This window comes from Colius striatus, chromosome 4 (assembly GCF_028858725.1).
Source record: "Colius striatus isolate bColStr4 chromosome 4, bColStr4.1.hap1, whole genome shotgun sequence".
NCBI lineage: Eukaryota > Metazoa > Chordata > Aves > Coliiformes > Coliidae > Colius > Colius striatus.
In genome coordinates, this window is record NC_084762.1 from 93,786,211 (window position 1) to 93,857,783 (window position 71,573).

General features: G+C 47.4%; 1 protein-coding gene across 1 annotated transcript; it reads right to left on the reverse strand.

Annotated features, from left to right (window-relative positions):
* Positions 1 to 28,244: 28,244 nt before the first annotated feature.
* GPR20 (G protein-coupled receptor 20) lies at positions 28,245 to 40,326 on the reverse strand. The gene is made up of 2 exons (XM_010196644.2): positions 40,249 to 40,326; positions 28,245 to 29,438 (listed from the first exon to the last, which is right to left on the reverse strand). The coding sequence occupies exon 2, from the start codon at positions 29,436 to 29,438 to the stop codon at positions 28,356 to 28,358; it is 1,083 nt and encodes a 360-aa protein (XP_010194946.1). The 5' UTR covers positions 40,249 to 40,326; the 3' UTR covers positions 28,245 to 28,355.
* Positions 40,327 to 71,573: the final 31,247 nt, after the last annotated feature.

A 71,573-nucleotide genomic window follows, 5' to 3' on the forward strand; every position in this document is an offset into this window, starting at 1 on the left:
CTGCAAATTGATCCTGAGATTAAGCCCTGCTGCTGGTTCTTGCTTCTGAACAAAATACTGATGGGTTACTGTTGTATCAGCTCTCATCAGCTGTGTGAAGTGGTAATCCTTTGTTATATCAGGTATTGTCCCTCCTCCTGCAAAACTCTCCTTAGAGCACAAGGCCAGGGGCTCACCCACCAAAACCATGAATACCCCCATGTATGGCACTGGGGATGGGGAGTGCAGAGCTGCTCCTGACCCCAGGGAAGGGGCCAGGATGCCCACTAGCATCTTTCAGGCCTTGGAGAGAGTGTTAGCATTGTGGAACAGAGGTTGTGTTTGTTATCAGATCACCAGGTAACGGCCAGGGCTCCCTGGGTGTGCCAGGTAGTCTTGCCATGAGTGGGAAGGAGTTAATTTCTCATGTGAGGAGAAGAAGGGAACTGGGTGTGAGTGAAGTAGGCATGTAATGTGAAGCAAAGAATGGTATTACCTATGAGATCCGTGGCTGGATGTGGAGTTAACAGCATTCTGAATCCCCCTCCCAATAAGCCATGCTTGGGGAGGGCTCTGGTGCAGCAGGATCAGCCTGGTGTGAGGCTGCAGGAGCAGGATGAGCAGGCTGGGAGTCCTGGCAGTGTGACACCAAGGCCTTGGGAGTATGGTGGCTGTCCCACCTTGACTTTGCCCTGGTGTAATTGATTAAGCAGAGTGCTGAAATACAAAGAGTCCTTCCTGTGGCCCTGTGCCAAGAGGAGAAAATCAGGAACTCCATCTAACAATCATCACCAGTGTTTATAGGGAAGAACTTTGGTTTTTATCCCTCTCACCTACCACTCACGGTCCTGTGGAAAGATGTATCTGTTCAAGAGGTGGGGAGACCAGCTGGGAAGAGGAAGGTTATCAAGAGATACAGTGAATAGATAACCTAGATGCAGACAAACTAAAGCATCCTGGGAGGGGGAGCCAGACTGATTGTGTAGTCATTGTCCAGGGCTCAAATTGTCATCCTTGTGAAGCATGGGAGGAAAGGTGACTGTAATAGCAGTGAGGTAACTGCTGTTATCTACATGGCTAACAAATACAGATCACATATTTTGTTGGCAAAAACCCTCTTCTGAAGAAGGAAAGTCAGAACCTAAAAACACTTCAGTGGTTCCATGAATCTACATGGAGAGCTGCCAGGTAACAGGGTAACAGGCTGCCCAGAGGGGTTGTGGAGGCTCCTTCCTTGGAGGTCTTCAAGGCCTGCTTGGACGTGTTCCTATGTGACCTGATCTAGGTGAACCTGCTTCTGCAGGGGAGTTGGACTGGATGATCTCTAAAGGTCCCTTCCAACCCCTAGCACTCTATGATTCTATGAACAGGGACAACCTTACCCACAGTGGAAGACAAGGGCTATCTAGGTCTCCATTAGCAGGGGGGCCCTGCAGGTGCAGGGGACTCACTACTGTGGCCATATACCATCCTTCTTGATGTTCTGTTGCCAGTCATTAATCCTGGGTGCTTTGGAAACTGAGCTCTCAAGATCCATTTTTAATTGCTTTGGGGTTGTGCCAGCTCTGGGATTGTATCAGAAGCTGAGCAACATTGCAGCTTTCAAGCTCCTCTACTGACATCTGCCGCTTGCTGCTTCTTTATCTCCTGAACAGGCTTTGGATAACACTGCAGGGAGACTAGAGGTGAAGTGGAACAGTCTCAGTTCTGATCACCCTGATGGAGCTTGAGCACAACCAGGCTGGGTTGCTCACTATGGCTAATTCATCATTACAGCCTAAGGACGCTCTTACCACGCTCCTGCTGCCCCTGCTGACCTTGGCAGGTTGCCCCACTGGTGCTGTGGACCCACTTCTCTGAGGTGGCACACAGGGAAGCCAACATCTGTCTCTGCTGTTGAAACACAGAAACTTATTTCCAAAGTGAACACAGGTTTAGCTGAGCTTTTGAGGAATGGAAGAGATCATATCATGGCAGGGCTGCATGTGGCCCCAGGGCTGATGGGAGGAGACAGCGTGTTACAGACCTCCCCAGGATGGGGAAGAGAGAGCTTGTGTTCTGCTGAATGGTGCTGGAGGGGAGGAAGGGAGAGTTACTGCTGTCTGAGGCCTCCCTGAGATAAATTCACACCAATGCACTACCAGCAAAGAGAAATGACTCCCTAGGTACAGCTCGGTGTGAATATACAACCCTGGCTCAGAGTGTTTCTTGGATGATTACACCACAATGGCTAAAACTTTACATCTGTTTCTAGCAAAGGGATTTGAAGAGTAGTAGCCTGAATTTGCTGATCCTGCAATATTTCCTAGAGGAGAAATGTCCAAGAAATATCTGGGATGCACTCTGCTGCTGAGCACAGATGGACATGCCTTTCTAGATGACCACCAAGCAGTCAGCACATCTTCACCTGTCCTGCTCCCAGGCAATGCCATCCTCAGGTGTTTTCCTGTGGTTGAGTTCACTAGTGGGCTGCACAAAAGTGTGTGTTGGTGCCAGACTTGCTCTTTGTGGGCCTGAAAGTACACAGGACAAGGTTTAGACGAGGTTGGCTCAGCCTGTGTGGCAGGATCTTTCCCCACTGTGAAGGTGATGTTATGCTGTCAGCAGGAGAAGGAATTTTGTTTGTGCTGGGGAGTTAAAATGGAAATGTTGAGACCTGAAAGAATGGAGATTGAAGATTTGTATAGAAGTAGCAGAAGGGCTGCAGAAATGGCAGGTGTAAATGGCCTGTAATGAGCAAATCAGCAAGATCTCAGCATATCCGTGTGCACTGTCTCAGGGCACCAAGGCTGGGAGACAAAAGCCAGGGAGTAAATCCTGGTGACTCACAAGGGTAGGACAAGATGGAGAGACTCATCACTGGCAGCTCCTCCAGGGTGAAAAGGGTACATCCAAACCTAGCACACTGTCATCAGCCTGGGAGAAACCAAGAAATATGCTGCTCCTTCTTTGGAGGTCTTCAAGACCTGCCTGGACATGTTTCTATGCAACCTGATCTAGGTGACCCTGCTTCTGCAGGGGGGTTGGACTAGATGATGTCTAAAGGTCCCTTTCAACCCCTACCATTCTATGATTCTATGAGTCTATGACTTGATAGTAACTGTCCCATGTGCCTGGAGCAGAGAAAAGCTGAAGGGCAACAGCCTGCCCATGGCTTAAGAGGTGACATTCAATAAGATCCCAAGAGGGTGCTGTGGTCGGAATAAGCCTAATTTGTACATATTTCTGCAACCAGTAAAAAGCTGTCCTTGGATATAAAATTGGATGTGAAATTGCCTTTGCCTCTGAGTCATTCCTGAAATCTCTCCCTTTGCTATTTGTCAGATGCAATCACTCCCCAAATAGCAAGTAGTGGCAGAAGCAGCAGCTGTGGCCCAGCAAATACACTGTAGACTTCAGGAAAATGGTGTCAGTAATGTGCCCAGCTGATGCAGAATTAATCAGGTCTGAAAAAAGAACACGTCTCTTGCACCCTGGGGGACTGTAGCTAAAAATTCCTGCCTATGTGGATCTTCCTGTTGTGCTCCTTGACATAACTTCTAAGGGAAATAAATGAGTTTATCTCCCACATTGCCCACAGACCTTTCACATGGAAATAGTGGGATTAAGGAGATTAAGATTTAGCTTCAACTTGGATAAAGAACAACAAAGAAGAATGATTAACATTTGAAATGGTTCCCAGTCATCAGATCTGAAGTCCAGTCTCTGTATATTGCCTCTAGTGAGAACATTTCTGTTGTGCTCATTGCTGTGGCTGTTTTAGCAAGTTCAATACTGGACCTTTAGCATTGGGCACGGTTTGATGTCTCTAGAGCTTTTCCCCATGCACAGGGGGATGGCAGCACTCCTTGGTCCTGGAGGTGCTACAGACCCTGACCCAGTGCATGTGTTAAACAGAGTAAAGCCACCCACAGCGTCTTTACCTGGCCTGATGGGGGGAAGGAGTTGGGGGTTTGGTCAGTGGAAACCCCAGGTCAGCTCTTTACCTGGATGGACAGCACAGGGCAAGATTGTGGGTTCTCCATCCTTTGAGGTTTTCAAGAAGAGGTTGAATAAAGCCCCGAAGAACCTTCTCTGAGTCCCATAGCAGACCTTGCCTTGAGTAGGAGGTTGGGCTACACATGACTTCAGAGTTATCATGCTGGGGACAATGCAGTAGAATACTTCTGGGCTCAGTTTTCCCAACAGATGCCAGATGACCCTGGTGATGGTGATGACCTGAAGCCAGCTGGCCTCCCTACCTGCTGCAAATCCAGGGTCCTCACCAAAGGTACCCAAAGGCTAAATAACCATGTTTAGCATGATATTCAGATTCCCAGGCTCTAGAGTGGTTCAGCATGGCATTTTGCAGTTAGATGGGCCATAACTGAGTTCATTTTCCAGGCTCAGCCCCAAAGCTAGTGTGACTGGAGCCATGTTGGAGGCTAGGGTCTCATGGCCAGCACAGGACAGAGGACTTGTATACAGGATCCTTCTGAATTGGGCCCTATGTTGTAGTTGTTCAAACCATGTTCCAGGGTGGATTGAATACCCACTACCACCAGTGTTTTTTTGAGGACAGCCCTTCCCAGTGTGACCCACAGCATCACTTAGCTCTAAGGACACAGAACAGGATCTCAGTAGACTACAGTAACTCTGCCTGCTCATCCTGCTTTCTCCATTTGAGAGAGCAAACACACTGCTCTGCACACCTGTGCCACTGCTGTTTCTATTGGTAGGTTAAAAGACCATTTCCCTGGCAGAATTAGGTGTGCAGAGCTTCCTGGTCTCCTTGCAGGCTTTGTGCAGTGATTGTTGGGAGTTTTACCTTTCAGAGGAGATCCTATTCCTGCCCTGCAGGATTCCATCCTTCCTACTCAATCCACTCTTGCTTCCCAAGCAGCTGGCTGCTCACAAGTTGTGGTGCTCAGTATCTCTAACTGGATGCAGCATGTGAGGACAGATCCCTGTTCCAGGTCTTGCATATCCTTGTACATTTTAATAGTACTCTAGAGACCGCAGAGCAGTGCCAACCAGCTTGAAGCCCTCCTCTCCTTGGCCTGATCAGCAGGTCATTGTTGGTTTCCTTACAGAATAACTTTGTTCTTTTTTTTTGGTGATGCACCATATGTGAGATGAGACACAGATGTTTGCTCTGACAATGAGTCATTACCACAGTTGTAGCTGTCAAGAAAGATGGTGTTTTTTGCAGCTGGATCAGGGAAAGTCAAAGTCTTTAGCAGAGTTAAAACCACAGAAGTTCGTGTGCTTTTCTAGGAGTCTGGGGTCAGCCAGACAGATCAGTCCCAGCAAAAGAATCCCTCTCTGTGGCCAGTGCAATAATAAATGTGTAGTGAAGGAGCTTTGAATCACTTCTTCCCCATTCTAAGTTCACCCCTTGTGTGTGTGAGCTGTGTTTTCAAATACATGGGGGGAAAGGGACTGGGAATCTCACTAGAAAAACAGTTTGTGCTACTGTCTTTTATGGTACAGTGGCTTATCTGCAGGACTTGACCTTCACAAAGGTCCCTGGATACACTTATTGCTCACTCTCGACCCAGCTGGGTTCTCATGTCTCTTTTCTGTCTCCTCTGACACTCACTGGAATTCTGGAGTTTACAATGGCATGTCAAAACTAAACAGCATTTGCAGAACATTAAAGATAATTCAGGAGCTTTTAAGCAGAGAAATGTGTCAGTGCAGAGAGACAGCCTCTGCATTCGCCACTCAGACCCAGAGCCATGCAAAGGCAGTGACTGACAGCATGGGAAGACATGGGAAAAGTGGTAGGAAAAAAGCCAAAAAATCTACATCTACTTGAGCAGAAGTAATTTTCCTGGTCTGTTGTTGTTATGCTGACTGGCAGTTGCAAATGTGATTGCTCTTAGGGAAGAAATGGAGCTCCTGGAGCACTTTCTCCTCTCACCCTAAAAACGTGTGGGAAAGAGCCTCTGGGCCTTTCAGGGATTGTGTGTTTTAGGGGAAAAACGGAGGACACAAGTAATGTCACTGCTCAACTGTGGGCCTGCACTGAGAGCTCACACTCCTACAAGTATTAGGTAAGAAGATAAGGCTGAGGATGTTGGAAACAAGAAAGAAACACCGAGTTAAAACTGTGTGTGCATAAGTAGGAGTCAAAGAAGTGAGGGAGAGCGATTTTCTGACCTTGTAAGGAGGACGTGGAGATCTTCCCAGGGTGAGAGCACTTCTGCAGAGCACAGAGGAATAAAGCACGTGCCCCCAAGGGGTATTTGTGTTCAACTCTCCTGGAGAATTATCCACCACAAACCTAAAGAAGGGAAGTTATCCATAACCTAGAAAATACAGGGAAATATTTTCCATGCCGCTCTGGGAGATCAGGAAGTTATTTTTGGTTTCTGTAGCACAGTCAGTGTCATTGGGAGCATGTGCAACAACAGAGTTTTCAGCAGCTCCCATTGTATTTGCTCCCATTGACCTTATCACTAATAAATGCAGGATGTGAATTATAACAGCAAAGATGTAATCGGAGAGGCCTGGAGACAGCTCGTCTGCTGGGGACGAGCAGTTGCCATGGCACAGGCTCCTTCTCAAGTGGAAGATCAGGTAAAACAAGGACTCTGCTGCTTCTGTTGACTTCAGTATAATCTAGGGGTTAAGTGACTTCACTCTTTCCCTGGATGAGGGAGGTGAGGACACTTTTATGGTTCTGGAAGGCAGAGAAAGCCATGTGATTGCAGTCCTGGTGAAATGCTTTGATATTCTGCACAGCACTCAGACTGGGAGACTAAATGTTATTAGCTATTGCTTGTGAAGTCACAACACATGCAGGGATGCACCAGAGGCAAAAGGTCCAGATCCTTCCTGATCTACAGCAGCTTAAACAACTTTGGTGGTACTAAACCCATTTATATCAGCTCAAAGTTTCCATGAGGTGTAGCACAAGGGGTTTAAACCCTACAGGTGTTATTCAAGCTGATACATTCATGGTGGTTTTGCAGGGAAAAAAGAAGTAGCCAAATGACTAATGGCACAAACCAGGTGTCTTCCCTGTGCCTAGCCAAGACAGCCTGACACTAACATTCTTACTCATAAACAGTTCCAGGGACAAAGGTCTGGCATTTGGCACCATGTGCTTCATGTCTGTTAGAGAAGCAGTATATCAATGCAGACCCTCACAGCCCAAAGTGTGAGGGGAGAGCTTGGCCAGGCAGGGATGTTGCAGAGGGCTTCTGAAGGGCTTGGAGACACAGATGTTTTCCAGATGCCTTTGCTTGGCTGTTATGTTGGTTGTAAGGGCTGTGGTCTGGGAAGGTGTTAGAGAAGGGAGTCTCTGGAAGTGTCTATGTCCTTTTCTTCCATCCTCCTGTTTTGTCTCACTGTGAAATCATCTTTGAAGCAACAGGGATTGCCACTGGTGGTGGGGCTGTAGAGCAAGTGAAGGGTATGGGCCAAGGCTGGGGTCAGATTCTGGTGTCCAGAGACAGCTGAGGAAGATGGCCTGAAATTTAGCAACAGTGGTGGGTGTAGAAATTGTTTCAGGTCATAACCATTTGAAAAGGTAAAAAGGAAGCAGAAAACATACCTTGCAGTGATCTATGTGGGTAACAAGCTGTCTGCATGAGAATGTATCTCAGAATCATTTCAATTGGAAAAGACCTTTAAGGTCATCAAGTCCAACCCCTCACCTCACACTGCCAAGCCAAAGCTCCATGGCTTTGCAATATCTCCAGGCATGGGGACTCCCCCACCTCCCTGGGCAGCCTGGGACAGTGGTTCACAACCCTCTCAGGGAAGAAAGTTCTTCGTAATCTCCAATCTAAACCTGCTGTGGTGCAACTTGAGGCCATTTCCTCTCCTCCTATCACTCATTACTTTTGAGAAGAGACCAATCCCCACCTGGCTAGAACCTCCTTGCAGGGCACTGTAGAGAGCAAGAAGATCTCCATCAGCCTCCTCTACTCCAGATTGAACAACCCCAGCTCCCCTAGCTTCTCCTCATCAGACTTGTTCTCTAAACCAGGAAATGGGCAAACAGCATTATAGCCTGCAAGAGTCTGTCTCCAGAAGGACAGTTGGGAAAGGGAACAGATTGAAGGGGGATGTGACCAGCATGCAGTTACATTGTTATTGTCAAATGTATCAGTGTCAATGAGCTTTGTTTTAAAAGCAAGGGATCCATTGTCATTTTCACAGGACAGATTGTTATTCCTTACCAGTATCTGACTCACATTGCAGCACCTGGATCCTGGAGTGAAGATTTTTAGATGGAAATGGAATCAGCACAGAAGAGAATTTGTTCAAAGTGCTAAAAGCCCAGAAATGCTGAAGGAGACAGGGAATTTCAGGCCTTTGTGCAACTGGAAAAAAATCCTACCTTAGCCTCTCCTTTTGACCTGAGAAACCAGCCCCCAGATGCATGGACCAGGTAAGCAAGTCCCAGGCATCTCACTGTGTCCTCTTCCAAGACCCCACAATATTTCACAAACATCACAAGATCTTGAGATGTATCTGACTGATTTTTTTGTAAGGGGAGAGACAAAAGAGGGTTTTGTGTGGCTGGTGTCTAAGCAGACATCTGCTACAGCTCAACCTGTGCTCTCCTCTGAGCCAAGTTTCTGCCACCTCCTCCAGCCATCGTTTGGTTTGTTTTACTTTTATGGACTACTCAAATTTGCACAGTGGGTATTATCCCAAAAAGAGAAGAATGAGGGCTAGTAACTCTCAGCAGAACTTATTCTTCCACTTTTGGCCTATGTCTGAGTTCCTCTAGCCAGATCCCAAGGGGCTTTGTCACTTCTTTTGGTGACACATTGCTCGGAATAGCAAGGCTGTCCTGCAGAACTTCATGGGATGAAATGCAGTGGGTTGTGTAGAACAAAGGCTTGGTGATATGGGAAGGCAAAGTGCCTGGCTGCATCAAGGCTCTGTGACTGTCTGCCTGTGTTTTCTTACGTGTGTATCAGCATGTCAACAAAGTATTGCTGCTAGGTTTAGGGCACTGTGGAAGAGATGTGGCCATGATGCACCCCTAGCTATATTTTGCAAGAGTAAAGAGTTGTTGCCATGGCTATTTACACAAAAAAACCACCCCTGATTGTTAACCATTAATTCATTTCTTTGCATCACCTGCTTTGCCCAATGTCACAAACACCATCAGGCCAGTGTTTGTGTTGCTGGATCAAGCTGCTTTATAGCTCATGATGCCAGGATGGTTCATGGCCTGTGGAATATGAAAAGCCTCATCATAGCCAAGTAATGAGTACAAGAATGGCTGACCTGCTGGATGAGTTCTCATTCCATTCCCCATTCCCCCTGTCACTGTCATAGCAACAACAGTGGCAAAAGTTTAATTCATGGTCTTCAGCACTTAGAGGAGACCTGTTTTTCCCTTACTGAGGGCAAAGTCTACAGGGCAAACTAATGATCTACTGATCTTCATGACACCTCCATTCTTTGCAGTATGGAGCAAGAATTGTTCTGTGCTTTGGCTAGTTGTAGCTGTCCCTATGGACCTGCTGCTGGATCAAGTTGTGCAACTTAGAGTGGCGTTTGCACCTGCTAATATGATGTCTGTGCTCATACCTTGTGTTAGTCTACATAAACCTGAAGATCTGTGAAAATTGCACTGTTTGAGATCTGATATAGCAGTCCACATGGGTCATCAGACTCTCCTCAACATCAGGGTGCAACATGGGACAATTCCTGAAGCAAAGCTTGTACAAAGTGCATCACCATCTCCTGCTCTGCACCTGGTTGCAATGAGCCAAACTCCCAGCTTCTCCAGACCATCACTGACTCTTCCTCTGCTTGTTTCTCCCAGTGGGGAAGATGATAGCACTCAGTGGTTGAAGCTAGATCGAGGAACACGGCCTCAGTGACCTCTGTGCCTCAAAATGCTGGAAATGGTGAGGATGAAGGGGACAATTTGCAAATATTGTTAACTCTTTAACTATAGTGACCTGTGAACACAATCTCCATGCACAGACAAGGTCTTGTGCTGTGTGAAGGGCCTTGCAAACAGCATGATTTAACATAGACTGAAGCTGAGCTTTGCAGACAAACTTGCAAAGATTTTACTCCTACAGGCTTAGTAGCCTACAATACTGTCTATGTATTTGGACCATTTGTGCTTTAAAAGGCTGAACCACTCCTCAGTGATTTGCTGTGGAAATGGGAAGAAGAAAGGGAAGCTGACTGTAAATGCTTATGTATGAGCATTTCATGTATGCCTCTTGACTGGATAAACTTTATGTGCAGTAGCAGCTAAAACTCCAAGGCAAATTCGTGGTGCTTGATCCAGTGCCAAGCTCAAGTTCCAGTTGCTTCAAGGTGCATCTGTGTAGATGTAGGCAACTTGAGGTTAACTGAGATGAAGCCACTGCTAATTTCACTTATTGGTTATAACCTTGGCCAGACTTGAGCTTTGTCCCAGAACCACAATGTCAGCTGAAACACAGTGTGTGCCTGCACTGCAGCAGAAGAATGAACTCTCCAAAGTGCCTCAGCTGGTGAGGGAATTTGGAGAAGTCAGTGGCTTGACTGCCCTTGATGAAGCACATGTATGGTTTAATGAAGCCTTAGGCTTTGCTGGAGACACAGATCAGCTTGGATGTTCTTGAGATTGCATGGTTTCCAATCCATGGCAAATCTGATCTATATGTGAAAGCAAAGGCATCATTTATGCTTTAGAGAAATACAGTAGCTTCTTTCACCTTACTGTGAGCTTCCCTTCGTGTGCTTGCCAGTCCTCCAGAAGACATCCATTATGTTCTCTCTTTTGGTAGTGATCTACATGCAACACAGCCAAAATTTGCTGGCTCCTGTATTGTCAGCAAGCAAGATTATTTGGGATGCAGCTGGGCCTCTTCACAAAAGCCACCAGTGCTTCTTCCTCTTCCTTGGCTGGGGCCATCCTCTGCTGATGAGGTTAACTTGAGTGTTGCCTCCTCTGGGAGTGAAAAAGGACCCTTTCTCACCCCGTTTCTGTGTGTATAAAGGATGAGCTAAGTGTTTTGAATGAAGTCTGAGCTAGGTTGTCCTACTCCATGGCTGTCTGAGCTGTTAGCATTCTCCTCTTTTCAATTGCTGTGGCCTGAGACTTGCCAACAAACTTCAGGGAGAAACCCTGTCTACCCAGCACCCCTGCCTCATTCCTTCTGCTCCTGGCTGCTTGTGCCAGCTCCTCTCCCTGGATGAGTGTAGCTTTATTTGCCTTGCTTTGTGTGTCTCTCTACCCTCGCATTCTATGACTTTGGTATTAAATCTAAAGGATTGGGTTCAGCTCACCAGATGGGCATCACTGGGAAGAGGATTAGGTAGGTCTTATGTTAGCAAATGCAGGTGAGAGTAGGTAGAGTCAATACTTATATTGAAAACATCTCTAGCTGGGATGTAGGTAGCACTCTACAAATACTAGCCAGGTTAATCTTTCCTCCTGGCTTTTTCAAAGCTTCCACTTCCAAAACCAGATGAAACTGAAGTTCAGAGAATCCTGTGATGCTTAACAAAGAAGCACAGGGCAGTTATAAGAGGAGCTCATCTCTGCAGAGAAATCTTTGCCAGTTAAAACTGGACTAGCCAAAGGAGTGTATTTAAAATGTGCTCATTAAACCAGGTCAAAGTGAATGAAACTACCTAGAAATATTTTAATTCTTGCAGTACCCACATAGAGGGTTAACGTGGTCTAAGCAAGAATGTGTCAGTAGATTGTAAGATCTGTGAGGGTAGATTAATGTTTGGAGGTAAAGACCCTCAAAGACCTGATGGTCATCAGTTCCAAGGCAGCATCAGTGCTCCATTTGGATATTCAGACAGATGTAACCACTCCCTGCACTTCCTCCACAGTGTCTATTTTTCTACTGCAAGGCTGGGAACTCCCCTGCCTCTGAAGCAGCAGCAGCCCCAGGGATACAGCAATGCTGGAAAAGAGGTTTTTGAGTTGTCTGGCTGCTGTGATCAGCTGTTTCTGTCTGTGAGGCATCACCATGTTTTTCTGCATTGACCTGTCTCTCAGAAACAGACCAAATCACCATCCAGGTGAGCTCCATGCCTCTAGGTTGGGTTGTAAAAGAGGCTGCTTATGTTAGAGCCTTGCTCTGTTTTGGACTTGTGCGAATCGCCGCGTCACTGTTTCACCGTGGCTCTGTGTTTTGAAACAGGCTCTGCAGCTGCTGCTCCTTCTGTTTGATTTGGAGTGAAGCAGTGGAAGAGTCATCCTGGGCCATTTTGAATGTCCTTCCTTTGTGGCAGTTTGCCGGAGAATGAGATGATTCACAGGCAGGTGCCCTGTGTGCCTGAGTGTGAATGAGAGGGAAGGCTCTGGGATTACTGGCGATTGTCTCCCTGAGCAGCCCATCACATTGTGCAGTTCACAGGGCTGCAGGCTGTGGTGGCCTCCTGGTCTTTTGGGTCCTACTTAAAGGGGGATGAGCTACTCTGTTCTGCTTCACCAGCTGGTAGCAAAACCTGTTAGGTCTGCCTGACCTGTCAAATTGTTAGGGTTCAAATGGATTAGGAAAGGAACGTCAAAAAACGTTCCCAGCATATGGGTGTCTCATGGCCTTGCAGAAAGCTGTGTGTCACGGAGAGAGGTATGTGTAATCAGGGCTAGAAGGGAGAGAATAGAAATCTTGGCTCCCTTGCTGCATTTTCAACTATGAAAGCTTCTGTGCTTCAGTAGAACCAAAGAGGAACTAAGCCTTGGGGGTTATAAGCCAGTCCCCAGAGCGCTGCACACAGTCTCAGGAAGTTCAGACTATCCTTTGGATGACCAGGGATGTGTTTTGTGAGAGAAGCATATGGATCAGTCAATCGAGGCTGAAAGATGCTCTTTGTAAGCAAAGCAAAAGAAGTATTGATGTTTGATATGTTGGGGTAAAAGAGGTATTTATGTTAAAGGATAGTACTAATGGTGGATCAAATGGGAATAAATTGGACACGGGCATCTTTGGCTTGGAAAGGAGAATACTATTTGCAAGACTCAGTGACATTTTAGGAAACCTTTCCAAAGGAAGGCATTGAACCTGCTTCAGTATGCAAAGCTGAGGAAGGGGCTGCACAGAGGAGGTGTCATCCTGTAGGGAGAGGTGAAAAGTGCCTGGATAAGGGTGTGAGATTTGTTGACATTGGAAGGAGATCATTTCTGTTCTCAGTTTGTTACATGCCGTTTTGACCATGTTGAATTATCTCCGTGTTTCAGGGTTTCTGCCAGGAGGAAGGAAATCTGTTGTTCTTGATGCAGAACTTGGCTTTGGGTTTGATTTGTTCCAGGGGCTTTCTTCTCTCCTTTCTCAGTTAGCACTGCATTGGCCCAAGTAAAAATTGGCTTGGAGTGGAGGCAAGCACTCCACTTGTGCTTTTAGAGGGAAAAAGAAATATTTTGAGTGCCCATCTCCATCCACACACCCCAAATTTATCCCAGAGTCAGACCTGATGTCAGAGAGGAACTGGGCTGGGTCTTTCTGTCTCTGTAATGCAGAGGGTGGGTGACATCATTTGACATGAACCCATGACCTTGGCAACACAACTGCCGTCTACTGTCTTTTTTTGCAATGCCACATTGCCATTGAAGGCTTTTAAGTCCTTTGCTTTTCAAGTCTCTCCTTGACTATGAATTGCCTGGGATGCATATGGAAGGTGTCGGTCGAGCAAGACTCTGAACAGGGCTTCTTGGGGGCATAAGGTGAGGATTCGTGTGTGGTGACTTATTTCCATCAGGATCTTTTCCTTCCTCAGTGACTTGGCAATCCAAAAGAATTTCCCAATGCAGGCATTGCCTAACCAGGAGCACTCTGTTTAAGGATGGAAGGGATAAGTCATAGCTCTTTCCTCCCCCTCCCCGATTTACCAGCAATCTGAGAAGATGACAAATAAAACAGTTTCAGACAGGAAACTATTGGAGTGTAGTGCAATGTGTAACTGCAGGTTTGTGCTGCAGCTGAAGCATTCCCATACATGGTCTGTGATACAACTGACCCAGAGTGTTTCCAAGTTCTGGATTTAGCAGTGCATCCAGGCCATATTCTAAATGCAGTTCATTTGGAGGCCTGGACTTGGACCAGTTGTCTCTGGGAAGAGTTGCAGAATACGTCAGCGGCTATAGCCAGGTATGTCTAGGACACTGATTACAGCCCAGCAAACAAGTCAAGACACAGACTGTTACCCCTGCATGTATCCACAGGATGAAAGGGATCATTTAGACCAAACCAGGGCTACAGCAAGTAGAGAGGAGGCACTTGTAGTAGGAAAGGTTATACCAGGGCTATCCCATGGTCATTTATGCAATGGTTTGCCAAGACAAGAACAAAGACAAGGAGAGTCTGTAGCAGGCTGACATCCCTTCAACATGCCTAGCTAGAGGACGTCCCCCTGCACAGCATCATCCAAAGATGATTTCCAGAAATGACTTTGCCCCATACCTGGGTGCTGCTGACTTTGGGAGCATTTCCTCAGTTCAGTGCCCAGTGTGGCTGAGTGGATGGGGCCAAACCTCAGCTACATTATGTGCTGGGGTTGGCAAAAGAGAGTAACATGTTCCCTTTCCTCATCTCACAGACTGAGGGAAGCAGGGCATACGTTGAGCAACCTCCATTGCTGACCTTGGGTCTCTTACTATGGCCAGGGTACCAGCAATCTTCCCCTTGCCCTCACCAGTCAATACCTTGCCTGGGTCCTGCTCCTGGCTGCAGGCAGCTGGAACATTGTCTGAAAAGATCCAGCGCCCTGGGCCTTGTCATGGAGGGTACAGAGTGGAGGTTTTGCCTCTGAGGGGAGGAGGTCTGAGGTGCACCACAGAGCAGGGCAGCCCTGTCTCTGAGGGGACGAGGTCTGAGGAGCACCACAAGAGCAGGGCAGCCCTGTCTCTGAGGGTTCGAGGCCTGAGCAGCGGTTGTGTCCCTGAGGGGCCGCCGAGCCCCTCGGCCCCGCCGCCCCGGACCGCGCCATGGCGGCGCTCGGCTTTTCCCGCAGCTCCATCTAGCGGCGGCCGCGGCGCGCGGGGCGGCTATGGCGGGCGGGGCGGCTATGGCGGGCGGCGGCTCTGCCCTCTCTCTCTTCTCCCTTCATCCACCGCCGCGGCCGCGGGCTCAGGGCGGCCTTCGCCCTACCGCTTCGGCCAGGCCAGGCCCGGCGCTGGAGCCAGGAATCAGACCTGAGCCCTGGGCAAGGGCTGAGAAGTATGAGGATGCAGGTGTCCAGTCCGTGTTTGGATCTCTGACAAGGGTGCTGAGGCACCCCAGGGCAGGACATGCATCTCTCTGCCACAGCCCTCCTCCCAGACAAGGGAAAGCAACAATTCACTTCCCAGATTCTGCCCTAAAGATGTTTTGTTGTGAGATCTGACAAAGTTTTTATTGCTTGTCTTCAGCTAAAAGCAGCACTGGGGACCATCTCCAGCCATCTTGAGGGGGTGAAGCTCCAAGGCCTGAAGCAGGGGCTACACTGAGGGCACTGGTGACTGACCCTTAGAGATTCGGGGATAGGAGTATAACAAGCTCAAAGGAGAACAATAAATCCTTACTGTTCTGGGTCATGTAGGGCTTACTGCCATTGCCAGCAGTGAGCTGGAGCTGAGGGCCAGGGGATTTCTGTGGGGTCCAGCACACCAAGGTGTGCATGAGGTAGCCTTCAGGGCTCCTTGGGCTCTCTCAGTGAGGGAAACTGAGCCCAAACTGCATTAGTCATGACAAAAATTAATATTCAGAAGTTGAAGGAGGTGTGTAATTACCTAGTCTGGCCTTAACTCAGAAGCTAGAGACTTCACCTCCTGCCCATGGCTGGATGTTGGCATGCCTTTCAGAAGGGCAGCCAGGCTTGTTTTCTTCTGATGGAGACTTCTCAAGTCCTTTAGAAATCAGTTTCTGTGGGTGATTGCCTCCAAAAACTTCTTCACTGTGAAAGTGGTGGAGCAGTGGAACAGGCTGCGCAAATGGGTTGTGGAGTCTCTTTCTCTGGAGACATTCCAAACCCACCTGGACGAGTTCCTGTGTGACCTACTCTAGGTGGTCCTGCTCTGGCAGGGGGGTTGGACTGGATGATCTTTCAAGGTCTCTTCCAGCCCTTAAGACTCTGTGATTCTTTGCCTGTTTGGATCTGCTGCTGTGATAAGTCTCATAAGAAATTGTTCTTTCTCTCTCTTATACATTTGCCCAAATCCTTAATCGTGGTGGCTGGTGGACTAGCCAGATATAAACACAAAATGTGCTTGACGGTTAGCACAAAATAGTAGCCTCATGTAGCAATGCATAATTAAATCTACTGTAGAGATGCAATGGTGTAGCAACATGGAAACCACAAAATATAGGAGTTGGGCAGCCAACCTGAAGGAAAGATTTATGATCTAAGATAGGGAGGACTTTGAGTTTTCCCATCCTTCCAGCAAAACAGGCTTTCAGCCAGAGTTTTCTGGACCCTTGGGAGCTCTGTGGGGATTTCGGGCTCTGTTCAGCAGAGGGCAGTGGTTGGTTTGGTCACTACTTGTCTGGCAACATCAGACTCCTTAAAACACTTTGCAGTTGCAGAGTATCTGAAAAAGCTGTACAAATGGGTAGTGCAAACAGATCCTCTCTGCCTTGCATCGGTGCAAGTCTCTCTTTTCCCACCCTGTGTCGGTTTAACAAAACTGAAAAAGAGTTTCCAAGGGAAAAATAATTGGGATTCCTTAACCTGGTTTAAATCTGCTGATTTACTACTGCTTTTCAAGGGGTTTGGCATTTTCTTATCTGCAAGTGTTTAACTGAAATTAAAAAACCAAAACATCAACACTTAAACCTTGTGTATGTGTTTACAAAATTTCTCTAAACAGTGTATGTAACCAGTACTGCTCGTGTGAGCAGAGAATATCATGCAGTGTCTCATCATCCGGGTGAAATATTCCCATGGGAAGGGAAGAGACATGGGAAAATGGAAAAACAAGTCCAGAAACATCAGGATAGCAGCCACCTGGACTGAGCAGTGAGTCCTAGGTGGCCTTGGGAAAGTTGCTTCAATGTAGAAAAATGGGTGTGGGGCTGCTCTGAGCTGCTCCAGAAAGCCTGGGAAGAGAATGTCAGCGACAACTCCTGTGCCACTGCTGTGGGACAGGAGCCAAGGCTAGGGATTCCCAGCCAGTTGTTCTGTACAGGGATGATGACAGCTGACATGATATTTAACTTGTCAGTGCAGAGCAGCCTCAGGGTTGTTGGAATAGCCCAGCTTTAGGATCCCACCCCTGTGCAGGAAGACCTGGATTCCGGTTGGCTGACAGTGAGTACACTGGTGCTAGTAAGGGTGGATGAGAGGAGAAGGGAAGTTATACTGTAACACAAGTGTAAAGGCAGAGCAAAGCTTGTAAGGAGTTCAACAGGCTGATAGTGAAGTTTAAATATAAAATCAAGCACTTGGCCATGACCAGCTTCATCTCACTGTGTGCCTGTCATGGCCCCGTGCCTTTCCCCACACAGATTCAGAGATTTGTAAACTGTGAATCCTATGTCAAAATCCTACCCCACATCCAGTGCTGACTGCTCTGGGACCAGGACCCAACAGGCTTACTCTTAGGGCACAGGTGGTAGGCTCACTTTAGCTCATAGGGATGAGCCAGGAAACAACAACTGTTTGAAGAATCCCTGCTCCTGCACTTCTGCTGGCAGGATCAATTGTTAGAGAGAGGGATCAGGGCTCATGAATGGCTCAGGAAAAATTAACTGTATATGTTAGTTATAAGAGCTGTGAAAGCCTGGAAAGAGAGAAGGGCCCAGGGCAAATGAGAGCTCTGTTCTGCTGAAACACCCAGAACAAGTGTAACTCCAATGCTGCCTGGTGCTGAGCATCCTCTATTCCTGCTGCAGGCAAAAAGGATGAGACACTTCCTAGGACAAGATGAGGCCCAAGTTTAAAAAGAGCCAATAGGATATTTACACCTGTGTCCCAGCAGATTTGTCTTTTCTCCAGTTGCTGGAAAAACCTCAGGCAGGCTGTTTCCTGTGATTTTATGCACCACTGGCTGAGCAAAGAGGCCCCCCTGGAGAGCTATTAAAATGTATTTAATCTGTGAAAGGGTTTTTTTGTGCTGGGTGTTGGGGGAAAAAAATTGCCATGTATGGGAAAGAAATGTTGTCCTTGGAAGGAACTTGAGAGAGAATGAAGGGATCTTCTTCCCCTTTGAGCTTGCATTAAAAAGCTAACCCCTCCTCAAAGCTGTCTTGGCTCATGTCTCCTGATGGTGCCCACACTGCTAGCTGTTGTCCCACCACAAACGTGGCTCATGGGGAGGGGAAACTCCACAGACCCCTGAAAGTGACCCTTGGATGTGGTGTGGATAAGCTCATGGCATCTTTCACTGCAGTCCTCATGCACAGGCTGTGCCTCAATTTCCCTCTTGCTTTCATCCCAAACCTCCCTGTCTCTTCAGGGTTTGTGCCCTCATAGTAGGGGTCTGCAAGTCCCCTCTCCAGCCACATCCAATTGTTTCTCCTGTTACATGCACACATACATGAACACATCATTGTGCAGACCTGTCTCTTTTGGGTTTATGGTGCATGGGTTTTATCAGCCTCTTAGTTGTGTCCTCAGGTGTTCAGCTGAGTGTTGAGAGCTGGGTGCTCTCTCAAACCCCAGGGGAGTGGATGAAGACTGCTTGTTCTTGCAAAGTCACCAACTGCACCACACTGCTGGAGCTGCAAGTGAGAAGAACTTCCAGGAATAGCTCAGAACAGATCCCAAACCCTCCATTGAAATCCTTTCTGGCTGCCAGTGGGTGTTGGATTGGGAATTGGGTAATCTCTGATTTGCATCACATAGCAGGAATTTGTTGGTGTGTTAAACAGCCCACAGGTCCCTGCTGCCTGCCACAAATGAGAGGATTTCCCTGCCTGCAGCTGTCTCTGCCAGACTCCTTGACCTGTTTTCCCTTCACATGGATATAACTGCAAATTCACACTCTGCATTGCCACCTGTGTGGCTCTGTGCAGGTGTCCTACCCTGTTCTGCCCTGCTTTCCCTTCAGACTCCCCTGGTTTGTTGTTCAGCTCTGCTGACAAATGACCCTTCAGGATACTTTTGGCAGAACCAATCGATTTCTCTTGCCCTCCCCAGGAGCTTGCAAGACAAACAGCTGCTCTATTGATCATGAAAATTAAGTTGCAAATAGCACATCCACATCCCCTGTCCTGCAACTGCTGCTGCTAAACACAACAGCTCTAGAGACAACGTACAGAGAACACTTCTGCCTCCTCCAGTCCTCAACAGCTCGGAAGAGCTACACACATGGCTGCCAAATGCAGAGTCTCAGGGCTTTGCTATGCAGGTCTGCCAAAAATGTTAAGGATACACATTGGTGCTGGCAGACCTGAAGCTCTGGGTGGTGGGTAGAGAAACACCATGCTCCTGTGGTCCTTGAGCATCAGCAGTGTCCCTCAGTCCATTTGTATCAGCCACATCTGCCCCAGTGTAAAGAAGGAGTGTAATATAATCACAGAATTGTTTAGAATGGAAAAGACTTCTCAGGTCATAGAGTCCAACCACTAACTGAGCACCTGCATGTCCATCACTAAACAATGTCCCTGAGTGCCACATCTACATGGCTTTTAAATACCTCCGGAGTTGGCGACTTCGCTGCCTCCCCGGGCAGCCTGTTCCAATGCTTGACAACCCTTTTGGTGAAGAATTTTTCCTAATCTTCAATCTAAACCTCCTCTGATGCAACTTGAGGCTGTTTCTTCTTATCCTATGACTTCTTCTTGGAAGAGGAGACAATCCCCCACCTCACTACAATCTGCTTTCAGGGAGTTGTAAAGATCAAGAAGGTCTCCCTTCAGCCTCCTCTTTGCCACACTAAATAACCCCAGTTTCCTCATCTGCTTCTCACAAGACCTGTTCTCCAGAGCCTTCACCATCTTTAAATCAATTGATGGGCTAACACCCTTCTGTCCCCCATCTCATCTTTCTCTGATGCCCCTACCTGGAAAAGGCATCTGAAACATCTGAAGAAGCTCAGCGAATAACTAACAGAAAGTCTGATCCTTGAAATGGGCTTTGTAGGAAGAGACAGAGCAATTTAATTTTTTCAGAGTGCAGGAATGGAGTGTTGTTTACAAATACCTTTGCTGGGAGAAAAAAAGAATCTGGCATTGTGGGGTGTAGTAGTCTGTTAGACAAAGATAGAGCAAATATCTGTGGCTTGCAACATAACCCTGCAAAGACAAAAAGGTGCTTTATCTTCTCTAAACCTGAAAGAGAGAGGAGATCAAAATTGCAGGCTTTTCTGAAAAAGAGGCTCCAGTTTAAATGGGTTGATGCTGAGATGAGGCTTTCTCATGCTTTCTCATCTCTGTTAGGCATGCAGTAACCTCAGAAAGAAGTCCTACTGGCTTCCAAATCCTTCCAAGTCTTGGGAGGCGGCAGAGTTGTGCCTGGTTTGATATTGCACGGGTTAATGCAGCCTGCAGCTGCTTGCTGAAACCTCTGCAGGCCAGGTAAAGCCTTAGCAGTGGCAGAACTGTTAGGATTGTATAGATAAACCATCTAATAGTTTGCTTTAATTATGACAATACCAATCTGTTTGTTTTGTGCAGTGTTTGTCAGAAGATGAAACATGGTTACCAAAATTATCCTTTAGACTAGTCTGTGTATAATAGCAGGCCAAGAGGTTAAATGAGGAAGGGTTTCCGGGTTGGGTGGGAGGCACAAAGTAAAGCTACCAGATAAACAAGCCATAACTTCTGTCAAGAACCTATCAACAGATTCCCACCATGTGCACTGCGAAGGGGCAGCTGTGCAGAGAAGGCCCCATCTGAGCCGGCGTCTTGAGCACCGCCGCGTCTTCTAAGCTGAGCTGGCAGTGTGGCATTTCCAACTCTAAATAACATCAATCAAGAGAGGCCTGCCCTGGGAAGCCAGCATTTGGGCAGTGTCTGAGCCATCCAAAACGTCAAGGCTTTGGATGTTAAGCTTTTGCCTAGGCTCCTGTCTAATGAGCTTCATGAACTTATTTATAGGCATCCTTCGCCGGCTGGAGAGACGCCGCCTGTGAGATCAAAGGAAGGATGAGCCAAGGGCTGGGCTCTGGCCTGAGGCTTTCACACCATGCCCTGCTCTGACATCGACTTCCCCTGGGCAAGTCTCCTAGGGGAATCTGTTTAAGTGACCTGCAGCAATCTCCACTTCATCTGTAGAGACAAACAAGCCCTTCTAGGCCTGTTTTAGAGGCCTCTTTTGGAGGAAATGGAAATAAAGCTGCTTTGAGTAAAATTTGTTATTTTTCTCCTGAGTGCCTGACCCACACAGAAGGAATTTTGTTATGCTGCTCTAAGGTCATCCCAGGAAAACCCTGCTGAGGTCCACTGAGGGACAAAAGAGAAGCCAAAGGATTTTCTGCCAGGGAGAGAGAGACAAGGCCTTCAGGGCATTCCCAAGAAGGCCTCTTTTGGGGCTGGAGCTCAGATGAGTACTTGCACTTTGTCTGTTCCTACTGAGAAGAGCAAAAGTGACATGGTTGAAGGAGAGATGTTTGTATCAGAGCTCTTAATTGGTATTTTGACAAAATGAAACCTGTTCTGGTAGATCTACACGTTCATGGAGCATTGCTCATCTCTACATGGCTGACTGAGAATCAGCTGGTGCTTGAATGTATTTCCCTCCACGACCCGTATGAGAACCAGGCTCTGGATCACATTTACCCACTGAGGCGTGGTACTGCAGCCCATTCTGACCTCTACCCACATTTATCCATCAGCAGCTTCAAGTCAGGTCTCCAGCAAGCTCTCTTGAAGGGACCTCTTTCACTCTTTACAAGAGGTCTACATGCTGTATCACCCCTACTCAATAACACCTTACAGTTAAGAGCACAACACTTGAGGAAAATCAGCTCCTCACGTCCCATTCAGCCCTTCTACAGCAGCTGCAAGTCAGATTTGTTACCTGAGAGACGTGGATGGAATGGATGGTGAAGCTGGAAGGAGGCAGATAAAAGAGATTTCTTCGTCCAGCTCAAACCAAGTCAAAAGGTCTTGTCTATGTTATCCCCGTGTTTCATCTTTCCTTGTGGTCCTAGGCACGTTTCATTCTTTTTTGGTGGGCTGTTGCCAAGATGGCCTTATATTGTCAACCCAGTGAAGAAAGCAGACCTGCAAGGGCTGCCAGTTGTTTAATTTCCTGCTATTAATGGAGCTTAAACTAAACATCTATGGTAAATATTTCCCTTTGCTTTTCTTGTGGCCTGGTGTTGGTGGCTGATGGACAGCAATCTGCCCTTCCCAGTAGGAAGACTTTGGTTTATTAAGACAAGTACAAGAGAGGAATGGAGCTGAGAGAGGGCCACTCACCTTCTTGTTGGCATGGCAGAATAGAAGCTCCTCTCTGTGAGCTTTCACTGAGATTGCCATGAGATGAACAAGGACTTTCTCCTACCTGTAAACTCGACTTTGTTTCTTTTGATGGACTCTTTCTTCTTGTATGGGCAACTGAAAAAGAGAACCTCAGTCCTGAGTTGGGCTGTTAAGTCTACATGCAGCCATGAAGGAAAAGCAAAATCACTTGTGTTAAACTCCAACACATACCTAAATTAATCTTATCCCTGATGCTACAGTCAAGCATCCTGAAGAAGGATAGTTTCATGAACTAAGACCTTGATATCTTGCCAGCTTTGACAGATGATAAAAACAGAGAATCTCACATCCCTGTCAGGGAAGTTCTGTGGTTTCTTTTTTGGCAGCATCTGCTGGGTATACAGGAGGGATGGAGCCAGGTCTAAGCAAACTTAATTCTTCATCCAGGGTAAAGGACTCTGCTGGTGCAATGTCCTCTTCTCAGCTTGGTATGAGACAGTTGTGCAGATGATTGTGTCGATAGCCAGCAGAGGAAAACAACAGCTTGCATGTCTCTGAGAGCAGCTGACTTGTGGCTACACACCTTGTGATGAAAACAAATCCAGGACGGCAGAACCTGGGGCTTCAGATAAAGTCTGGAGACCGGGTAACATACAGAGACAAGGTCTTGTGGCAAAGAGAATGGGGATGGATCAGACAGGGGACATGAGGAAAAGGAACTGCATGTGGGAAAGAAGGATCAGAGAAATGGGAGGTGGGTGAGTGTGGCAGTGGGTATTCCTCTCTAAGTCCCACTAGCTGAACAGTACCCACCACAAAGCACTGAAATATGTCAGGTGCAAATGTCCCTGTCTGTGCCTGCTTGAGATGCCCTGCAGAGCATGGGATGTGTATCAGGGTGACACACCACCCAGCACTTCCCATCACAATCCTGCTCATCACATAGCCAGCATACACAAGGGATGCTGCTTCTAGCCCATGAGCATGCACACTGCTCCAGATCCCCTCCTGCACCCTCTTCCCAAGGGTAGTTGGACGAAGGCCCTCTTCCTCTATCTCAGCACACAGGAGAGCTTCCCATCTTCTACTCCAAGACCACAAAAGCTCAGACAGTTTGGGGAAATCGCCCTTGTCCCTTTCCTGGGCCTCACCATGGGAAGGGGATAAAGTGCTCTGCTTTTAGATGTTTTCTTCCTAAAATGGGAGTCTTTCAGCTCTGATTCAAGCACTGGAATTCTCCCCAGAGCTCCTGTTTTGGGACTAATGATGCCCAGAAGGGGAAAAGCAAGACAAGCTCTTACTTATTTTCCTGTGTCATCCTTTGCTGGATTTCAGGTCCCTGTGTTCCCTGGCTGCTTTCCCCTAGATTAGTTTCTTCATCCTTATTCTCACCAGCCCTCCTCTTCGGTGGAGCTCCATTTGTTGTTTAACTCATTGGCTCTCTCTCCCTTCCTTCCTCCCTTATTACTTTACCTTTGTTTCCAGTTCCTCAGCAATATTTTCCTCATCTTTCCCTGCCCTGGAGCAGCTGTGGGGATCAGACCTGGCTCTTCTCCTCCCAGATCCTTGCCCAGAGCCACTCCTACCCTTGCAGCTGGAATGAGGCAGCCAGCAAGTACAGAACAGGCAGGGTGGCAGACTCAGTGCTAATGCAGGTCACCTGTGCTCATAGCCCTAACATGGCCATTTCCACTTTCCTCAGCTTTTCTGAAAGTTGAGCCTACACCTTCTAAAAGTACTTATTAATGCTGATTAGGCTGACTAATGAGACTTTTGTGCACACATCTAAGGGACAGCAAAACCCAAAGGGACAAGGAAGGAAGGCATTGCCTTTGCACATAGCTGTGCTGTTTCTTCTTTGCAGTTATCAAGATGGTTGTGGAGAAAGGGTAGATCTTACTCAGAGCTCAGGAGGAAGCTAGTCTGACAGATAACCCCATGTGTGGAGTCAGGGACTCCTTTTCTGCTGCAGAATTGGAGTTTCTCAGCTTTGCTGGGCCCAGCTGTGTTTGCAGTGTGACTGGGGGCTGGATATTCTGCATCTCTGCCTCGCTACAGGTTTGTGGGCTGTAGCAAGAAATGCCTTGCAAAGACAGTAGTGCTTTGAAACATGGGCTGTGCTAGCTGCACCACAGGTGGGACACACAGCAGGAAGAGAAAGAGGCTGGATACCCATCCCCTGGCTTGCTAAGAGACCACAGACATCTGTGTGTTGTGAGCCAGGCAGCTCATAGTTAGCAGAGTTCTCTCATCACAGCAGTAACTGAGATCCCAAGAAGCACAAGTGAGCTTTTCCACGATCTTCTTTTTTGCTAGCCTCTGGGCAGTTGGGAGAAGAGGATATTTTGAATTCACTTTATAGGATTTTATCTGCACAAGAGAATCACAGCACATCAAAGAGGAATGAATGCTGTTAATTCCTCTGAAAGGTCAGGGCTTTTTACAGAGCTCTTTATTGCTGTTAAGCTCTTTAGGGAACAGTGTCTACCACAGACTTGGTGCTGATAGTATGATATGCAATGCCCATCCATCCCTGTTACTATTTCAGCCTCTGGGTAATGCTCCAGGTCCTCAAAGGCTGTTAAGTGCCTGATTTCTTTTTAAACCATTGGGAATTTGGCATCTAAATCTTTAAATACCCTGCATAAAAGACTGCTTTGTAAAAGCTGACTTGTATGTGCTTTACTTTAGCATCCTCTGCATGTGTTTAATGATTCATGGAGATACTCATATTGCCCTTGGAGACTTCCCTATTGTGTCATGTGTGGCTTTGGTTGTGCTGTTCTCATCAGAAAAAGGGCAGGTTGGGGTAGGATCAGGACTAATGCATTCCTTGTTAGTAATCACTAAGAGGCAAGCCAAGGAGATAACCCTGAGCAGAGGGATATTACAGATTGAGGGGTAAGAGACCTCTCTCCAGTCTCCAGAAGCACAAAGAACTGAGGGAGGATTCTGCAGCAGTGAGAATTGGCAGGTGGAAGGTGCCCACTAAAACTGTGCCATTTGAGTGAGTACTTCTGATGACACCTGTGGTTTCGGTTCTGATTTTCCATTTTGTGCCCTGGGAAGAAATAGGTGCCTTGAAATAGGGCAGAAGTTTAGCAATTGCTGCACCCTGAGGGGAGAGAGATGTAAACAATATGGATTAAACAAAGAGCAGAAAAAGTCATGGAAAAAACCAGCTAATCTGTGAATGATTTCACCTCTTTCCAATTTTTGGACACTGTGTCCTTGATAAGATGAAGAAGGAACACTGGAAGCTCTGAATAAGGCACTAGACATTATGAAATAAAGATAATTATCCAGTCTCAGGTGGTTTTATGAGGAGTGAATAATAGATTGACAGTAAAGGGAATTCAGACTGCTCCAAGCTAAGTTCACAACAGAAAGACAGAGCTTCCACTGAGACCCTGTTTAGCAACTTAAAAATCTAAGCAAATAATCATAGAGATTTTATACTGACCTCAAATGAGCAACTACACTGAGAAAGATGTGAAGACATTTCTGTATATGGCAAAAATACTGCTGACAGCAAAACCAAAGGGGAAGTGTGAAGCTGTAGCTTGCTGGAACATAGAAACTAATATAAACTATGCACTGAGCTTGCACTTTTCTTTGTTTCTCTGAAGTAGGCTTGGCCAAAGAGAGTAGTGCTGTTAACAGCTGTGTATGTGACACACATTTTCATTACAAGGAGCTTTAATGCCATGGAAAAGTCTAAGAGGGTTTTGCAGATTGATGGGCAGGAGGTTTTGGGTTTTTGCAAGGAAGTGGTGAAAATGATTTCCTCCAAATGAGGGGCTGGTGGAAAATGGTGGCAGAAATGTGAAGTGGCCAGTCTGGCTGAGAAGTCAGAGCCTAATCCATGAAGGTAGTGGTGTCAGCTGTTAGGTGCCCATGACAGTGATTTACAGATGAATAAGGAAATAGATGAGGCAGAAGGAAAACACAGCCCACTTGGGCCCTGGGAAACCTCACCATGTTTGTGACTGTCTGGGAAACACCAACCAGAACAACTGTCTTGCATCTCATGGGTGATGGTGGCCCTCATCACAACCACTTGGAAGGAAAATCCTCTTGGAAGGAATAGAGCTCCCAATGAAAGGGTACTGAGTCAGCTGGATTGCCTGGGAAAGCCTCAAAGAGGACACACATAAGCAATGGCCTGACAGCATCGTGCTGATGTTCTAGGTGAGACCTGCAAGTCCAACTGAACACTGCCCATCTGGAGGTTACAGATACATCATTTTATGTCAGGCCCCAGCTACCCAAGCAGAAGGGAATGCTGTGGGATATCTGAGGGAAGGGACATTGGGACAGCGTAGGACTTGCAGGAGAATCACAGTTTTGTGCAGCAGGAGCTAGAGGTGTGGTGACACCCCATCATGTCTATCTATTAAGCACCGGTCTGTTGGCAACTGAGTCCTTCCCTTGGGGGATTTTGGTGCCAGAGGAAGATGTGTGCATTAAAGTATCTCCATGTGCAGATGGTGTCTGGGTTGCTGTTATGTCCCTGGAGATACAGGCAGCATGGAGGCCAGAGTCACCCAGCTGAGAGGTCTCTGCTTCCATGGGCTCCATCATCCATGAGCACTGCCTGGGGCAGGAACTGGGACACCCAGTACTCCCAGGGACAACTGTACTCATCTCTGGATAGATTCCTGTGTGATGTTGGCTGTTCAGTTTGTAGTACTATTGACTTGGTCAGAGAAATAGGTCGGGGGAAACACGTCTATTGCCAGAGGCAAACTCTTGTAAACTCGGTTGCAAGAGGGACTTTGAAGTACTGACTGTGTTCCTGTGATGGCTGTCCCATGGTCAGACCAAGGGGAAGCAGAGTGCTGTAGGATTCTCAATCTTGGACCAACCATAAAGCCTGCAGACACCAGTGAGAGCTGGGGGAAGCTGTTCTCTAGGCTTGAGGAATTGGTAGCAGCCTTCCAGCTGGAGGGGCAATAGGCATGTGAGAGAGGAGACATGGAGCAAGAACAACAGTTATTGCTGTTCATGCTGCAGGTTTTGCTGTTTTCCCAGGATATATTTTTTGCATTGACATTGCATAATTGGTGCAGTTTGATCTAAAACTTTTACCCAGCACTGTGGACAGAATTTTGCAGCACCCTTAGCCTCAGATGCCCTTTTAATATGACTCTTAACTCATTCTAGTGACTTTGTACCAGGGTGAATTTCAACTTAGATGCCTGAGACGGGTTATCTTCCTATCCTTGGTAGCACCAACATTTAAGTGAATGAGTGAATGGACTGATAGTGGGAATTAGGACAGCATGCCTTGATTTTACAGCATGCCAGGAAGAAATATCAAACAAGAATAGTAGAACATCATAGCCTGGTTCTGCTTTTCATCTTGGTTGTTATTCTGGGAGAGAGAGCAGAACAGCAGAGTTTGCTGGAGAGCATGTTCAGTTTCACAGCTTTTCTGTATGCTCATCTGTAGTTTAGATGATTTACTGATTTGAATAAAGGCAGAACATATCCTTAACCTCTCCCCAGCCCAGACAATGTGTGTGGAAACATAAACCCATATGTATTTTCTCTTATAGCTGAAATAGTGAGAGGAAACTTTTCTGCTTGGCTTCATCTTATTTTCCCCAAGAAAGTTCAGACTTTCTCAGAAACAAATGAGTAGTTACTAGTGACAGATGGGTTAGAATACTTTCTTTCCCACTCTTCTGGCATCCAAAATCTTTGTAATGGATAGCTCTGGAAACATCCCTTGTATCCTTGACTTTTATCACATGCCTAAGGCTCAAGAGCTTTCATAGAAAACAGAGATTTCCTGATTTCTAAGTCATTCTAAGAGTGTTGCATTGTGATGTCAAACACAAAAAGAAAACCACAGTAAAGAATTTGTTGCTAGCAAAATGTCTGTATTAAAATACAAAGAAAACTTTCCTGTTGGGAACAGTAATTAATAGACTCTCTTTTGTATTGGTACTGAGAGCACTTGCAAGTTCCATTTTTCCAAACAGGCCACAATGTTCTTGAACAAATTCCATCACTGTCATTCTGAACCTCAGCCTGAAAAACAGAGAGGTCAGATTTGTTCCAGCATCGTTACACTGGCTTTCTACAGCGTGTCCCATCAGATGTGGGTTATATCTGGACACTGCTTGGTGATGGCAAGCTCACAGGGCTTCCTATTGTGTTTGAGAAGGCAATGATTGCGTTGGAGCTCTTGGAGTTCTTGTTCATACCCAGGATGTCCACACTGGCTTGCTCTGGCTCGGTTTTCCTGAAGATGTTTTTCATGGTTAGCTGGAAGTTATTGGTGACAAAGCAGTAGACAATGGGATCCATGCAGCTGTTGAGGCTGCTCAAGGTCACTGTCACGTGGTAGACGAGGAGGCTGACATCATGGGGCATGTCTGGGTTGATGGAGATTGCTACTTGTCGCACATGGAAAGGAGTGAAGCAGATCATGAAGATGATGAGGACTGTGGTAAGGAGTTGCACAGCCCTCATCCTCCTCTCCCGACTCTGGTGCATGAGGCTGGGCTTGGACAGAGCACACATAATCCTGGTGGTGAAGAAGATGATTATGATGAGGGGGAAGAAATACTCGCAGACCATGAGGACCAGAATCTTGGCAAGGCAGCACTCAGCAAACTGTATTGCCATAGTCAGGATGGAGAAAGTCACCACAGTGGCAAAGACCCAAATGAAGACACAGATCCCCTTGGCACAGGTGGGGTTCCTCCATCTACGTGAGGCCTCCACCTGTACGATTGCCAGGTAACGATCAACACAGATGCACGTCAGGAAGAGGATGCTGCAGTACATGTTGACAAAGTAGCCAAAGATATGAACCAAGGAACAATTCAGGCAGTCCCCTGCACTGTAGAACATGATGATCCGGACAGGCAAGGAAAAGCCCACTAAGAGATCAGTAACAATCAAGTTGATGGTGTAAATAACAGAGGTGGTTTTTGTCTTGGTACGGAAGCAGAAGACGTACAGCGCCAAGCTGTTCAACACAACACCCACCAGGAAAATGATGGCATTGACCACCATCAGGGCAATCCACAGGCTGTAAAATTCTGTGTACAGTTCTTTGTCGGGGTGGATGAACTTGGAGAACAAGTAGATGCTGGAGTTGGGTTGCTGGGTGGAGTTGACAGAGTCAAAGGCTGGCAGCAGGGTGGAAGAGGTCGGCATGGTCACTGACTTCCCAGCCATCTGGAAGAAAAGAAACGGTGCTATATTGATGGGCATCTCAACATTTCTTAGGGGTCAAAATATTGTCACCTAAGAATATTTTGATCAATCTGTTTGTACATCCTCAGTAGTCACAAATATTGCTGTATTTTCTGAGCATCTCATCTGCCAGCATCTCACCCTTAGGAAAATACCTAGATTTATAATTAGTCTTCCATTGGTTCCAGAGGCATGTTTTGGAGCAGACACACAATCCCCTCTTTAAGCTTCTGTTCCCCTGCCCTGTGCAAAAGTAGTTGTAAGGCCTGAGCAAGAACAGAGACATGAACTATACTGAGGAGGGCAAAGGAGAAGGGAAAGTCGGGGGACCTACACGTGGTCATCTTTGAGCCAGCCATGTGGCAGACAGCCTAGAGAAACAGAGGGGGCTGCCAAATCCAAGCACGGGGCATTGATGCTCATTGAGGGCACAGAACATCTGCAGTTGTGACAAGGAGGGTCAGGCCAATATGAGGCTCCTACCAAGTCTAGTCTCATAGAATCATAGAATCACAGAATGGTAGGGGTTGGAAGGGACCTTTAGAGAGCATCCAGTCCAACCCCGCTGCAGAAGCAGGTTCATCTAGATCAGGTCACACAGGAATGTGTCCAGGCAGGTCTTGAAGACCTCCAAGGAAGGAGCCTCCACACCCTCCCTGGGTAGCCTGGGCCAGGGCTCCCTCACCTCACTCTGAAATAGGTTTTTCTTGTGTTCAAATGGAAGTTTTTGTGTTCCAGCTTCATCCCATCACCCCTTGTCCTGTCACTGGATACAATAGAAAAAAGTGCTGCCCCAACCTCCTGATACCCACCACTGAGATATTTGTAAATATTAATGAGATCTCCCCTCAGTCTCCTCTTCTCCAGACTAAACAGCCCCAGTTTCTGCAGCCTTTCCTCATAAAGCAAGATGTTCCAGTCCCCTGATCATCTTGGTGGCCCTGCACTGGCCTCCCTCCAGCACTTCCCTGTCCCTCTTGAGCTGGGGAGCCCAGAAATGGACAAAGGACTTCAGATGAGGCCTCAAACCTGAACATGGTGTTTATTGTTTTGAGCCCTTCCTCCATCTGAGCAGCTTCTTCCCAACTGGATGCTCTTCCTGCCCTGCCATGGGAGCAGGACTGTGCTGTCAGACAGAAGACATTGACACAACCTATTAGGACAACTATAGCCCCAGCATCTGACTCCTAAAATATCACATCCCTTCCCTTGGCCAGCTGATCCCATTAGAGAGTTACATGCAGCAGTATTTTCAGGAACTCTTAAGACTTTTTGATCTCAAAGAATGGCTGAATTTTCCAGGAAAGCACCAGCAGGTTTTGTGGCATCTTCTAGAGATTTGCGCTCACAGCAACAGCAGCCGGGAGATTTCAAACCAAGGGCGTCAGCTGCTGCTCCTGCCAGGGTTTGACAGTTTAATTTGCAAATCATTCCTGACTTACACACTATTTTAAACTGATTTGTGTATTAAAAAAGATTAAAAGAAAAAAAAAAAGAGAGCCCAATATATACAGAGACTTGGCTGGTTTCAATAAAAATAAATGGTTGAAAAATGTCTGGTATATCTCAAAACAGCTCAGCAGGACTTTGAGATTAAAAAATCAGCTTGAATCAGCAGAGAATGATGCTGAAAGCCTTGAGTTATGAGGGTTTGAAATCCCTGCTACCACAGAGCCAAGTGTGGAAAGGCTATGAGACAAGGAGCTGCAAACACATCCTCTAGTGCTCACAGGATCCATGGGGCCTCAACCAGGAAGGAATTGCTAAGGGAGTTGGGATATCCAGCTCACCCAGGCATGTCCCATCTTTCTGCCTCCTCTAGTGCTTATTACTGCTTATGAGGATTGGGAAAATGGACTAAAGATGTGCCTGTGAGATGCTTCAAGCTGCTGGTGGCCATGTACAAAATGGAGGAGTAAGCTACCTAGATCAGAAACCTTCCAGTGAGAAGTGAACCTTCAGAAGAGTTCCTGCTGGCCAAAAGCAAATGTTTTGCAGGGACAGTCCTAATTGGGTCCAGAGAGTATCACAGCAGCTCTGAGCCTGCCTGACAAGTGCCAAAGCCTTTTCCTGCCTAGCCACCAAAATCTTGCTTCTTGGGCTAATGAACTACAAATCCCTGCTCGCTGTAGCTCTCAAGCTCTTGAACTCCTCCATATCTCCTGAAAAAAATAGGTGGCCTCCACATTTCTGGGATAAAGAGCTGGGGAACTGAGATTTAGGGGAAGAGATTCCCAAGTCTCTGTACATTTGCTGGACACAATATTCCTGATGTGTCTCACCAGTGCTGAGCAGAGGGGAACGATCACCTCCCTCAGGCTGCTGGCAATGCTTGTCCTAAGGCAACCTGGGAGATTTATTGGCTTTCTTTCTCATGTACAACTTGGTGTTCACCTGGATCCTCATGTCCTCTACCAAGACATCTTCCAGCTGGTTACCCTCAGGCTGTACTGGTGCATTCCTCCCATAGTGTGTACTTCTCCCTGTCTGCAGTGAGTGCATGCTGCTTGATGGTTCTTTTTCAGCCTAACATCCATCAAACCACCATGTCCTTTTCAGTAGAACAGTTTCCAATCTGTACTGGTGAATGAGGTCATAGGACATGGCCAGACAGGCTGCTATGGGGGACTGAGTGATCAAAGTGTGGGTGCTTTCTTATCTCTTCTCACTTTGGAGAGGGCTGGAGATGATGTTTGGTAAATGTTCAACATTCAAGATCAAGAGTCCTCATAAGATGCTACAGCCTAGTCATGGTTCATTCAAGCCAGCAGAGCATGGAGCAGGACATTTATTGAGCAAAAGCAGAGATTAGGACTGAGAGTTTAGGAGACCAGGTGTGAAATTCCCTCTGGAAATTCTTGTAGAAGGGATTTTACCATCATGATGGAGTTTAGGTCTGTTGGCCTGGAGTCTGGTGACTGCTCTGGTTTCTTCTTATCTCTCCTCTAGTCTATGGAAGTGATGTGAAAGGAAGAGTTGTTTCTTTAACATCTTTGGACTTGGGAGGATATTTATAATCAAATGGCAGTCTGTTCTCTTTAGGTGGCCACTCAAGCCCAAGTAATAGAGTTGTCCATTGGAATGCCAAGTGCTCAAACATAAAGCCCACCTGAGATCAAACTCAGTGCCAGGTTATGCTGCAGGACTGCAATCCTGAAGCTTGGGCTCAGACAACCTGTAATGTCCCAAAGAACTGCTGGCCAAAGAGGAGCAGCCCTAACTTCTGTCCACTTTTGACTCTTAGGCCATCTCCAGCAGCTACTGGAGATGTTGAAGCATCTTGTGTTTCAGGAGTGACCAGATTACCTCACCCTGCACTGAACTCCAGTGGCAGCCAAAGCAGCACACATGTTCATATTATTTTGTCTCGGTCTGACTGAGCCTCCAGGCTCCTGGGGAAGAGTCTTGTTTCTTTACATTTTGTGCCAAGCACTCTGTCAGTGAACAACAGGAAAAACTGGACCCAAGACTGGCTGGAGGCAGTGGAGTTGCAAGGTCTGGCACCTGAGAAAGATGCATGAGGAGGAAGCAGAACACTGGCCTGTTTTCTAATATTCTCACCATCTCATCTTCTCTGCTTGTTTGTTTTGCTCTTTAATTACAAAAACAAAGTGAAACGAGCAGATGTCTGGATCTGCTCCCAGATTTCTCTTTGCAGATGTTGTCAAGAGGAGCACTGTGGAAGCCACTGCAGCGGTGTAAACCTAGGAGTAAAGACTTTGTTGCCCCTTGAGTGCCATGTGGCCTTGTATGTCTATGTCCATACAGATATTTGAGCTGAGGGAGAAGACAAAACCACTCATCTCGTCCTTCAGCATGCACTAGAGTGTGTTGAGAAGTACATGCGTTTGTCTTCCTACTGTAATTCTAAGGCACTGGCTGCTTGCTCTGATTTTCATAGAATCATAGAATGCTGGAGGTTGGAAGGGACCTCTAGAGATCATCTAGTCCAATCCCCTGCTAAAGCAGGTTCCCCTCGCTCAGGGGGCACAGGAGTGTGTCCAGGTGGGTTTGGAAACCTCCTGAGAAGGAGCCTCCACACTCTCTCTGGGCAGCCTGGGCCAGGGCTCCCTCACCTCAACAGCAAAGAAGTTTTTCCTTATGCTTTAAGTGCAACTTTTTGTGTTCCAGTTTATGCCCATTACTCCTTGTCCTGTCACTGGAGACAACAAAGTGTCACCCCATCCTCTTGACAAACACCTTTTAAATACTTGTAACTATTAATAAGATCCCCCCTCAGTCTTCTCCAGACTGAACAGCCCCAGGTCCTGCACCCTTCCTCACAGGAGAGATGTTCCATCTCCTCAATCATCTTGGTGACTGAACATCTACCTTTTACATCCAGTTAGCAGCTTGCCTCCTCAGGGAGATTCTTCTTCAGTCTCACATCCTTTATCACATGCACCTGATATTAATCTTCTGTTTTTCCTTTCCTGCCTCAGTGAAATCAGTAATTCCAAACCCATTCAAATGTCCCTCATCCCCACAATGCTCCTGAGGGATGTAGGGCAATTTACAGACTAAAAGAAAAGGATCCACTGTGAGTATTGTCCATGGACAGAGATAAAAATCATCACTATATACATTGTGCTGATTTGTATGGTCACCTTGTCCAGAGCCCCATGTGCAGAGAAATAAATTGCAGATATTGAAAACTGCTAAAAACTAACAGGTAACCTTTTGTTTCCAAAATTGAATATGCAAAGGAGGAACTGAATTAAGAGTTTGTGCCTTTCCCAGTCCTTTGCTGCCCTGTCTGAACTCAAAACTAAAACAGCTACATGAAAGAAGTTTCAACAAATTTAAATAATGCTGAAGGTTTCCTCCTTGACAGGCTGTGGAAAAGCTGCCTCTTGGGCTGTGGTGGGAAAAGTCTTCCTCTAATCAGATTGTTACTGATGGATGTTTGGGTGAATGGCCTTTTCCTTTCTTTGTGGGACTGCCCTCATCTCATGGCTCACAAGCAGAAGGGACAGAGAGCTGGACTGGCAAAGAAACAGCATTCCTCTGAGTGCTTTTAACGAGATGGAGCTGGACCAAACCCCTGGTTAACAGCTACTAAGTATTTTTTCCATTGTGGGTCTCCAAGCACTTGACAAAGGTTCGTTGCCCCTTTTTACAGCAGGCTGCACCAGGCACAGAGTGGCAGTGTGACCTCACGCCTTAGGGAAAGCAAACATTCCCAAAGATCTCCAATTCCCCCTCCCACCCTTAGCCAAAAGATTACACCAACCAGGTCTCTGCCATCAGAAATACTCATTCAGGTGTTCAAGTGAGCCTGTTCAGCTACCCATCACTGTGGAGTGGTGAGATATAGCAAGCAGTGAGGGTCATGGTTAAATACATGGGAAGCTTTGAAGCCTTTGCAAACCTTTATTTTGCCATTTTTGGTACTTTTTATTGCTTGCTGCTCTGGCATGAACTCATACATAGCTACAAGAATCAGAATTACCTTTGCTTACAGAGCAAACAGCCCTTGTGCTAAGCCCCTTCTTAAAATCTTTAAAGTTTGAAGTTCAGCCTTCCTCATGCCCAATTTAGGTCTCAGCCCCCCAGATTCCCATGCAGTCCTGTTTCTTGGAGCCACCAATCTGCAAAGCCCTAGATGAGTAAACATGCATCCTTCTGAGGGCTGTCTGACCATGCCAGCTGACCTATGCTGTTAGATGTTATACCTCTCAGGCTGGACTTTGTCTGTCTGGCTGTGAGACTGTGGGAAGCATTTCCTTAGAAGTCCAGCAGGCACGTGGGTAGCAATGGGATAAGGGGACGGACGGAGACTGGAAGTTGACCTGGTTTCCTTCGTTCTGATAAAGGTCCTTGCTCAGCACTGGGAGAGAGGGACTTGCTCTGAAATACTTTCTCATTGTAATGTGACACGACCAATTCCATCATTCTTGGGCCAAAGAGGAAACAGATGGTCAGTGTGCTGAAACCAGGCCCTGCAGCCTCCTTTCTCCTTCACTCGCTGCTTGGCATCACACTTGTGTGCTTAGTGTGGGCAGCTCAGTGCTCTAGCTGCCCCAGGAGGATATCTTTGACCATCCTGTATTTCATTCCACCCAACATTTTCACTTAGTGTCAGCCTTAAGCCTCACCCTCCACTTGCTGAAGTTAACACAGTTCACTTCACCTGGGGCACTGTTGGATCTGGCTCAGCAATTTGAGTAAAAGGATACAAAAGAAAAGGCAGGTCAGACAACTGAGCTCTGTCCTAACTGCTCTCCAAAAGGGCTGTTTATTGGTGTGTGCAGATAGGATCTCTGCATGCAGTCCCACAGAGCTATGCATTGCCATCAGGAAGATGAAAAGTGCATTAAGGAGCGTGAGCAAGCGGTTTCAGTACAAACAGCTTCAGCTTTTCTCATCTCCCTGTGCTGAATGAGAACATCTGATATAGCAACCTGGTTCCTCCATTCTCCCCCTCGTCCCCCTCACCTTTTCCTGCCTGCTAGTGTTACTCTGCTGCCTGGGGTGGCAGCAGCATGTGTTTAGTTTTGCAGCCTTTCCATGTTTAAAGTTTCCTGGGTCATTTATCATCATATTTATAAAGGAAGGGTTAAACTCACTCTCTTTCAGATTAAATTGTGTGATTCTCCTGCTGGCAAGCTCTCACTTGACTCTGGCTCAAACTGGCCAAATATGGTGTTTTTGTGCATATCAAGGACCTTGCCGTATATGTGGTAAAGCTTATTCTGTGTGCCTCATGCTCAGCCTGGGGAAGGGTGGATTTGCTGACAGTGGGAATGGAGGGAGAAAGGGAGAGAAGGGGAATGAATCCAACTGCTGAAAGTGAAAAGCTTGTGTCAGTCTAGTCTCAGGCTCTGAGAAGGGAACTAATGTCTAGGGGAGAAAAATCCCACCCTGAAATAGAAATGAGGCTAGTCCCATGGTGGGGAAGATTCTGCTTTTGTGAGCATCAGATCTCTCCACTCACTTGTTTCTCTCCTAGAAGCCTCGAGGTCTGAGAGTGGCCAGAGTGTGTGAAACACCTGATTGCTGGGGAATTGCGGTTGGAAATAGTAAAACCCAGTACAGGGTAACACCTTCCCCTCCAATATCATGGAAAGAAAAGCATTTGGAGACACAAACCACATAGTTCTGTGAGTGTCAGATTAACTGACACCTACTTTCTTACCCTTTCATGTCTTGCAGTGACTTACAAGCCTGGATGGATGCTTTGCCCTGGTTAAGATGCTTGTTACAACTTTCTCCCATGTAGACACTTGGCTGCCTTACTTACTTTCCAGCTCTTCCCTTGGCTCTGACATTTGCTTGACTTTGTCCTCTCGTTGCTGCCTAATTTCCTGAAAATTGAGGTGATCTTTCCCTTCTGCCAAATTATGGTTGCAATTAGCCAACAGATTCAAAAACATTAGGAGGATGGAGGAAATTAGATATGACAGAGATACAAATAGGGGCTGACAGTGATCCTTATTTCCTCTAATAGGAACCTGCAAGGAGTTTCTAGCAACCTCCACCACACATCCTTTCATTTAGGTCTTCACCATTGCTTTGGCACTGAAACACTGCAAGCAGGACTGGATGGCTTATTTTCAAAGAGAGTATATTGCCTACCTGTCCTTGTTTTCCTGAAATGGTTTCAGGTTTACACCAACCACACCTTCCTCATGGCAGAACCAGCCTGACTGGGGACAGACGTCTGCACTGACCAGACATGACCCCATGTGTAATGAAGGGTGTGATGGTGACTTTTGCATCTCTAAAGTTGACCATGTGAATCAGATTTCCTATCTGGCCAGAGGAAAAACTTGAATGTCCAGTCCCAGGTGTAGCCAAGAGTTGTCCTTCAAATCATAGATGCAATCACAGACTACAGGTATATGGGGGCCAGTGCAATGTGGGCTGTTGGGCTGCTGTTGCTGATGTGCTGCTGAGCCTTTTGTGTCCTGCCTCCGTGCCCACTTAGCCCACAAGTGATCCTTCATCTCCAAGGCTCTACTGTTGATGGGTGATGAGTGAGTTGTGATCTGAGTACTACTCACCACGTTGTGTTCAGTGATGTGTGTGCACATGGGTAGACATCACGTTCCTTAGCAAGCCCAAGGCCAAAATCAGATCCTCTGAGAGTGAGGTACCCAAATGCCTGATTCAGCTGAGGACAAGGAATAGCCTATGGGTGCCCAAGCATTGATTTAGTCCAAAAGGTTGTCTTAGGCCATAAGGGATCACTGCCAGTTAGAAGAGAGAGAGCACAACGCTCCCAACTGCATTCCTCTTCTTCACGGAGTAAAGTGACCCCAGAGGGAATGAGGCCACTTGGCTTGGCCCAGATGCTCACTCTCTGCATCTAGACTTGAACTGCTGCTTAAAACCAGGTGACAGATCATCAGTCCTGGACTCTCCAGAGGCAATTTATTAAAAACTTGGAAAGATCTGTGTGGTCCTCCCCCAGCCCTGTCCTGAACATGCATGGAAAGTATGGAATGAAGCTCCCAAAGACACACAGGGCAGGGAATTCACATGCTGACAGATTTCTGGTCAACTTATACCTCCTCTACACACATTTGCAGCAGTAATGCTTCAGCCTTTGAAAGAAGGAGGCCAGATGTACACGTACAAGCAAACAAAGAGGTGTGATTGTCCATACATTGCCTCTCCTCACCTGCAAACATGCACCTAGCAGCGGTGGGAACCCAGAGATCCTCCAGCACATCTTACTTGGTCACCTTGAAGTGCTGATAAAGGGCTTATGTCTCTACTTGCTTGTTTATACCATACTGAGTAGAAAAGTCCCTCCTGAAAAGGTTTGACATCTACAATGCTTCATTGATACCGTCGCATTTTTCATGTCACCCGTTTCTGTGTTACCACATTGTGGCCTTGGAGTGACAGGAATATGAAATGTCTTGGTGGATGCTCTATAAATCATGCTGTTAGCCTTTAAAAGGCCAATATCTCATAGCCTGTCAGGGCTAGTACCAGGTGCCATCTGTCACGAGGGAGCATGAAGTGACATCTCTGCAGTAGATGTTCTGTATTTGTAGCTCTGATACTTTAAGAGAAATCAGAGCATGACTTCCTGCATGTATCCCTCTCTGTCATTGTAGACCAGTATAATATGAGGAGAAAGCACAAATTTAGTGGGGGGAAAGCTTTTCCAAAAGGATTTAGGGTTTTTTTCCCCAAAATCTAGGTCTGAAAGCAACGTATAGATTTGGAGTTTATAGGTCCAATCAGTAGAGAAGGATTTGTGCTTGTCTTTTTTGGGAGGCTGTAATGGTATAGGAGAAATGCATTTGATTTCATTGAGATTACAGTAATCCATCCATCATTTCAAGGGTGCAAGGGACAAACTGCTAGAAACATCAGTTTGGAATAACAAGTACCATGGCTGTGTACAAGGAGAGCCCTGCAGTGAAAATTACCTTCTAGACACATGCAGGAACTTTATAGGCAAGTGCAAAAAACATCACAGGAGATGAAACTGAGCAACATCTGGCCTGGGCATTGCTGCTTGCTTTTGAAAAGGAAACTTTTAATTCTTTTAGCACTTTTCCCTCTTCCTGCCTCCAATTGCCTGCTTCCTCTGTCCCTTGGCAAAAAGCCCAACAAGGACAGTGGGGGAAGAGAAACAACAGGGGTTTGCTGTTGGGGAGTACTTGGGATCCAGCCTGGCCCAGGGATGTAGGACAGGAGAGGCAATGCTCAAACCCCAGGGAGCACAGACAATGAAGGTGACAGCAATACAGGAAGGGAGAGGGGTCAAGTGTGCCATGGGCAAGGAACAAGCCCAGCCTGGATCCAGCTCTGCAGCCCAGCACTCACTTCAAGTTTTGCTTCTCTCTTCAGGGAGAAGCTGAGGCATGGGGCCATGCCTGGACTAGACCCAGGGAATGAAATGAGATGAGAGACCTGGTCAGGCAGTAGACATTTTTTGAGTTATCTGAGGATGGATAACCAGATCTTAACCCTTTGGGAGGCTGGTTTCTGTGGTTTCCTTTACTGGGCATTGTGCTTCCAGGACTTTCAGGAACCCTGGAGAAACTCTGAGCTGTTGGTGGGTGTGTTGTATGAAAGCAGGGGGCATTTCTGAAGGAGCCTGATTAAGGACCCTGGAAAGGATTTGTTTCTCTTTAAACTGACCTAGCAAGCAGGTTTAGTGAAAGAAAACAGCATCTTTCCTAGGGCTGAGCTCTCATCCTGCTGCATGGCCAAACAGGGGAAACATCCCCAGTTGCAGCTGACCCCATGCCAGGCAGTGCACTGTCTCCTCTCCTGGCTTCCAAATCCTGCCTAAACACATTTCCCCAGAATTTCATTATGCTTGGGAACACACAGATGCAAACAACAAAGACACAAAGATACAAAGACATTGCCCACTCCTCTCAAGGGCTGGCATAGTACTTTTCAGTGGGGCAAAGCTTTGCACACTTTTCATCAGCCTCTATCTCCTTAAGAAATGATCAAATACCACGGCACTGCCCCGAACCCCAAAAGTAGGGAAGCTCACAGTGGGAGAAACCCCTCACAGCCCCTTTCCAGGTCAGGCATCTCCTAATGGACTTTCACACCTGCTTCAGGGACGGAGCCAGGGGCTTTCCAAGCTGCTCGTCCACGTGTCTGGTGCAGAACCCTCTCGGCTGCCATCCCTGCCAGAGCTCCCTGCTGCAACAGCCATGCTTTCCACTCTGAACTTGGGGTCCAGTCTCCAGTAATTCCCTCCTGCCCCCCTGCTGCCACTTCTCTGATCCCAAGCCCCTCCTTTATCTCAGACTGTTATCCCAAAAGCATTCACTGCGGTGTTTTCCTCCATGATGGACTGACTTACCTCTGGCTTGATCTCCCTTCTATGTTAGATGAGCTGCAGGTAAGAAAACTTCCTTGTGGACCTGAATGCTATCACCCCAGGAAAGAGACATCTGTTCCTACAAGCAGAACAACTGGAGTGACTACAGAACATGAAGCAAAGCCTAATCTCTCTCTCGTGCTCTCTCTCTCTCTCTCCCCCTCTCTTCTAAATATAGCCTTGCAGCTAATGGGAAAAAATACACACTACCCAAAAAAAAAATTCCACTTGCCTTTAGTGTTCAGAATTTCTCCCCAAACATCTGGCTCCTTGCCCTAAATCTCTCTGAAATTTATGAAGTGCTGGAAACGCTAAAGAGGACTCCAGCCTTCCTCACCGTGCTAATGCCCAAGCCTCTCTAGGAACCTAAACCAATGTTGCTGCCCCTTCTTATCCTCTCCCTGGGTCAATTTTCCTGGGTTTCTGTTGGAACTAAATTTCCTTGCTGAGAACTTGCCAGCTCAAGGCCACCACAATGCCACTGAGCCACCAGTGTGTGTACAAGAGGAAAATAACTCTCTTCTTGTCTTCCTGATTTGAACTACAATTGGGCAAAAGCATCCCTGGCACTTGCTGGACCAAATGCCACAAAGCCTAGTGACATATTTTGAACCACCTCAGCTGTCCACACCCTGAGAAAAAGCTGTCCCAGGGAGACAAAGGATGACCTTGCACACTTTGATGATGCCCTGTCTGCAGCCATTTGAGAGGGGGGTTAATAAGGTCTATCCCAGGACTGAAGTGGCTGAGCGTAGCTAAGTCAAGGGTGGAAACAGAGAGTCTGAGGTTTGACTGAAGAGCCCTCCAAATTGTTCATCCTCACACAGCCCTTCCCTACTGCTGGTTGGCATTGTGGGTCCTGGGTATGGAGAAGAAGTCCTAGGTATGGTGACATCATTAATGTTACAATACATGAAGGGTGGGTGTCAGGAGGATGGAGCCAGGCTACTCTCAATGATGTCCAATGATAGGACAAGGGGCAACAGGTACAAGCTGGAACACAAGAGGTTCCAAAGAATTAAAAGGAAAAACTTCTTCCCTGCTGAGGTGAGGGAGCACTGGGAGGGGCTGCCCTCATGGGCTGTGGAGTCTCCTCCTCTGGAGACATTCCAAACCCAGCTGGATGAGTTCCTGTGTGACCTGCTCTAGGTGGTGCTGCACTGGCAGGGAGGTTGGACTGGATGAGCTTTTGAGGTCCCTTCCAGCCCTTGAGATTCTGTGATTCTGTGTGATTCTGTGGGTGTCCCTTCACCCTCGACTGCAAGAGAAGAGACTGAGATTGGCCAAAGCATAAGAAACTATCCCATTGTTGAGATGGGTTCAAACCACATGGCCAGATCAGCTTTCAAGATGTCTCTGCTGACCAATGCTGTGAGGACTTAAATCTCCCAGATCCTCCAAAGTCCCAGTCGTGATGGGGACACTTTCTGTTCTAAATTTGGTACCAAAAAACCCATCTTTTGTGGGGCTTGCTCGAATGTTCTCTCCAGAAAGGTTTACAGTAGCTTCAGGGGTCCCTTTTGGGAAAAAAAAAAGAGGCAGAAAAAAATTAAATGAGGAGTTGCAGTGAATTTAGTTGTTAGAAGGACAAATGAATGCTGGATTTCAGTCTCAGCCCTGTTCTTCTCTTTTCCCTCATCCTTTAAATAAAGACAACATCGGTGCCAGTGCAATAAAGGTGCAGAGTGTGGCCCGTCACAACAGGATCAACTGAGAGGCATTGAATTCCAGGTCAAGAGATGGAATCTATAAATAGAGGAGAGGTAAACTCCACACATGCGTGTCTCGGTGGAGCACAAACAGTAGCTATGGTTATTAGAGAAGGTTGACCTCATTTTCTGGAATTAGTTTTTCACCCTTGGACCTTACCCAGGAAGACTGAGCTGATCTTTTTTGTCTGGTTATTTTATTGATTTTCTATTTTGAGTCTCCTCACATCGAGGGGAAGATTCTTCCTCCAATTTCAGGAGCATCCTCCTTGACTTTACATACTCCCTTTCACATGCAGCCTTTCACAACTGACCTCCAGCTGCCCAGGCACGTGTCTGGACCCTCATCTGCTTTTCACTTCCTTACGACTCGGAGATCAAGTGTCATTGGAAGGCTCCCACAAGTCCTGTCTGGGTGACAATCTTGCCCTCACTGCTTTCCATCTTGGGAGTTGAACAGGGAGAATAAAAGAGAAGAAAGCAACCTGTAATCCCATGTTGGGCAGGGTGGATGACCTTGGATTTTGCCACCTGATCTAGGTGACCCTGCTTCTGCAGGGGGGTTGGACTAGATGATCTCTAAAGGTCCCTTCCAACCCCTACCAGTCTGTGATTCTATGGTTCTATGATCCTATCACTCTTATTGCCTATGCTGGCAAATAGACTTCCCCCTAGTCTGTCAACAAAACTTCTATACTTAGAGAATATCTTCCTGGACTTACAAATGCAAGACTGAAAGAGTCTTTTCTTTCCAGGATGAGTTATTGGTATCTACACTCTGTTCACTTACTCAGGCACTGCCTGGCCCTTCCTGTGCAAGAACTGCCTTGGATTTGTGCTTCTGTATGATGCACGAGGGCTTTCTTCCCATCCCTCTGCACAGGATAATAAGTGCCCTGCACTCCCCCACTATCCCAGCCTCTCTTGCTGGATTTAGAGCTAGACTTGGAGTGGCAACAGCTGCAAAGTTTCAAGTTGTGCCTGAGATAGTGCAGAGCATGCCATATTGGGAAGCAGATGCTGCTGTTAAGGTGGAGAAGGCACATCCGGGCTTGGGGCCACGCTTTGTCCCAGACGCCGTTCCCACACTCCACTTCAGGAGGGCTTGCAAACATAGCTGATGAATGAAGAGCTTCTATCATGTCTTGATTTTTAGTTATTCACCCTCCTAAAGGGAAGGGAAGAAAAAAAAAAACCCAGGGAATCTTTGGTAAGTGGAAAATCTTCAAGCTTGTTTGCTGAATATGCAATGGTATTAAATATTGCAGTGAATGTCTTGAGATTGTGGGTGGAAGCTGTTGGCTCAGCTGAAATTAGCCCATAGGAGGAAGAATAATAGTTATGGCAGGGAAGAGTGCTGCTGGCCCATAATAATCCCTGCAAATCCCTTAACCTTGCCGTGTAAAATAGGAATGGGACAGGGCTCCATTTAAAAGGCTTCTGTGGTGCAGAGCAGCAAAGCAGGAGGCTCTGAAGGAGGTTGTCAGAAGTCTGATACCACACACTACCCTGGAGAGATGTCTTCTCGGTTTTTGTCAGGAGAAGTCCCATTTGAAAGGGTTTGAGTTGGAAGGGACTCTTAAAGATCATCTAGTCCAACCTCCCTGCAATTGTCAGGGCCATCTTCAACTAGATCGGGTCCAATCTGGCCTTGAATGTTTCCAGGGATGAGGCATCTACCACCTCTCTGGGCAACCTGGGCCAGTGTTTCACCACCCTTAGCATAACATTTTCCTGATACCTAGTCTGAATCTACTCTCCTGTAGTTTAAAACCATTACCCCTATGGCAACAAGCCCTACTAAAATGTTTGGGCTCAAGGAGCATGGCTGGAGCAGCTTTCAAGATGTCTCTGTTGACCAACTCTGTAAGGACCTAAACCAGAGCCCAGTGTCTGAACATTCCTGATGTTTACAAGAAATTGAATTTAGGCTCTATTGTACTGAATAGATCCTCACAATGAATCACCTTCTTCAGTGGTGAAGGAGAGCTACTCAAGAGTGTCTTGGACACAGACCTGATGGAAACAGAGCTCAGAAAGTTTGAGGAGCCTTTGCCATGACTATGTGGAGGACATTGAAAAGTAGGATTCTAACTCCATGGAGGACATTGAAGAGTGATGTCCTCACTACATGGAGGACATTGAAGGATGCAAGCAATGCCCACAGCCACAACAAACACACAAACTTGAGCCTATCCTCAGAAAACTGCTTGCAGGGGAGGTTTCCCAGCTGGTGTAGCTGCAGTGTTGATGGTGTGGCAACAAGTAGATGGGCTCTGCTCCCTGCCATGTAAGTCCTTTGCCATGGCAGATAGTGTTAATGGCATGGAGGAGTGTCTACATCCATTTTGCCCTTCCCAGCTACTCTTTCTTCTAGGAAAAGTCTGCTCCAGAAGATGGCCAGGCCTTAACAAATGCTGGCAAACACTCATGTATGTCTTTATATGTGCTTCATGTATTGCCCATGAGCCCTATGTTCTTTCTTCACTCCCCATGACTATCATGGGGTGCTGTGAATCAGACTCAGGACTGACTCAGAGAATTGGGTTGGTTCTCCCAGATGGACCAAGGGTGGAGAAATTGCTGTTGCCTCTTACAGAGGATAACCAACAGGAAAGCAGCACATGGCATTTGGTTTGGGGGGAAACTGTGGACACTGAGACTCTCCCCAAACATGCAGGAATGTTTCTTCTTGCAAAGGGGCTTGTGCTTCAATCCCATCATGCTTCCTCATTGTTAATGAGTGGGATGTACGTTGCCTTCCCCTGTAAGGAAAGCCTTGGACAGCAGTGTGGGAACGTTGTGAAAGGACAAGGAACAAAACACTGGCTGCTGTCCCAGCCCTGCTGCAGACTGTAATGGAGCAGGGCAGGGATCTGGCAGGTGCTGCCTGATGGATGAAATCACCTGCCCTAACTTTTACAGCCCCCTACTAACAGTGAGGAGAAGGGGGAGAAGCTGATATTTGATGGGAACAATGTGTAACTGTTCTGAGCTGGTGGAGCTGAGAAGGGCCAAGGAGAACCCCTGACTCCTTGTCTTACATCCAGCTTGAGTCCTGCTTGTGCTGTGGGTGGCAATCTCCTTGCCAGTGAGGCACAAGGATGTGGATAGGCATGGGAAGGAGCTCAAGGGTTGGATTTGACTCTGCAGAACTCCAAGCTGAGTCAAAATTGGCTGCTGCAGGGATGCCAGAATTCAGGTGGATCCAGCAACACAGTGGCAGAGAGAGGCTTTGGGTGGCCACAACACAGTCTGCAGGGAAAAGGACTTCCCAGGGAATCAGAGCTGGGCTTTGTCCCTTACTTAGATCTGCCCTGTCACCAGTGCAGGCAGCACTTTCAGCTTCTGGGCTATTGAGAGGTCATCCTCTTCTGTCCCCATGGTGATCCAGGAGTCCCATGCTGGGACATCAGGAGGATCAGAGACTCCTTTGGGATCTGAACTCTGAAATGTTCATGATAGCGATGCCCAAGGTGGTAGCTGGAGAGGCTGTAGGGAATGATCAGAGCTCTCTGCACTGAGCCTAGGCAGAATCTGCATCTCTCTCATGTAATGCTGGGGCAGAAACACCAAAGAGGCAAAGAAATAGGAGCTGCTTCTGCCTGGAGAAGTGGGGCTTGGACCATTGCCCTTGGTCAAGTTCAACACTCCCCAGGGCTGACTTCCGACTCTCAGCACAGGCAACAGAGGCTTTTGGTGAGCCAAGGACAAAGAGGCAATGGCCTCAAGTTGCACCAGGAGAGATTTAGATTGGAGATTAGGAGGAACTGTTTCCCTGAGAGGGTTGTCAGCCCCTGTCCCAGGCTGCCCAGGGAGCTGGGGGAGTCCCCGTCCCTGGAGATACTGCTGAGGTGCTGAGGGACATGGTTCAATAGTGGGCTTGGCAATGTGAGGTGAGTGTTTGGACTTGATGATCTTTTCCAACCAAAATGATTGTATAATTCTGTGAGAAGCTCAGCAGAGAGCAGTTGGAGCCCCCTGAAAACTGCTCAAGGCCACAGCTGCTTTCCCAGCCCCCACTGGGCTGCTGCTCCCTATTCCCAGGGCTTCAAAGGGCAGAGAGGGGTTTAGTGTACAGCTCTGCCTCTCAACAGCCCCCTCTTTGCCTGTTTCTACACACCACACAGTCCTCATAGAGGAGCTCTGATGATGGCATCCAGGTGTGATGCATCTGTTTGCTGAGGGGCAGGGAAAGACAAGTGCTTCCCAAATGACAGTCATGGCTCCTGTTGGGTGAGTCAGGCACGAGGGAGAAAGTGTGTAGGAGCCAGTTTCCAGCCTGGTGCATATTTGGGAACTGACTTCTCTGACCATTGCCCCCCCCCCCCTCCATTTTTCTCCCCAGGCCATGGCATTTTTGCTGACTGACCTGCTGAGCTGAGAGAAAAATGAAAACATGTGCAGGGCACAGAGAGCAAACTGCTCCTCTGGCAATCCTGAGGCTGCTCCTGGGTGGCTGGAGTACATCAATCCTGCCTTTCTCTACTTCTTGCGTGACAAGGGGTGTAAAGTTGCATGTGCCCTGTCCTGGTATAAATGTGCCTCATGGGAGTAAGTCAGGATCCCACTCTCCATCTCAGTCTGCCCAGTTCACAACAGTGAGGCTTCTAACAAGGTTCCTCAGTCAAGAGGAACCAACAAAATCAGCCACACAGAACCTTTGGCCACCCAACAAGGCCTTGGCTGCTCCCTGAGATCCAACCCACACTGGGATCATTGCAGGGTCTCACTCTGACCTCTCTGGCCCCCCAACCCAGCTCTGGCCAGTAGCCACCTCCTGTTCTTCCCTTGATATTTTTACAAAGTTGCAGGAGCTAATTGCCAAGAACACAACGTCCAGTGTCACAACCTCATGGTTGAGCTCTCCCCATTCCCAGCAAAGTATTTCCTGCTGGGTTTGTTTGTCACTGGGCACACAGGGACACTGGCGCTTGGAGGGGAAAGCTACGCAGGCAGCCAAGGCTTTGGCATTGCTTGGGCACGTGTGCCCTGGGGAGGTCAGAGCGTGGCACAGAGGCTCTTGGCCAGCTCCAATGCTGTCAAGCAGGAATTGGCATGATGCTTGGTGTGTCTGTGCTGGGATGTGGCTTGAGGGTGGTCGAGAGAGACCCCAGGCAGCTGTCAGCTCTTTGGGGAGGTGGGAAGCACGGCGTGGCAGGGCCAAGCTGGAAACCTTGAACACAGGGTGCAGCTGAAGAGGACAGAAGGGGCATTCCCAAACATAGGGCAAGGAAGTGGTGGGGACCTTAAAGGACTTGTCTGATATCTTCACCTGCCCTGATTTATTTACCTGGTAAGGGGCAGCAGGGTGCTTCCAGGGCCATCTGTTCCACTGCCATCCAAGCAGCCTAGCCCGGGAGGAAGGATGCCTGCAACCTGGCCTTTGGACCTACACTCCTCAAATGGCTTTAGAGAAAGACATCCCTTCCCTGCTCTCTCTCTGCATATGTGCTAATCCTCTTCTCCAGACCCTTTTCTTTCCCATGGCTTGTAGATACTGCAAACAGCTCAGGTCATGGCTGTCTTTTGTTAGACACGCATCAGGGATGCTCTGATCTGGAACAGGGCAGCATAAATCTCATGGATTATAGTAGGAAATGCCACAGGGATGAAAAATCCTATAGGAACATGAAGAAAAGAAAGGGCCCCATTTGGGGAGAGAAAAAAAACACCACAATCACCCTGCTGCTTCTGCTGCTGCCTGGTTACAAGTGATTCCTAACATTGCTGCCTCTGGAAGAAGCTGGTACATTTGCTGACTTCTTTGCCTGTTATTTTGGAGGGGATATTTTCCTTTGTGTTTTCAGCTGTTTGGGATTACAGCTCCTGTCCCTGTGGGCAGTCTCTGCTCCTACAGTGAGCTCTGTGTGAGAGGCCTCACCAGGGACAGAGAGACAGTTTCTGGGGTGATGCCTCAGTTTTGCTCTTGTTGAAATGACCCCTCTAAGCACAAGTTGCAGAGATGGGAAGTTTTCAGGAAGGGAAGAGGGGAATCATGCACAGGATTTAAAGGGGTTTTAAACTAGAAATTGCAGTGCCAGAATAATCAGTTTTCTCTCAAAGACAAATGGGTGGGCAGCAGAATCCAGCAGGTATTGTTTGTGGTGATGCTGGTGGGTTTTGATATAGGATCATGAGCCTTTTCCTCTCTCACATGGGGCAAAGGAGCTGTTGCAGACCCGAGTCAGGTGGCAATTCAAAAATCGTTAGGAATATTTTCTCTGCCTGAGATGAGCCTCTAGACAGGGACAGGCTGTTGCTGCTGGTTATCAAGGAGGTATTGAACTCATTGAGGTGTGAGCAATGGATGGCATGATGGAGCAAAGACCAAGGCCCTACTCCAGCTTGTTTATGACCTCAAAGCAAAATCAGGAGCAAAAGCTCAACCTGCTACTGCTGAACCATTCCTTTCCATAATGTCATGTTGAACGATAGCTTTGGTCTGTGTTATGTTAGGAGGTGCTGCAAGATGGGATTTGACATGCCCTTTGTGTCACCTGGAGGGATTTTTTTTCTACAAAAGCACTATTTGATGTAATAAATAGTGTTAAATGGGCCAATTGAAGGGGCACGTGTGTCTGCCTTGAACAAGGTCCAAATCAAAACAGTGGGAATGACCTCAGGTCCAGCAAACATGACCCACCAGGACAGAGCAGCAGAAATGGGCTTGTCTGATAAAAGTCAGCTTATCTGAGAGAGATGATGGAAGGCAGACCTGAAAACAGGTACAGAGACATCCGTGGCAGCTTCCTTGGGAATGTTGCAAGGCAGGTTCATCTCACAGGGCTTTGTTCATTGCTCATTAATACAAGTCTGCACTAAATGATCAGCCCAGCTCACAATGGTCCCAGTCTAGAGACCTCTTTTGGGTAAGAGGAATCCTATTCCTTGTGTCTTCTAGGGCAGGGATGTGTGATCAACATCCCTGACCTCTGTAACACAGAGTTAGATCCACAGCAGTAGTTGGAGGATCCTGCCCACTCCCTGTAAGAGCAGCAGGTTAATCCCACGGCTGTGACACAACCTAAGTGGCACCTTCTTTTGAGCAAATCCTGCTGGCTTCTTTAAAGCAAGAATCCAGCCTGCTGTGGTTGCTAAACTGGGCTCTGCTTCTTTGGGTGTCTTTCCATTTTCCAAGAAAAATAAACCACAGGCTCTGTATTTTTAGCTGTGCCATCTGATCACAGCTATTCATACATCAGTCCCAACGCTGTGAGTCAAGCTGCTGAGCTCCACTGCTGAGCTCCCTTGGGCAAGAACTAGTGGCTTGAGCCCTCCTGAGTGTGTTAATAAATCAGTGTGTTTAAAATAATCATACACTTCCCTAGGTAAGATGCTCACGAGGAATTGTACCACTGGGATTTATTACTCCCGGTGTCTTGGTAGCTCTGATTCTCTGTGTGAACTTAATACTGTCGTGAGTGGGAGATGAACAGACTTGGTATGAGACAGACCTAATCCAGGCAGGGGCCAGAGGCAGCTTGACTCCCCTTCCTTTCCCTCTCCCACCAGTGAATCCGGTTCCTGATGTCTGTCCCTTGCTATTTCAGTCCTGGGTATCCTCCGAGGCGGCTGCTGGTCAGAGTGAGCTTTGTCATGAAACACTGGGATGTGACAACTGTCTCTGTGCTCCTGACCTGAATCTGTGTTTCTGAGGCATATGCATTGCCCCCTACATTGCCAGCCCCCTTTGTGGGTGGTGGGTGAAGGTGTAGCTTGGAGACAGCATGTTTCCCTGGGCTGTACCTTGTGCATCTCTGCTCTGTGCAGCCCCACTCCACAACTCAGCCCCAGACCCCTTCAGAAAGCATCTGCTCAACCTGCCTTGCTCAACAGTACACAAATGTGGAGTTACTGGTGTATTATAAATCTCTGTCCCTCATTGGCTTGCTCCAGCCTCCACAAGCCTGTGTCTCTTACAGCAGTGCAGCCTGGAGACACTTTTCTGTGTGTTTGATCAAAGCAGCAGGAAGCCTTCAGGCTGCTGTGTGGAAAATGGGCTGCCTTGTTCCTGAAGCTTTATTTGTTGAGCTTCTTTGTCACTCTAATGACAATCAATTTATCCACATAATTGGTAGCTGTAGACAGCATAACATGTCTTGGCAGCCTGGATTTTTCTCAGAGATGTATTATTTGGCATATTCAACCAAGGCAAAAGGAGCCAGCCTGACTGCTGGGGAACTGCAACTCTGGGAGTGCTGTGCAGATGAAGCCTGGCATGACAACCCAGCTCCCTCTCTCCATTGGGTTAGAAAAGGACCCTTGGGGTGAGGATGAAATTGCACCTTGCTAAATGTCCCACTAATGAACCTGCTAATGCACTGGCCTCTCTGCTGAGGTGGGTAAATCACAGAATCACGGAATGGTGGGGGTTGGAAGGGACCTCTAGAGATCATCCAGCTCAACCCCCTGCTAAAGCAGGTTGCCCTCCATCAGAGACCACAGGAACATGTCCAGGTGGGTTTAGAAGCCTCCAGAGAAGAAGCCTCTACACCCTCCCTGGGCAGCCTGTGCCAGGACTCCCTCATCTGAAGACAAAATAAGTTTCTCCTCATATTCCAATGGAACTTCCCACATTTCAGCTTGTGCCCATCACCCCTTGTCCTGTCATTGGCCATCACAGAAAAAAGACTGGCCCCATCCTCTCAACACCTGCCCTTTAGGCCTTTATAAGTGTTGATGAGTTCCCCCCTCAGTCTTCTCCAGGCTAAACAGCCCCAGGTCTCACAACCTTTCCTCATCACAAAGATGTTCCAGTCCCCTCAGCATTTTTGTTGTCTTTCACTGGACTCTCTCCAGCAGTTCCCTGTCTCTCTTGAACTGGGGAGCCCAGAACTTGGCACAGCACTCTGGATGTGGCCTTACCAGGACAGAGCAAGGGGATGACAAGTCAGGCTGTGCCAGTTTCAGGGGAAAGAGTACTCTATATGTTGGGTTTGCACTGCCTGTTGGCTGGCTTCTGGAGAGCACAGACACACAGGATGGTGTTCCTCATCTGATCTCGGTGGACCTGCTTTAGCAGGGCCATTAGACTAGATGACCTTTAAAGGTCCCTTCCAACATCCCCCATTCTGTGATTCTGTGATTCTGAGAGCCTGTTTGCACAGGAATGGCTCTGTGCAGTGGAGATCTGTGCCCAGCACTCACATAAGCCATCCACTAGCAATCTCCTGTCTTCCACACTCAAATGCTGGAAACCACCTTTATGTCAAACAAGGAGCTGCTCACCCTGATAAGCCTGCCTCAGTGTCCTCTCCTGCTGTACCCAGCTCCCCATGTCACTACATCCTCCAGGATTCCTCACTCTGAGGAGATCCTGGTCCAAATGCCTGTCCTAGTGTCTCATAGGTCTGTGTGCTCCAAGCTCAGCACCATTTCACCTTGCTACTGTCTACCTGTGAGGAACGAACTGCTCTAATGTAGGTCTTTGCAGCTGTTTGTAGCTCTGGATGAAACAACTTTGGCAAAGTTCCACAGCATTCCCAACCTCATCCGTGAGGCCAAAGCCTACCTGTGATAGCTCCACAGAGACCCAATTCCATCTCTCCAGGTGTCCCACAGAGAGGACTGACAACCACAGTACATGCAAAGGTGGGGAGCTGCTGGTGGAGACCACCACACCAGGAGCCATACCTCATGTTTGTTCACCTTGGGGGCATTTCCCAGAGCCCCATCATTTTGGTAAGTGTTTGTAGAGAAGGTGGCTGAAGCCACGAAGAGGAAGGAGACACATCAGTAAATCTTTTTGCACCAAAGTGGAAGGAAGGAGCCATCCTTTCTTTTGTGTGATGATGGCTGTAGAGATGCTTTTCAGGCTGTGACAGATGAGATTGCACATCTTTTATGGATTATGCATAAGAGGTAATGAAGAATTCAGTTCCACAGTGTCTATACACTAATGGCATATCGATCCCAGTAAATATCACGCTGAGACTGAACAGCAGCAGCTCTGGTTAGTGTCATCCTAATGGGTGACATCATTTCTTTGGGTGTCACAGCCAGCTCAGCCTAGTGCCATCTGACCCCCACAGCTTTACTGATCCACTTTGCTCTGGCCCTGGGCTTCGCTTTCCTATTGCCCTAATTCACCCTTGACCTCAGCACAACTGCTTCTGTCTCTGGACTTTGTCACGCTTAGCTGGACTCTGCTCTGCTTCTCTAGGATTTAGTGGATGGGAAGTGCTTCTCTGATAAGCAGTCAAAAGGGTTTGCTCAGCTATCCACAATCAGTTGTTTTGAGCAGGAGGAGAATCCACAGCTAAAAGGTACAAATTAAAATGCAAGTCTGACAACTGGAAGAAAGAGAGAGCAAGAGGGAATGTCAGAATCCTTAAAATATCTACAGGTGGGTTTGCTAAGGAGCAGCAAGCATTCCTCAGAAAGGAGACTTTACCTTATATGTCCCAGGAGGTTCACACTACTGTGAACATTTAGGTGATATATATTGTCTCATTCCCTAAAGCTTTATAGAAACCTTTATAGAAACCTGCTGCAACAGTCCATGGTGTAAAGGAAAATGCAAACACATTGTTAAGGCATTATTGTGCACAGTGTTAAAGCATTATTCCCATGGGGAACCTTTGGCTGCCACTTTAAATGGGGAGCAGAAATTTGGATGCCTCTGTTTTTAGATGTCAGGACTCACATCTCCTTAAAGAAGAGGGTTTCTCCAAGTATGTTGAGCACCTGCCTGCTAAACACCCCTGTTTGCATGTCTCCAGCCTGTTAAAATGCAGACAGCCAAAATCCAACAGCCCTGCTGACAAGTTGGAGTGCAGGATTTGGTCTTTCCCCCTGCAAGGGGATGTAGGGGCAAGACAGTCCGTGTCCCTGTGGGAACCACTTCATGCCCAGGGCATGATGCATGTAAGGGGGAGCAGAGCTGGGTGTACGTGCACACAGGGGGATTTATTGCTCTGCTCAGCAGCCTCCCCCGTTCTGTTTGCTCTGCCTCAGGGAGAACGTGCAGAGAGAGATGTTTCATGTACAATTCCTTCCTTGGCCTTTGCCTCCTTCTTCAAAACGTGGGAAGGAAGACTTGTAGGGTGCTTTTGGCACCTTTACATCTAAGGGGAGGGAAGAAATGTCTCCCTGTCTGTGTTTTATCTCGACACACTGGGGAGATGAGGAAGGAGGCTCGAGCAGAGTGAAGCAAAAGGCACTGAAATCAATTGAATAATAAAGTAAGCTGCTCCAATCCATTGCTAAGTTGACATGTGTCCTTGTTTGAAAGAAGGGGACAAAAAAGGTATTTTCTTTCTAATGGTGGGCTGCCAGACACATCTGTGCACAAAGGAGATAGCAAAGTTTGTTAGTAAAGAGGTTTCTGCCAAAGGCAGGCTTCTGCCCTCACTGATTCCAGTAGATGCTGCAAGAAGGAGGTGGTGGGCATTTCTGCCTCCTGTTTTCCATGGCTGCCCACCTTTCCCCTGCTCAGGAAGGGATTTACACAATGAGCTGAGATGCAGCATTGCATCTAACCACGAGAGACGGAGCCATTTGCCCCAGTGCTTTTCCATTGGAACTGTCACATGCATGTAATAGGGATTAAACTTGTTTGCCCACTCCCTTTTATGTCTGAATGGGGGACTCTTGGCTCTGCTGAAGGAGCTGCCATTTGAGGAAAAGGGCTGGCTCTTTTTTTGGCTGAAGAAAAGAAATTGGCCCTGCCATGTGAGAAATGTTAGAAGAAAAGGTGTCTCTTGTTACCAAAGCACAGCTGAAGTGTGTCCGAAGAGCTGCCTTGCAGATTCATCACCCTGCCACTGACTAGAGCTTGCATAAATGATGGGAGATGCTCTCTCTGTGACGTACTGTGGACATATCTCAGTTGGCAGTGACTTGCTGATGGAGCTAGTAAGGTCATTCACCCATCTCACCCACCCCAGCTCTGATGCAGCCACTTTTCCTATCCACACAGCACCTGAAGTAAGGACATTATCACACTGCTTCCCTGGGGAAAGTTTTCTGCTTTCTAACCCTAAATTCTAAAGTTCCTTTTGAGCCCTTTCAGATCACTTTTTCATGGCCTCAGTCTAAAAGCCTTGTGTCTAGCTCTGCAGTTCTCTACAGGGTCACTTGCAGGATGAGTGTGTGTATATGTAGCTGGACTTGACAGAGGTAGCACATGGAGGTATACCAGAAGTACCTAAGTTTTCAGGCAAAATCCCTCAGATGGCTTTGCCCACAGCCTGCTTTTCACATATAGACATTTGTATGTCCTCATCACGACACTGGCTGAGACAATGGATAAGCACAAATGCACTTTGGCATCCAAGTGAAGCAGTTGAGTATCTGGATAAAAGCCACATTTCCCTCAATGAGACTTTTTCTTCCTTTACACCAGCCCTAAACTCCTCAGTCCCCTTCTACCCTTGCAGCTCCCAGCATAGGAGACTCTGCCTCCCTTCCAGTGCTGCTCCCACTCTCACAGAGCCAAACCTCATCCAAACCCACGTGCTTCCCTTTCAACCATCCCATCCGTGTGCCTCCGAACTCAGCCCAGCCGGGACCACAGCACTCTGCCTCCCCGAGCTGCAGCTGGCCAACCTCCCTCCTTCCCTCCCTTCCTCCCTCTCCCTCCTCACTCCCAGCCTGGAGCATGCTGCAGGCAGTACTTACACAGCCTGGATGAGAAAGCTCAGCTGCTGATCCCCTGAGCCTGCTCCCAGATTCCTCGACCGAGTGGCCGTGTGCTCAGCCCGGCGCAGTGATAATACAGGAACCAGACCTCTTTGGTTTACTTTTACATTGACGTCAGTGTCTTTTCTATCCTCTGCGGCTCATTTTGGTAAAAGGATGTCTTCAGGGTGGAGGGGAGGGGTTGGAAAGGGAGTGGAGGAGTGAGGATGAGCTGGAGATGAGTTTTTGGGCAGCGAGCGGTGGGAGGTTTTAGGGGGTAATGCTGAGAGAAGGGATGCTTATAGAGCCCATGTTGACCCTGAGCGTAGATCATCACCTGGACGTGGGTACATGAGCCTGACCCTCACATCTGCACAGAGATCTGTGTTCCCAGCATCCTGACTGGGAGCACAAGCCCTGCCTTCCCTGACTTTTGGTGGCTGTTTGTACTGTGTTGCTGGTTGAGGGACTGAGTGTCCCTACACAGAATCACAGAATGCTGGCGGTTGGAAGGGTTCTCTAGAGACCATCTATCCCAATCCCCCTGCTCAAGCAGGTCCACCTAGATCAGGTCACACAGGAACAAGTCCAAGCAGGTTTGGAAACCTCCAGAGAAGGAGACTCCACATCCTCCCTGGGCAGCCTGTGCCAGGGCTCCCTCACCCAAATGAACACAGCTGCCCAGTTGTGCTGCTTCTGTGCCCAAGCCAGGGCCAGTGTCTGTCTCCAAGGGAGTAGGGAGATGACAACTTGATTTGCTTTAACCTTCTCAAAGGCCTGAAAGGCATGGGCTCCATGGGCCCATGGTAGGTAAGTGTGCACCTGAATATGCCTGTCTGTGCATACAGATTGATCTTTTACAAGCTTACAGGTTGCAGCATCTAGTGTTTAGATTTCAGGAGCTGAATAATTCACCTCTCCCTAGATCCTTGCAAGGTCAGGGAGTTCTTATCTCCTGTGGAGACCTTGGTCTGTGAGGTCAAAGCTCAGATTTTACCCTGGGGTTTTTGCTGCATGGTGTGCACATCCATCCCCAGCCCTGAGCACTCACAGTGTGGCACACCTGTGCCTGGATGTGCTCTTGGGGCTTGTCAGGGGCTGATGCTCATGAGGGATTTGGAGAGCACAGAAAGTGGAACCTGCGAGCGCAACCATTGCTGCTGAATTATTCACAGCACATTAATCACACCTATGTTTAGGGCTTGTTCTGGCTGGGAGCAAAGCCAGATTTCTTTGCATGGCCAAACAGCCTCCAGGAATTCCAATGTAAGGCTTTCATGCCCTAAATGCTGATAGTTTTCTGTTATGTTCTCACTCAGGGTGATGCAAAGGCTGGCGTGCTCGGATCTTACAGCCTCACCTAAGGGCAAATATGGAGCTTGTCCCAGGGCTGTTGCACAACCACAGTCAAACCTGTGCTCTCTCTACATCATGGATCACTTTCCTATGATGCATTTGTCCAGCTCTTAACACAACTGATCTGTCACCTGTTCTTAGTCCATCTGTATGATACTTTGATGCAAAACATTCATTGTAAGCTCTTAGGAGCAGGCATTAGGATGAGTTTGTATGAATCCAGGCATCAGCACTCATAAACAGCCCCAGCTACCTAGTGACACTGATGTAATTGGGTTGGTTGACCCTTGGACCCTGTAGCAATAAAAACTTGCAGGGAGCAGGGATTATTACCAAGCTGTTCTCAGTGATGGCCAGTGATAGGACAAGGGGCAATGGGTATAAACTGGAACACAAGAGGTTCCAAAGAATTGCAAGGAAGAACTTCTTCCCTGTTGAGGTGAGGGAGCACTGGAAGGGGCTGCCCAGATGGGCTGCGGGATCCCCGTCTCTGGAGACATTCCAAACCCACCTGGATGAGTTCCTCTGTGACCTAATCTAGGTGGTCCTGCTCTAGCAGGGGAGTTGGACTGGATGAGCTTTTGAGGTCCCTTCCACCCCATAAGATTCTGTAGTTCTGTGATTATTCACAAGGCACCACCAGAATGATTGGGCTGTACTGGTTTATTTGAAAAATAGCATCACAGAATCTGTGGAAGAGACCTTGAAAGCTCATCCAGTGCAACCCCCTGCCAGAGCAGGACCACCTAGAGCAGGTCACATAGGAACTCATCCAGCTGGGTTTGAATGTCAGCAGAGAAGGAGACTCCACAGCCCATCTGAGCAGTCTGTAGTAGTGAGAATACAGTTTCTGACCCCGGCATACTATCACTATAGAGAAGAACAGGCAGAGGAAGGGAAAGCTTTTAGGTTGTTCAGCACATCTGTGGCAGAGCCAAGTCTTAAGTCCAGTTTCTTGGCCATTGGATAACACGCTGCATCATAAATAAGACTGAAGTCTCCGAGATCCCCGGTGTCCTTGTCAGAACCAATACATCCTTCACGGCTGAGGAAAGGCAGAGTCTTATAAAAACCAGAAAAAGAGGTCGTTGTAAATCACTGTGTCTATACTTAGCAATGTGTTAAACCTTCGAAGCTCCATTTCAGGGCACAGAAATGCTTTATTTTATTATTTTTTTCCCAAGTTGAAGAATCCATCCAAAGGTCAGTCAGAAACAGGAATAAAACTGCCTTTGAAACCTCAGGCTGCCGTAAGAGCGTTTTTGGCAGTGAATGATAAACTTGAACAGTTGAGGTTTACGTGGCAGATGAAGTGAACTTGTGTTTGTCTATACATTAAATGACCCAGCAGTGGCCCTTCCTCATTTCTTCTCCCAACCTATCAGACTATTTATAGATTTTTACTACAAAAGGACCTCCTGAACAAAAGGAGGCAGACCAACGATCTCTGGAGAAACCATCGCAGTGGAGCTGTGCCCATAAGCCATCATTCCTGGGCAGGAGTCCCATGTTAGTGATAACCTCCCAGGTAGCAGGATTATTAACTCTTCATTTACCTGGCAGGGATTTTTACAGTCTTACACAGCTTTTGGAGGGTCTTAAAAGTCATTCAGGGAGATCTTATGATCATGAAGGTGTTGGATTGAAAGGGAATTGTGGCATAACCTGGCTAAGGCTCCCGGAGATGTCTGGGTAATGAGGTCTACTAGCAACTACATAGACTACACTTGTCTGAAGGGACTTGAAAGCCATGTATTCAGAGCTGTCAATGTGAATGAAAAGCCTAGGCAGTCCTTGATGGGTGGGTGGTCACAAAACCCAAGGATGGCAGAGATTTGGGATCTCTTCCTTTCTATCCTCATAGATAGGAAGCTCTCACTGAAGAGCTGTGTTTCAGTCCTTGCTCTGTTAACTCTGAACTGCCAGTGATCTCAGCAAGGCTCAACGGTGTTTTGATCTGCTCCTTGGTCCATGACTTGGCTTAAAGGAGGAGGAAGAGAAGAAAAGCTTTGGGCCGGATTCAAGCTCTTTGTATGAAACTGTTTGGTCCCACTTGAGATGCTGAAACATAGCCACTGAGCTCACAGTTCTGCAGCAGGACCTGTGTCTTGTCTCCCAGCCCTGTGAGGAGTGTAGGTTTTACTACAGCATCTCAGACATCACTATACATCTGACCCTGTCATAGCACAAGCACTTGAGTTGTCTGATGTGAAGACTTCTAAGTATTGGTGTTTTCCTGTCTGAGTGTTCAGATTCCTGCTCCAGTCACTGGACATATAGTCAATATAGTTGAGTGGTCTAAACAGAGACTCAGGCACAAGCCAGGAGAGTCTCAAGTCTGATGCCCACATGCAGATGCCATTTTAGAGGTGCTCTGTTGGCCTCTGCTTACTGTTCTTTAATTGCATGGGCTCCTACATACTTTAAGTGAATGCCAAAAGACAACTCCAATGGCTCAAGTTGAAGCCAAGTGCACAGTCAAACTGAGCCCCAGCATCCTCTCCCAAGCCAGGTGACCAGTGGCCTTGTCACTTGGCCAATTGGTGAACTGAGGGATGAAGCAGGTCTGATTTCAGCCTTTTTTTTTGCCTTCATTTAAGCCCTTGAGCAATGCCTTATCTGTGGGATTGATGGGATGTGTGTTGTCAAGAGAAACTGCTAGAGGTCCTTTAGTTGTAATCCTGCCCAAAACATCAGCCCCATAGGGAAAACTCTACAGCAAAGTTTACAGGACAAGAGACCAAAGCAGACAGCAGACAGATTTGTCCATGAAGACATTTCAACACTGTCCATGCAGCTGTCCAGGGTAAATAACAGCTGGGCTCTCCTCATGCTCCCAGGGTGCTGTAACCACGCAGGGCCTCACTTCTGTGTTTTCAAATGTGTTTTTTCCTCTTGCTTTGCACAAGCAGCTTTTTGTGAATGAGACCTGGTCCATCAATAAGGGAAACAATGGCTCGTAAAGACGTAATGGTTCGTTTGGGGCCCTGCCAGAAGTTTCTCCCAGCGTGCTTTCATCTGAGCTGAGGGCTGCACTCAGAGGCTGTGTTTGCTTTGCCTTGCTGCACACAGACCTCTGTGAGAGTGGTTTCAGGGTGAGGATGGTGGGAGCTTAGGCTGAGCTTGTTTTACTCAGAGCTTTTCCTTTCCCTCCTTCCCCATTTGCAGACCCAGGGAAGCATGAAACCGTATCCAAGGAGTTTACTTCCAAAATGAACAAGTGGCAGCAGTTACCTGGATACTTCTTCCCCTTTCTCAGTGAACAAGTGAAGCAGCAGATTGCAGCCTATCAGCCTTTTTACCCTTCCTCTCCTCAAAGCAACAATCCTGTGATCTGAGCAAATCTCCAGGAGTCTTTAACCTGTCTCTACAAAAGCATTTTGCTACAGGAACACACAGCACTGCAATGCCACTATCTGAACGGCATATATGGCAGAGCTGCCTGATCTCACATGCAGTGTAGTAGCACGTCTCCTTCTCTCTCTTGTGTAGCAATACGTGTACTCTCCCTTCTAGCTTGCCACAGTAAACAGAGCCCTGAGAAATCACTCTTCTAACACCAATAAAAATCTGTTATTTTAAATGTTTTAAAGCTGTTTTGGAGCTATTTCTGGGAGCTCTGTCCTGGGTAAAATTCCATGCCCGTTTCAAATACCCTTCCTACATTTCTTCCATCATCTTTCTCTTCCATTCTGGCTAAAATTAAGATTCAAAATAAAAAACCCAACAACAACAACAATGTCCTGTACTGTCCAAAGTGTCTGAGACAAACTGGCAAAGCACAGCAGTTTCAAGGCTCGGTGGCCAAACCTTCAGAGCCCTTAAGGCTTAACTTTCCATTAGTCAACAGGACAACTCGTATAGGTCCTAGTTCAATTGGTCAGAGAAGGACACAAATAACTAACTGCCTGATGTGCAAATCACAGATCATCTGGTACTTGGGAATTTTCCATGCTTTAACCTTTGATGAAGCAGGTCAAGTTCTTGAGGGAACTACCTGCTCCCATCCTGGCAATGCTGTGGGGCCGGTGCCCTGCAGCAATGCCATCCTCAGCTGGGCTGGTGTGCAGAGCTGTTCCCAACCTTGACCAGAGTTAGTATAGCCTGTGCACCATGGGAACACCAGTTTGATGCCAAGATGGATATTTGTGCACTGGCATCTTTCCTACTTGAGCCATATTTGACAGGTAAAATGTTTTTCCTGTGTGGGTGTGTAATCAGCACTGACCATCTCTGGTAGGATCATAGAATCCTAGAATTGGTTTGGTTGGAACAGAGCTTTAAGATCATCAAGTCCAACTACTCATCTCACACTGTCAAGCCCATGTCCCTCAGTACCTCAGCTTTTAAATCTCTCCTGGGATAGGGACTCTACCAGCTCCCTGAGCAGCCTGTGACAGTGGTTAAGAACCCCCTTAGTGAAGAAGTTTTCCTAACCTCCAACCTAAATCTCATCTGGTGCAACTTGAGGCTGTTTCCTCTTGTCCTATTGCCTGTTACTTGGGAGCAGAGACCAACTCCCCCCCTCACTACAACCTCACCCTCCTGTTCTCCAGACAAATCACCCCTAGCTCCTTCAGCTGCTCCTCATCAAACTTGTGCTCCAGACCCTTCACCAGCTCTGGTGCGTGGCTCTGGACACACTCCAGCACCTCAATGTCCCTCTTGCAGTGAGGGGACCAAAAGTAGACACAGTATTTGAGCTGTGGCCTCACCAGCACTGAATACAGAGGCATAATCACTTTGAATTTTTAGAGGAATTTATCTATCCCAGAGCAGAAAAAGGGTAGATAAAGAGTTATTCCCTTTATTTTCCAGCCTCACTGACTCAAGCACTGCCTGTCTCGCTTTCACTGAGTCTACTCTTGGCCAGTTTGCACTAAGGGTGTAGTGAACTCAAAGATTTGTGGCTGGAATAGGCTGAGATGTTTGGAAAGGAAATAACACACTTTTTAAAATGCAAAGTAACACAGCCAATGGAAGAACAGGCAGGACATTACTGGGCCAAAGTCAGCCTGCTGGTGTTAGCCTCATAGGCAATCTCACTTTGTTGATGTGTAATAAACAACTGGAACATTAGTGATGCAATCAAAGGAACCAATCCTTTGTAGCTAATTCTACTGTCGTTGAAATCTGTAGGAGCTGTGCTGTTGGGTCCTTTGGCTTCTAGGCAGGACCTTCAGCATGAACTGTGACAGGCAATGTGTCATGAACTGTGACATAAATACAGGAGCTTTCCCAGGGCTTTCTGTGCCTTTACATGACACACTGTAAGTTCTGGGCCTCTCAGTTCAAGGACAGGGAGCTGCTGGAGAGAGTTCAGCGCAGGGCCACGAAGATGATGGAGTGGAGCATCTCCCTTGTGATGAAAGGCTGAGGGAGCTGGGGCTCTTTAGCTTGGAGGAGATTGAGGGCTGACCTCATTCATGTTTACAAATACATAAAGGGTGGGTGTGAGGAGGATGGAGCCAGGCTGTGCTCAGTGATGGCCAATGATAGGACAAGGGGTAACGGATACAAGCTGGAACACAAGAGGTTCCAAAGAAACACAAGGAAGAATTTCTTCCCTGTTGAGGTGAGGGAGCACTGGAAGGGGCTGCCCAGATGAGCTGTGGAGTCTCCTTCTCTGGAGACATTCCAACCCAGCTGGATGAGTTCCTGTGTGACCTACTCTAGGTGGTGCTGCTCTGGCAGGGGGGTTGCACTGCATGAGCTTTCGAGGTTCCTTCCAACCCTTAAGATCCTGTGATCCTGAGATTTTGTGATTCTGTGATTCTTTGGCTTCTCCAGAATGGTAATTTTGAGTAAAAGAATATTCCAAAATAATTTGCTAAAAAAACCAACCAACCAAAACCTGAGCTCAAATGATTTTGATTCATCATCTGCAGAAGCATCATGTTTCTCCTGGCCAAGTGTTTCTGCTCTCATGAGCAGTGATATGCATGTCCACTGAGTGTCCTTGTCTACACCCAGATCAGAAGGTGCCAGCAACCTGCCTTGGAAAGGAAGTTTTCTAGGCTGTCCCTGAACCAATCAGTTTAAAATGATCTGTAAAGGTCTTGTATGAATATGCCACACCACTAACACGCTACGTAATATGTGACAAGTGTTATGCTCCTAAAGATGGATTCCCTTTTGAGCCCGATTCTGATTCATGCAATGTTTCCTCTGATGATGCAAAAGTGCCATAAAAGAGAATGTAAATGTTGTTTTCTTAGTGTCTGCTCTGGCATGAAGTAAATAAGGACATGAATAGGGAACTCCACACAGTACTGTTCTGGGGCTGGAGGCCACATCCTGCAGAGAAAAACTGGCAGAACCCACTTTTGCTGGCTTTTGAGCTCAGATGACATTTTTTCCTGTGGTGCCTAGCAATAGGACTGGGGATAATGGGCATAAACTGGAACACAAGAAGTTCCATTTAAACACAAGGAGAAACTTCTTTGGTGTTGAGGTGAGGGAGCCCTGGCCCAGGCTGCCCAGGGACGGTGTGGAGGCTCCTTCTCCAGAGGTTTCCAAACCTACCTGGAAATGTTCCTGTTCCCTCTGATTGAGAGGAACTTGCTTTAGCAGGGGGTTGGGCTGGATGAGCTCTGGAGGACTCTTCCAGTCCCCACCATTTAATAATTCCTTGATTGTTTGATGTGCACTCAGTCTTTCACATCACCACCTGCCCCATTGCACCATCCCTTTGGAGGGTCTGTGTTGTGGGTACTTGGCTGATGTGCACTGAAGTGTCAAGCTCTCTCCTTCTGCTTACAGAGCTGATGATATCCATCAAACTGCCTTCAGCCTCAAGCCCATCAAGAAGGTGTTTTAACACAAAAGGAAGCAGCCAAATGTTTAAGGAATAGCTAGCTCATTGGTGTATTTTCTAGCTTGTTAGTTTGCACTCTATGAAGCCCTTCTGTGTGCTCAAATAATGAGGTCAAGGTCTTTCCTTTAGGAGAAGTGATTGCAGGCCTCTGATTGACTTGTTCCTATTGATGGCTTTGGGAGCTTTTGGCAGAGGACAGTGGATGTAAAAATGGGGGCGAGAGGTAGATCTCAGCAACATATTGTTTTGCTTCTATACACCAACGGCTGTGGGGGTCACAGATTAATGGGAAAGTGATGTTAATTATCTTTGGCTGCCAGTACAGCTCTGAGGCAAAGCCACATCAAGCGCTGATGAACAAACAGGAGTTGTGTGGCCACTCTCTGCTGTTATCGGAAATGTCCTCTGGTTCTGAGGTCTTCTAAGGTTACTTCCAACCACTTTGGGTGGGACACAATGACATAAACACGCCCTCTCATTTAGATTATAGTTGCTATGACCTACTTTTAATGTCTTTGATCTAATTAGGACTATTCTGACACCCCGTTATCTGGAAAGAATCTGTCTTTGCTTTGCTCTTACTTTCAGTTCATTGCTCCGTCAAAAGGGCTCCTTCAAAAGATGTATCTCCTTCCAAGATATTCTTGGCCTTAAAGGTGCTTTAACTACACCTGCAATCCCTGCCTGTGGTAGTTTAGTGAATGCATTTGGCAAGTGAACTGGCAGATCCCCTTCAAGCAGTCGCCTTCTTGACAGCTCCTTCAAGAGCTGTGTTCTGTGCATCTTCCACCCAAGAAGCAGGCATGTGGGTGGGAATGTGGACAAACTGGGATGTAATAGCTTGCTAGGTATAACCATATCTAAAGTTACCTTCCTTCCTGAACAACAGAGACTACAGGTAATTTGGTTTTGCTGTGCAATTTCTCTTGTTGTTCTGAAGAGTCAAGCAGCCTGCAGTGGACAGCATACATGGGCACCATGAAGTCAGCATTAGGCAGGAGGATGTGTACATGGCAGAGCAAGGTGGAAGCTTTCCAGACAAAGGAAAATCTCTGTAGACCTTCACTTGAAACCAGTCTGGAAAGACTCAATGCTGCATAGACAGAATCAGAGCAACTGATGGATCACCTTTTGAGCAGGGGCTCAGATATGACCTTGCCTCAGGTGCCTGCAGGGGCAGATGTGGGCTCAGTCAAAGAGGAGACAGTTTAGATGGATAACCAAGTGTGGAGCTTGATGGCATTGGATGTGTTTGCTGCAGAACCAGCTCATCCTCCCAGCTGATCCCTTCTGCTCTTCTCCCCTGCCTCTTATAGAGTCCCTGTAATTACTTACCAGCCCTGACACTAACAGAAGACACACTGGCATGGCTGCACGACCCATGTGAGTGTGTGCAGGTGAGGAGGCTGCTTGCTCTAAGGGAGGGTGGAAAGAAGCAGTCACTACCTGTGGCTGGATGCTTATCATCCTGGCTTTGATGCTTCACATGGATTCACCAAGGAGAAATCCTGTTTGACCAATCTGATGCCTTCTATGAGTGCATAACTGGCTGGCTAGATGAAGGGAGAGCAGTGGATGTCATCTGCCTTGACTTCAGCAAGGCTTTGGACACTGCCTCCCATAACATCCTCATCAGAAAGCTCAGTCAGTGTGGCTTGGATGAGTGGACAGTGAGTCAGGTTCCAGGTCCAGGCTGTGCTTGCACTGGACACCCTGTTTCTTTGGGTTTTGTGCTCTGTCCAATGCATTTACTGTGGAAGGCAGCTGAAAGGACAATACCCTAAGGGCTTGACTCACTGCTTGCTTTGCTTTTTATGGGGTGTCCATCCAGTAGAGTCAGGGTGCTTGTCTAGCCCAAGGTCATGCCCTAAGGCAGTCATATACTGAAGAGAAGTGCAAACTCCTTCATTTCACGTGTGGAAAATGGATTTCTGTGGAGGGAAGTGACTAACCAGTCCTGAATCACATGTCTCTGTCTTCCACAGATAAAATCCTCATCTCTGAAGAAGGCCAAATGTGTTTCCTGTTGCCTTCCCTCACCACTCATCAATCCTGCTCTAGCCTGAAGCAAAAAGACTGATAATCTTTTCCAAAGCACTAAAGGGAACAGCTTGAGTCTCTTGAGGATGAGTCAAGATTGGATGATTTCCCCACAGGCAGGCTTGGCAGCTGGCCTGGCACCCTTGAGAAAGGATTAACCAGCTCTATCTGATGGCAGCTGGTGGTGGAAGATCTCTTCTCAGAGTAGCTCATGTTTCCAGAGTGGAGCCAACCACGTTTTGCACAGTTGAAGGTATCTGGGGGAGGCACATCAGGTGCCAAGTGCAATGTCCCTGGCAGTTTCACTCGTGGATGAGGATCCATGTGCCTGAGGTTGAGGCTGAGGTGAGAGGGGAGGTGTCAGTGCCTTTGGGGAGCTTTGAGTAAGCTGTATCCCGTGATTTGCTTCCTCATCACTTCTCTGTATGTTCTCCACCACCAGGGGCTGTGACTTCTGTCTTTCTCCTCTGAGGTCAGTGAGAATTTTGCTATGGACACCAAGGGAAGGAAAACCTGTTCATTTCTTGACTCTCAACAACCAAATGTTGCAAGCTGAGCCTGCAAATCAGATGGAGCTGTTGGGTTTGTGTGTATGAGAAGCTGGTCAGGCATCAGTCACCTGAACAGGGGCATTTAATGGCATTTGAGATGCCCTTGGGAACATTGCCTGGTGTAGCTCCTGTGGGGCCTAATCTTCCATCTCCACATGAACCTCTCGAACACCCTGGCTGGAAACACTTTTGTATGGGCAATGCTTGGAGCTTTCAGAGTCTGTGGGATGGAGGACAATGGTGTTAATAGAGGGAGGCAGTGGAAAGCAGATTTTGTCCCCGTTTTCAAGCCTCTGCCAAAGGATGAGTCTGTCCCTGTGGGGAGCTAGTTAACTGGGACCAGCAAGAAAGGTCTGGGTTCAGTTGCAAATGAGCAGGCTCCCAGTCCTGTGTGAGATGCTCTCCAGCCTCTCACTTCACCTCCAGCTGCTCACAGGCATGGGTTTTCCAAAACCCTCCCTCATGTAAATGTTCCACCTCTCTAAAACATTCTCATCCCCAAGACGCAGGAACACGCCACTCCCCATCCCCCCAGGTCTCTCCAACTTTCTTCCAAAGGGGCAGCACAGCCTGATCCACTTGTCCCCTCCTTCCCCCAGCTCTTCCAAGGGCACACCGTGGCCTGTCCTTCCGCCGTGCTTCGTGACACCAGTTTCTCCAAAGGCAACACAACCGCAGGGCAGAGGCGAGGCACATTCCTGATAGGACCAAGATAGCTTTTTCCCATAGCTCCCAGGCAGTGGGAACAGGGCACTTTTTCAAAGGACTGCTGTGCCTAAAGTTAAAATAACAGGAGGAACAGAGAGGGAGATCCAAGCTGGATTATAGTACTTGGGGCTCTGTTCCTTCAAATTAAAAGACAAAAGAGAAGATGACAAAAGGATGCACTTGGGGAGCTTCCAAAATACTTCTGTGACCACTTTGATATCTTTTTTGGTCTCACAGCACCACGGGAATACATTTGCCTGATTCCAGCTTGCACATAGAAGCTGCAGCTTTGTTTTTATTAACAGGGATTATCCAGGCCTGTGGTTTTGTTGTTGTTTCCAAAAGATTTCTCCTGTTGTTGGGGTAGATGAGTCCCTCTTCCTACCCCCCTCCCAATGGAAGAACAATATTGATGCAAGGTCTAAAGCACTTAAAATCAGATGGGCTGAGTGTTGTTTTACAGCTTCGAAGCCTCGAGTTGTCTTTGTCCCTCTGGTTTTTCCACAAGTTTACAAGTAGTGGAAAATCTTGTCTATTTTCAACTTGCAAATCTTTGTCAGCTACAGAATCGCCTCTCATGAGAAAACAGTCAGGTATTCTGGGGTCACTATGGTGATGTAAGTGACAACTTTTGAAGCTTTCACAATGGAGCCCATGCTGCCTGTAAGAGCAAGGAAAGTTGCTCATTATTTTAAAGCTATCTCTTGAAAAACAGGAACTCGTGCCAGGATAGTTTATTTTGGTTAAAGCCAAGTTGTTCTGCAATTCCCCTGTGGTGAGGCTGAACTTGAGGTCATGGAGCAGGAGAGAGAGTCACGCTTGGGTGGAGACTTGAGTAATCGATGATGAGTGACTGTCGATGCTTGGGAGCACCAGCAACAGGCTTGGATCAGATGGAAAATATTACTTTCTCCAGATGGCTATAGGCAATGAAGAGCACTGGGGACTTGAGTGACAGCTGAACTGACCTTATGTCACTGGAGCTCAGTCTTGGTGCTGTTTTGGCTTCACCTGTCCCATCATGGTTGCAGCTCAGAGGATTCACAGGCTGTGTCTACACAAGTAATCACACATGAGCATCCCAGGGACCTAGGTGTGATCTACACAGTTAACCTGGATGGATCACAAGGAAAGGGCTGGGAGAATGAAGTTCCTCACACTGTAAGAGAAGATTAGGTTTGTGTCCACCTGAGGAACCTGAATATGGATAAGTCCATGGGAATTGATGTGCATCCCAGAGCCCTGAGGAACTGATGTAGTTGCCAAGCCACAATCCAAGATATTTGAAAAGCCATTGCAGTCAGGCAATGTCTCTGAGGACTGGAAAAAGGGAAACATTGCACCCATTCTAAGAAAGGGTAGAAAGGAGGAGCCAGGGAACTACCGACCTGTCAGCCTTTACCTCTGTGCCTGGGAAGAACATGCAGTAGAACCTCCTAGAAGCTGTGCTAAGGCACATGGAGGACAGGGAGGTGATTTGACATGGAGAGCATGGCTTCACCAAAGGCTAGTCTTGCTTCACCAACCTAGTGGCCTGCTATGATGGAGCAACTACATTGCTGGACAAAGGAAGAGCTATGAAGGAGTTAGGCTTCTGTAAGGCCGTTGACATGGTCCCACACAACATCCTTGTCTCTAAATTGAAGAGAGATGGGTTTGGTGGGTGGAATATTTGGTGGATGAAGAATTGGCTGGATGGCCACATCCAGATGGTAGTGATCAATGCTCAGTGCTCTATCTGGAGATCAGTTCCTCAGGGATCTGTACTGGGACCAGTATGGTTTAATACCTTCATCAGGGACAGAGACAGTGGGGTCAAGTCTGCAGATCACACCAAGCTGAGTGATGGAGTTGACACACCTGAGGGACAAGATGCCATCCAGAGGGACCTGGACAAGCTTGAGAAGCAGGTCCATGTGAATACCATGAGGTTCAACGAGGCCAACTGCAAAGTCCTGTACCTGGGTTGGGACAAGCTCTGGTATCAATACAGGCTGAGTGATGAAGGGATTGAGAGCAGCCTCGCTGAGAAGGACTTGAGAGAGGTGGATGTAAAGTTGGACATGAACCAATTATGTGTGCTCACAGCACAGAAAGACAACCATACCCTGGGCTGCATCCAATCACCCCTTTGAACAGTAGTTCTTCCTCTCTGTTCTGCTCTGGTGAGACCCCCTTGCAGTGCTGTGTCCAGCTCTGGGGTCCTCAAAGACACAGATCTGTTGGAGCAAGTCCAGAACAGGCCACAAAGATGGTCAGAGGGATGGAGCACTTCTTCTATAAGGAAAGACTAGGAGAGTTGGGCTTGTTCAGCCTGGAAAATAGAAGGATCTGGGGAGACCTTATTGCAGTACTTGAAGGAGGCTGACTGGGAGAAAGACTGGGACAAACATTGTATTAGGGCCTATAGTGAAAGGAAAAGGGATGATGGTTTTAAACTAAAAGAGGTTAGATTCAGGCTAGATATAAGAAGTTTTTACACTGAGGGTGGTGAAACACTGGCACAGGTTGCCCAGAAAAGTGGTAGATGCCCCATCCCTGGAAACATTCAAGGTCAGATTGGACAGGGCTCTGCGCAACCTGATCTAGTTGAAGACGTCCCTGCTCATTGCAGGAGGATTGGACTAGACAATCTTTAAAAGTCCCTTCCAACCCAAAATATACTATGATTCTATATTCCTCTGAACTTCAACACAAGCTTAGAAGGTGTAGTTGTGGTTTTGTCAACCACACTGAAACACTGTGTGGCATTGCTAAGGGTCCTGTGGGGCTGGACCAACCCACTGACAAAGAAGCAATGAAGGAATCCAACCATGGTTTCAAATAAAAGCCAGATCATAGGATGATGGGTAATTCACAGGTTGGAATGAACCTCTCCAGTCTCTGCTCCATTCTCTTGGCTCAAAGCAACATCAGGGACATCCAGGGATGATGCTGGGTAGTTTTTTTTTGTGTTCCAAACACCAAGAAGGTACCTTGTCACATGCACACCTTGGGAAACTTAAACCTGCTGCAAAGCAAGGCCAGTTGTTGCATCCTGGCACATACACAGGCACTTCTGGTCAAACTGCTGCTTCCTGACAGCACCTCCAGAAAAATGGTGATACTGGTGGATGGAGAGTTCCCCCTGCCTTTATCTTTGCTGGAGAAAGGCCTGTCAGAACTGGGAACTGACAGAAGGAACAAGCTGTCCCTGAGCAGCCACTGGGCTGTTTTGCACAGTTTGTTTTCATCTGATTAAAATGACAGGAGCAGGGGCACTTTCAAGTTGCTGTGTGGCTGGATCTCTCCTCTGTGCTTACAGGGGAATTGAGGCTTTATGGTCTGTATGTATATACTCCAAAGAATACAGTAAAGATGCATGAAATTCTTCCTCCAAGTGCTTTCCCTGCCTCCAGCACTTGTGCATTAAAGGTCTGCTGAATTGCATGTCAGTTTTAGATGTTTAACGACCCTCAGTGTGTTTTTCTTCATCTCCTACTGTTCAAGTTTTAGCACCCTCAAAATCTCCTTGCAAGGACTTGCACAGTTTGGCCACATTTACATGAAACACTGCCTTACATTTGCTTTGAAGGTTCCTCATGTTGGTTTGATTAAAGGCCTTGATTTTGCACTGCAAGAGACTGTGAAAAATCAATCTCTGTCCCCTTTCTTCTGTGGTTTTTATAAATCTCTGTCATCTTTCTTTTTCTTCCAGCCCCAAAACTCCTGGAGTGCAATTCTTTCCTAACTTTTCAGCTTGCTGAAACCTGAGATGATGTTTTCATGGTGCTTCCAAACCAAGGTCTTGTTCCAGCCCATCCTTTTAAATCCACTCTTTGAAACCCCACTTAAACCATTTCCGATCCTTCCCAGATGGAACGAGCAGCACAGCTTGAGCACAGCTTTCCATACAAGAGAGATGTGATCATTGGATGAAGAAAAGGAAGTTGTCTGAAATAAATGTCAATGGGAACGTGTTAAATGTGAGCAGCAAAAGCAATAATCACCCAGGCACCATGAGACTACGTGTCATCTCCTCCTTGTTCACCTGCCAGGGACATGGAAAATGAGGAGCAAGGCAAGGAGGCAGCATGGACTGTCAGATTTGAAATCACACCCTGGGCTTTAGAGCCAAATCACTGCAACTGCAAACTCCAGCTGTGCATGTGAGATCTGCAAACAGGAATCACCTTGGCTAAACCTCCCCCTTCCTTCCAGGAACACAACTGTGAAACCAGCCCCTAGAGACTTCTGCAATATCTTCCATCCTTCCCCTGGAGATTCCTACAAGTTGGCTTTGCATTCAGAGGGAGGAAGGCTTATCCTACTGGAAAGCAGCTGGGCTGAACACAGCTCAAAGCTGCCCTGAGACGAGGCAGTGGAAAATATTAGAGGTGGCAAAACAGGAAGAAAGTGTAAACAAACTTAACTTCTTTACCCTTTGAATCAGGAACCAAGAGGGTCCATTTTTTTCCTCTTGCTTAGGCTGCTCTTTCTCTTTGCCATGTTTGCAACAGTCCCCTGACCTGGAGGGGCTGTGGCTGTGGGTGTTGTGACTGCCATCAGGGGAGAGGAATGGAGGACAACAATTCCCCATCCTACTGGGCTTGTGTTGCCCACTTGCTCAATGCTCTTCTGTCCCATCTGTTTGGAAAAGGCTGTTTTCTTTTTTCTCTTCCTGAATTTCTGACCAGCTCAATCCTACCCTACAGCTGTTTGTCCCTTTGTGTTCTCTTAGGGGTTTTTTTTGTATTCAGGAGGATCAGTTGTTTGGAGAGAAATGGAGCATCTGAAGCTCTGCATCATCTTCTCTGTCCTCCACAGGCTTTTCTGTCCCAGGAGAGTTTTCCTTTCCACGCTTTTCTCACCAAACAGATGCTTTTTATCTGGAAATTGCCTTCCTGAGAACTGCCATTCCCTTTTTGTGACATCTGCTGTGTTGCAGCTTCTCTTGTCACAGTCAGGGCTGACATACTGTTGTCTGGAAATTACTGGACAAGACAGGGCTGCTGAGATGGCATTGTCATGACAGATCAAAATCTTCACATCAAAGACATAGGCAGTAAAAAGTATGTGGTCTGATGGCTCTGAGAGTTAGCTACTGCACTCCTTTGTGTGTTTTATTTTATTGCATTGCATTTTTGCTCCTTAAATAAACCCTCAGCCTTTTTTTCTTTCCCAACACCTCAGCCTCACCTCCCAACATAAACCCCAACACTCTGATTTTTCTACTACTGGACAATAATGAACATCTTACCCAGGATTAAACAGCCACAGGGAATGGCTGGTCCATAGGAGCAGAATGGAAGAAGGGAAGGAAGATGGGAAAGGCAAACTTTCTGACTCAGAAACAGCGGGGTGAGCTGATCTCCTGGCACAGCACTGCCAGGGCAAAGGCTGGATGAGAGAAGGATTTGGAAAAGGGATGGCATTTCCAAGGATATGGATGCTTTTGAGGACTGAGGTTGGATAAATCATCAGGTCTGATCCATCTGACACTGTATGTGAGTGCTTGGGTCC

What these genes read in the sequence shown, in the direction of transcription:
- GPR20 (XM_010196644.2), bottom strand. Translation starts at nt 29,438, where the DNA reads ATGGCTGGGAAGTCAGTGACCATGCCGACCTCTTCCACCCTGCTGCCA.